The following is a 72089-nucleotide window of genomic DNA, read 5'->3' on the forward strand; positions in this document are numbered from 1 at the left end:
ACTCAACTTTTTGATAACAGTTTTCATGTTAGACCTAGCAAGCCGTACTAACCTGACAGTCAAGTAGTCATTTCTGTTCTACGTCTTTGATGTATAAAAGAAATGACCAGGATTCACATTTTGTCTTGTAATTACTAAATTAACGCTTATGATGCAACTGCTCCGATATAATACACTCTCCATCATTGTTATTTTTGCTGTGGATTGTGTGAAACTAATATAGACTATCCAAGAACCTAAACAATGGAATCCAAAATGTAGTAAAATAAACACTATATAGATATATAAATAACATAAATATCTTATTTTAATTACTGGCATATAGATGAGAGAAAGCGAGAGACAGAGACTGTTGGGTGAACTCCATTCACTCCTACACAGCAAATTCAAAAGTGTTAAATGTTTTGGTGTTAATAGTCTTCTTGCAAAAGTAGAGTTAATTTTACTCTAAGCAGAGTCACATTCTTTTAATGTAACTCTGAGGTGTAAAATGATAGTAGTTAAAATAGAGTGTTAAAAATGAGTGTTTCTCTGTCAAATCTGGAGGTGTTACAATGGAAACATTAACTCTTGACCTCTTAACTCTGAACTCCTAGAGGGGCTATGACACCAACAGAGTAAATTCACAGACTCCGCCCCCAGCACGGCTCCAATCGAAGCTGAAGTGAAGCCGTTTCGGAACATTTTGCTCTACATATTTGAGTTGTTTGCCATGCTTGGTAAGTCATTTTTTCAAAGATTGTTTCAATTATTATTATGAGCTTTTACTTCTGTGGCTCTTTGGAGTTGAGACAAAGCTGTGTGAAAGGCATTAGCCATGTTGCTCGCTGATAGCATAATATTCTGTTTTAGCTAGCTGAAAGGTATTGTTTGCGGGCAAATACCACAGCCTTGAAAAAAAGCTTGCATGTGAATTTTCAGTCAAACCTTTGGTCAAATACACCTAAAACAATGTCTAGAATGTGAAATGTTGGTATAATGGTGCTACTTGAAGCCTGAAAACGATCGCCCATAAAAAAAAACAAACGAGTAAACAGCAGTAGCAGACGTCCTGACTGGATTCTACGTTAGCATTTAGATCCCTCCAGAGTTTTGTGCACACGGTTTAAGTAAAAATGAAAAAGGTTGAGGTTTTACATTTAGTTCAGTATTACCTGTTGCCTGTGTCCTTGTCTTTTGGGAAAATACTTTACACAAGTAATGGCTCAAAAAGGATTCCTTTTTTTTTTTTTACTGTGCTGCAATTGTTTACTGGATTATTTGTGCCATTAATTAGTGTCAACTAATTTTTATTCGATCTCCGCACAGGATATGCTTGTGAAGATGGAATATGGGGGAGAGCAGAAGTGCGTTGAAGTTCCACAAAGGGATGAATGAAGGACATGCATATTGTATTGAAGAAATATGTGATGAGAATGCTGTTATTTGCATTTACCATGTCAGACCTTTTGATAAACAAAATTCTAATGAAAGTGAGAACATGTACACTGTTACATCTTTTAGAAAATGTTTTCAAATTGTGGTGCACAGTTCAGAATAAATGTTTTTCAAAAACCATTGCGTCTTTTTAGTAAATGTTTATTTCCAAAAGAAATTTCTAGAAATTCAGAACGGTAAAATTCCCGCTTTTTAGAATGAATTAGAAGATAACTCTTACGTAGTTAAACTAAAATACTCTTTGAGAGTTAATATATAAACTCTTAACACCAAGTGTTAAATTATCAACTCCAGACAGATTTGGTGTTTAACACTAAATCAGAGTTAACGTACCAACTCTCTAAAAAGAGTTAAATTAACACTCTCTGGTGTGGACCCATATAGACACTTTAATAGTGTTGAAATCAAATCCGACAGTGTTAATTTGGACATGCTGGATTTGCTGTGTATCAGCAGAGAGAGAGTGGCACACTGCGCTCTAAAATCATGAAATTATCTCAATAAACACCACCTCTGCTTTCATCGAGGAAATAAAACACGGATAAATTTTCAGTTCTGACTTAGTTTTCTAGTATTTTTCTACTTTCAACAGAAAATGTTATTTGCTCCGTCAAGTGACGTCATACACTGCGTTACTCACACACACCATAAAGAATATATTCATACTGTAAAAACAAAAGCTAGAAAAACACATCCATTAATTACAGATGATGTATTTCTTAACAATTTTCATGACAGATGAATTTTTTGTTTTCCTTTTTATTCTTGCTGACGCTTCCGTTGTGAATATCTCAAAAACAACAGGAGGCTCGCATGGTTAGAAGTTGCTCAGCAGAGGATGAGGATTGGTCAAAAAACATAACACGTGTTAACTTACAAAAAAGGAAAGCACATAGCATTTTATTTAAATATATATTCTTTTAATAATTCAAAACAAAAGCTAATGCTATGCTAGCTTCTAGCTTTGCTTGACAGTTTATAGAACAAGCCTGTTGACATACACCCCGAAAAACTTAATAGTCAACCAAAAACAGCTGGAAACCTGTGTGGTTATTACAGTAAACTTGGCTGTCTTTTGTCAAAGGAGCTTGCAAAGAAAAGCGTCTGGACTTCTTTAAGTTGCTTGAAGACGTTTCACCTCTCATCCGAGAAGCTTCTTCAGTTCTAAGGTCAAATGGTGGAGAGTCCCAGATATAAACCTAGTGGGAGTATCCCCCCACAGAGGGACAAAAGGACCCCCTGATGATCCTCTAATCGCCTGAGTGAAACGTCTTCAAGCAACTTAAAGAAGTCCAGACGCTTTTCTTTGCAAGCTCCTTTGACTACGATGACCTGGATGACTGAGAACCTTCACAGACATATTGCCGTACATTTTGGGAGGAACACCCTTCAACTGGTGCGGGAGTATGAAAGGGAATCAAGGAAACTAGTGGATTATAGGAACCATCTCCGTTTCAACCTAAGATGTAGACAAAGCAGAGTTGTTCCTAAGAGCCTGCGCCTTGGATCCACGGTCAGGTGATACAGAGCAGACTTGATTCTACAGAGAGCAAAAAATCACTTTTTAAGTGAAAGGATAAGACAGGTCCATTTCACCATAGATGCCCTCCAGATCAAGATCAGCCAGACTCTGCAGGAACTGGAAATCCTTCTACCCTCTCCAATCTTAGAAGAGGTTTACAAGTTTGTGGACAAGGCTCAGCGGGCCCAACACTCTAAAGGAAAAGAAAGACAACGCAGGACATTTCACACCTTGCTTTCAAAAACACACACTCCTCATCCTGAACCTACACAACCCAGAGAAGAAAACACACCTGATGCCAGTCAGGAGAAATGGGTTAAGAACTTTTCAGACAGGATTCTCACTGAACCTGAAAAGAGAGTATTAGCCAAAGGACTCAGTTTTGCCATTTCTCCACAACAGTTGCCCATAGTGGACCTCATCACAGCCACAGAATCTGCCATACGGATTAATAAATTATCACAGACAGAAGCAGAGCAAATCAGGATGAAAGTCTCAGCCACGCTCTCCAGTGCCAAAGTCCCTCCATCCAACCTCACAATACAGGAAAAGAAGGCCGTCACTTCCCTGAGCAAAGACCACAACATCACTGTTTTACCAGCTGATAAGAGAAGATGCACCGTGGTCCTAAACACTACAGATTACCATACAAAGATCACTACTCTCCTCAGTGACAACAATACCTACGAAGCCCTAAAGCGAGACCCCACAAGCAGTTACAAAAAGAAAGTTATAGCTTGCCTTCAAGACTTTGAAAGGGACAAAATTATTGACCGCCTTACATATCACCGCCTTTACCCAGGGGATGCCATGCCCTGCATCTATGGACTTCCTAAGATCCACAAGGAAGCTGTCCCACTCAGACCCATAGTCAGTAGCATAAACTCAGCCACTTACAACATTGCTAAACACCTTGCTACCATCCTTGCGCCTCTCGTGGGGAACACCCCGCAGACCACGGCCTCTCACCGCAGACCACGGCCTCTCTGTGTGAGGATCTAAACGTATTCTACGCTAGATTCGACGCAGCGAACACCATGAGACCGGACAGTGTGCGCACCGCGGATGACGTCAGTGCGCACACTGTGTCTGAGGAGGATGTGCGGAAGTGCTTCAGGAAGGTGAACGCGCGCAAAGCTACTGGTCCGGACGGGATTCCCGGCCGCGTCCTCAAGTCATGCGCGGCTCAGCTGGCTGGAGTGTTCACGCACATCTTCAACCTTTCCCTCTCTCTGTCTGTTGTCCCAGCCTGCTTCAAAATGGCCACCATCGTCCCTGTACCCAAATCCTCCACCATCTCCTCATTGAACGACTGGCGACCTGTAGCCCTGACCCCCATCGTAAGCAAATGCTTCGAGAAGCTGGTCAGGGACTTCATCTGCTCTGCACTACCCGACTCACTGGACCCTCTACAGTTTGCATACCGCCACAACAGGTCCACTGATGATGCCATAGCCCTGACACTACACACTGCCCTGTCACACCTGGAGAAGAGAGACACGTATGTGAGAATGCTGTTTGTAGATTACAGCTCAGCATTCAATACCATCGTTCCCTCGAAGCTGGACAGGAAACTGCAGGATCTAGGACTGAGCAGCTCCCTCTGCAGCTGGATCCTTAGCTTCCTGTCTGACAGACGCCAGGTGGTCAGACTGGGCAGCATCACCTCATCCCCCATCACACTGAACACTGGTGCTCCACAGGGGTGTGTACTGAGCCCTCTCCTGTACTCACTCTACACCTACGACTGCACAGCCACTAACAGCTCCAACATCATTGTGAAGTTTGCGGACGACACTACAGTGGTGGGTCTTATCACCAACGGTGATGAGACGGCTTACAGGGAGGAGGTCAGCGCCCTGACCCACTGGTGTCAAGACAACCATCTCACCCTCAACGTCGCAAAGACAAAGGAGTTGATAGTGGACTTCCGGAGGTGCAGAGAAGTACACACCCCCATCACCATCAACGGCGCTGCTGTGGAGAGAGTGAGCAGCTTCCGGTTCCTTGGTGTACATCTGGCTGAGGATCTTACGTGGTCAGTACACACAAACAAAACAGTGAAGAAGGCGCAGCAGCGCCTCTTCTTTCTCAGGAGACTGAAAAGATTCGGCATGAGCCCCCGCATCCTCAGGACCTTCTATCACTGTGCCACTGAGAGCATCCTCACTGGATACATCACCACCTGGTATGGCAACAGCACCGCCTACAACTGCAAAGCTCTCCAGCGAGTAGTGCGGTGCTCTGAACGGATAATTGGAGGTGAGCTTCCCTCCCTCCAAGACATCTACAGGAAGCGCTGCCTGAGGAAAGCGGGGAGGATCATCAAGGACTCCAGTCACCCCAGCCATAAACTGTTCAGACTGCTTCCATCAGGAAGGAGGTTCTGCAGCATCCGGTCCCGTACCAGCAGACTGAGAGACAGCTTCTTCCATCAGGCCATCAGACTGCTGAACACGTCATAGACACCTCAGCTTCACTACTGGAACTTCAACATTATGCACTCCACACTGTATATAAATGCCACTTGTTTTGCACATATTCAACTCTGTATATTTTATATATTTTATTTTATTTTATTTATTTATTTTTATTTTTATTTTTTTTTACTATTTAATTTGTAAAAATGTGTATACACACTAGGGCTGCCACGATTAGTCGACTAGTCACGATTATGTCGACTATTAAAATCGTCGACGACTAATTTAATAGTCGACGCATCGTTTGAAGCTTTGTAAGATCACAAAGGACGCAGGAATGAGTAGTAGGATTTAAGGGTGTAATAACGGACTGAAACAGAAGATGGCAGCACTGCATGTACAAGGATGCCAGCTGCCGTTAAACCCCGAAGAAGAAGAAGCTGTGTCCCAGAATTCATAGCGCAGCCCAGCGCAGTTGTCAACAATGGCGGCAGCTAGTTAGTTTTAACTTTACTCTTATTATTCTTTCTGGGTCACAAAATAAACGTTTAACATATTTTCAGGCGAGAATGTAGCTGTGTAAACCTCAAATATCGGCTCAGTTTATCAAGACACCGCATATTTTCAAAAGCTCTCCGACGTTTTCGGAGACGTCTGTTACCCACTAGCTCGTTAGCTAGGCGGGGGCAAGGCTAACTAGAGCCGTGAGAACACCGGACTCCCGGCAAATCGTTTTCAAACCCACCACTGTCTTTCGCTACTCAGGTTAAACATGATATATAAGTCACTTAGATAACTTAAAATGTTATTGTTTGGCTTTCTTTAGTATTTTATTTGTTCCTGAGTAAATCGGTTTGTCTGAGATTAAAGTTATAGTTTTTACACAGCTAAATAAACTTCAAGCAGACAGCTGATTATCAGAAGTGTGAGACTCTGGAGAATATACTCCGGTGTCCTGTTATATTTTAGAAAGCAAGGAGTTTATTAAACTTCACCGAAACAATCTGCAAATTTCATTAAAAATAATAAACTACCATCTTGTCTTTATTTTTAGTTAGCACAAACACTTCAAGCTGTAAGCTAATGATAGTTATATAAGACCAGATGCTGCTGGTGCAATAAGCTGTACGCTGTACGTCCAATGGATGATGATCTGATTAGTCGACTAATCGCAAAAATAATCGGTGACTAGTCGACTATCAAAATAATCGTTTGTGGCAGCCCTAATACACACACACACACACGTAGGAAAATATTTAGTATACACATCCAGAAATGCATACACTATTATATATTGTACATATATTTATTAGTTTCAGGTTGGCCATTCTTGTATTTTGCTCGTTTGTGTTGTTGTGTTTGCACATCTCTGTTGCTTGTGGGGCTCGCACACAAGAATTTCACTCGCATGTGCTGTGCCAGTGTGCCTGCACATGTGATGTGACAATAAAAGTGATTTGATTTGATTTGATTTGACCCCACACCACATCAAGAACTCCACCGACTTCACTGACAAGGTCCAGAAACTTACCCTGGATCCAGATGAAACCATGGTGTCCTTTGATGTAGTCTCTCTTTTCACTTGCATACCCACCACGGAGGCCGTGGAGACTGTCAGAAAACGACTACAAGAAGACAGCTCCTTGGAGGACAGGACCAACTTCACACCTGATCAGATTTGCACACTGTTAGACCTCTGCCTCACCACTACATATTTCAAGTACAACGAAGGCTTTTACAGACAAAAACATGGCTGTGCCATGGGCTCCCCCGTGTCACCTATTGTAGCCAACCTTTACATGGAGGAAGTGGAAAGGAAGGCTCTTGGCTCTTTCAAAGGAAGAGTACCCAGCCACTGGTACAGATATGTGGACGACACCTGGGTCAAAATCAAGACACAAGAAGCGGAATCCTTCACTGCGCACATTAACGCTGTGGATAAAAACATCAAGTTCACCAGGGAAGACACAAAGGACAACTGTTTGCCTTTCCTGGACTGCGCCGTGCACATTGAAGAGAATGGCAAACTCAACATCAAAGTTTACCGGAAGCCCACACACACGGACCAGTACCTCCTGTTTGACTCCCATCACCCTCTGGAACACAAACTTGGAGTAATCAGGACCCTACGCCACTGGGCAGAACATGTTCCCTCTAAGCCTGAAGGGAAAAAGAAGGAACACACGCATGTAAAGGAAGCACTCAAAACGTGCGGCTATCCTAAATGGGCATTCTTAAAGTCAGCAAAGAGGCACAGAAAAGAAGACCAGACACCAGCGAGGGAGGATAAGAAGGACAGACGCAACAACATTGTCATCCCCTATGTAGCCGGTGTATCAGAGAAACTCAGGAGAGTTTTCTCCAAGCATGACATCCCGGTGTATTTCAGACCCAGCAACACGCTCAGACAGAAACTGGTTCACCCGAAAGACAAAACGCCAAAACACAAACTTAACAATGTGGTGTATGCTGTACAGTGCAGCGAGGAATGCTCAGACCTCTACATTGGAGAGACCAAACAGCCACTTCACAAGCGCATGGCACAACACAGAAGAGCCACCTCCACAGGACAAGACTCAGCAGTCCGTCTGCATCTTAAGGATAAAGGACACTCTTTCGAGGATGCCAATGTTCACATTTTGGACAGAGAGGACAGATGGTTTGAAAGAGGAGTGAAAGAAGCCATCTATGTCCACTGTGAGCGACCATCTTTGAACAGAGGCGGGGGTTTACGACACCAACTCTCTGCCATCTATAATCCAGTTTTGAGATCCCTTCCCAGACACCTTAACGCCCACTCACATCCTGGGCCATCTGACCTCAGGAATTCGCATGATAAGGTGGGGCCAGGTTTCACAATGAGCTCACCCGAAACTCTGGCTGATTGGGACCCACACCCAGTTTCACACCTTGGCTCAGGAGATTAGAGGATCATCAGGGGTCCTTTTGTCCCTCTGTGGGGGGAAACTCCCACTGGGTTTATATCTGGGACTCTCCACCATTTGACCTTAGAACTGAAGAAGCTTCTCGGATGAGAGGTGAAACGTCTTCAAGCAACTTAAAGAAGTCCAGACGCTTTTCTTTGCAAGTTCCTTTGACTATGATGACCTGGATGACTGAGAACCTTCACAGACATCTTGGCTGTCTTTTCTAAGAATGTTTTACTTTATAAATTGATTTACTGTGACCAACACGAATATTAACAGTTTGAGAGTTTTGCTGAAGCATACTGATCAGCACAATCACAGGATGCAGTCTTTGTGTGGGGATTTCTCCAAAACGTGTTGATCACAGTTTTTGACAGTCTGGTATAGTAAGTAGTTCATTTGTAATTGTGCTGGGCTTGTCTGGACCCAAAACAAGCCCAAAACACTAGATTCACAACTGCTCTTGGTACAAGAGCCTGATCCACTTAATGAGTTTGTCATCCATCCATCCATCCATTCGCTTCCGCTTATCCTTTTCCCTAACCCGGAGAGAACCCACGCAAACACAGGGAGAACATGCAAACTCCACACAGAAAGAGCCCGGCCTGATGTTGGAATTGAACTCAGGACCTTCTTGCTGTGCGGCAACAGTGCTAACCACCGTGCCACCGTGCTGATGAGTTTGTCATGAGAACATTTATTGATTTACTGAACCAGATGTTGGCTTCCTTTGTCTAAACACTGTGGAAAGATCCTCCACACTGTTTGCTTTTCACACTGCTGCAACATGTATTTATGCCCACCATTAAGGTGCAGGAAGCCGCTGCTGAACATCAGGTGTAACCACTTACGTATGGCTATCCATACATTGTGAGATGAGCCATAACCCTATCCCTAACCTTAACCAATAATCAGTAAAAAGAAAAATGTGCTTATGTTTAAATAAACATTATTTGCTTAGCTTTTGTCGTCTGTGCAATAGAGCTGGGCGATATAAGATTTTTTCATATCACGATATGTTTTTTTTTTCATTTCAGGCGATAACGATATCTATCACGATATAAGCCAAATAACTATATTTGTAAGATTTAAATGTGCCGTTGCTCACAAGTAAAATGTGAAATAATCAGCAGCTTGTTTTTATTTAAATATTTATTTCCCATAATAAGTTCAACAGGGTAGATGTACTTAAGGAACATGAGACTTTTTCAGATAAATAAAGGCAAATATTGCAAACTACACAAAAGGCAGCCGCTAAAGCGTTTAAGTTTCAAAATAGAACAAACGAAACAGACTAAATTGTCAATTCCACTTAGAAACAAAATATTAATTCTAAAAATAAATCTTAGTTTGTTTTACAGAAGAACAGACAAAACTGACTAACTTTTGTCAATATCAAATAAACTGAGAACTAAAAGGAAATTCTCAATCTCTCCTTGTTGTATAGCTGAGCTTTTCAAACAGTTTTAACAGTTACTTTAGTCTGACAAAAGCCGAATGACGAATTAGCGCTTCCAGTCAGAGACTGAGGCTACGTCCACACGTACACGGGTATTTTTGAAAACTGAGATTTTCCGTTTTCGTTTTAAAAAATAATCCCATCCACACATAAAGGCAGAAATGAAGGAAAACGCTGCTAGGAACATGCCAAAGCAGCAGGTGGCGCTAGATTCCTAACCGTGCCGAAATGCTGGCCAATCAGAAGTCTAGAAGCCTCGGTGGGAAAAAGTAAACAAAGCTGGGGCATAGAAGCAGAACCGAGTCGTATGTGTGGACGGACAGTAACTGTGTGTATATGTAAGCATTTAAACACTGCAGAGAGTAGAATTAACAGTAACAGTATTGTAGAAATTCATTTCACCGAAACAATAACGTGGCGCACAGTGTGACGTCAAAAAATGTGCACACCTTTGACGCTGCGTTTTCTCAGTTTTCCTAGTCCACACATAAATGCAAAAACGGAGTTTTTAAAAATCTTCGTTTTCAGTGACCAAAAACGCCGTTTACGTGTGGACGAAAGGTGCAAACGCATAGAAAAATCTGCGTTTTCAAAAATACCCGGGTACGTGTGGACGTAGCGCATGCACCAGTTTATTGTATTTCCAGACTTGCTTTCGGCACATTTACAGTGCACGCTACTCTGTTTTTTGTCAGACTTGAAATAGCCGAAATACCTTCACCCTACGGAACTTCTATGGCTCTTCCGTTCGACAATCTCTCCGGCATTGGAACCATCATCTGTTTTCTCTTCGGTCACGCTCGGTTGATTTTTCTAGTCAGCACACTCATTTCCTCCATTACCCGGGCGGTACGGTGGCTGGCTGCTTCCCAAACAAATACACATGTGCGGCTTGGCACTTGTGCTGTACGTATCAAGTCACGTGACGTGACGCTGCGGCTGTGATTGGTTCGGCTCTGCGCTACTTAATTTGGATTGTCTGTTCTTTTTTTCTTTTTTTAAAGAGGACAAGAGCAGCGAGGTCTATCACGATAGTTGAATTTCTCTATCGAGTAAAAGTTATATCGCGATACATATCGTTATCGTTCTATCGCCCAGCTCTACTGTGCAATGAACTGACGACTCCTACATATGTGGTAGAATTTTTCGACAATGTATGATACTCAGATGTGTATGCTGAAATGTCAAAACATTGGGCTGCACTCCAGCTCTTCACAAATACATTCATGTGATTCTGATGTGGACAAACAGAAGGAAACTATTCACATAATCAGCTGAATCGTCCTGCATCCTGCAATCCAATCTAGAGCTGTGTGTTTGGCTAAAATGATTTGAGCTGGCTACTAGCTCCTTGAATGTGTCATACTCTTAGTACAATCAACCTAGTTACACTAGTACATCCTAGTGGTAGTGTGCCAATTCATAGTTTGCAAACCAGTCGCAACCAATAGCAAAAGCCAACCGAGAACACCAGCGTGCTGTGTGAGAAACATGCAGGAAAGTGTGCACCAGTGTACAGAGCCCTCATGGAGATCTAGTATAAGTCAACCAACAAGTCCCACATTCTCTAATGTTGTAAAGGCACTAACAGAGCGAGGCCCATAACATCACAGAAGCTAAAATAGATTTCTTATCCTAATTTTAATTTATTTTTAATGAAAAAAAGAAAAAAAAGAAATACAAAACAATAGTTTGATATAGTTGAATAGTTATTCAATACTAAAAATATCTAAGTGTGTTAAATATTGATACCAACAGTGTCATCTTGGCCTCTTCGAGCTTACGGAGAACTTCATCACTCCTTCCCTCACTAACAGCTGAAGTTCATCGTCATCACTCTGAACAACATTTTTGGAGAATTTTCAAGAGATGTGTAAAGCTCTCGTTTGAACAACATTAAAGTCTTAAACAGGTATCATAGACGTCAACATTGGTCATTCAACTATTAACAATTATCTGAGTGCCACATTAGTAGTCTTTTGTTATTAGCATAGTTGCCATCATGTGGTGTTTCTTCAGATTTCAATCATTCAGTCCAATAAAGGACACCAAACAAGAGTTAACAGCTGAATAAGCTGTTTGGCATTGACAGAGAAGGCAAATCTTTCCTGGAGGCAACTTATTCAGCTCTGCTGCACTATCCACAAAAAGTCATTTTCCTTACAAATGTAGGACCATTTAAGTGGAACTAAACAGGCTTACCAACAGTGTAAGATGTATATGCATTTGTAACACTGTTACAAAAAAGAAATAGACAACCAAACAGATTTCCTTAAATTCTGTGCTGTAAAGCAGATATATTACGAATGGGTTCATAAATCTGCCTAAACAGAAAAAATATCTCTTGCAACCACAGCTTTTAATGAGCTGCAACTCGTAAAACAACATTTTTGTAAAAAAAAAAAAAAAAAGTTTAAGTTTAAGCATAAACTCTTTCTCTTGTGTCTCTCTTTTCTCTTTTTTGTGAGTTTATGACTTGCAGACTAGCAGGTTGCTTCTCCCCTGCAGATGCGTCAACTCCTGCCGCAAAATGATGAGAAATGAATTGATTATCTGCTGAAAACGACTTGTGAAATATTCCAAGTTGTGGCACTGTATGCTTTCAGGGTATGACCGTGTAATCATGATCTTGTTAGACTTGTAATACCGGTTAACACAACTAATCTCCCCGAGCGTAGCAATACCTGAAGCCGCTGCTCAGAGCAGATGCGGTGAGAGGAAAGAAGAACCACGACGGAGGACGGCGTTAACCCGAACGGTGAAACTGGAGGTCCGGTAAAAGTTCGTAAAACATCCTCCGTACGGTCATTTTTGCTCCCCTGATGCCAAGAGAACTTTCCCAAGCTCCGGTCTGGGAACGCTGCTACGAAAACCCTGTAACATTCTGCGAACCTTCACAGGATGTCCCGTCGTTTCTGGGTATATTTGGTTAAAATTGACGATTAACTGCGGATTAAATATAAACCGAATTGACCGGTTGGTTCTAGTGATCACAAAAACGATGCAGTTTTCTCGTTTGTGTTGACTTTTTAGACTGGTAAGACCAATTGCTTCCAGTTAACACATTTCCAGTGGTAGACAGTGGTTTTTGCATAGCAGACACTCAACAGGTGTGCAGCAATAACTCACCTTCTGCTGCCGACGGGACATGTCGGTGGGCTGCTTGGCGTTGAACGGGTAGGCTATGCACCGGAGGACGAACACATAAATCTGCAGTTTTATTTTCCTCTCCTCTTCCTCCTTCTGAATGGACTCACGTTTCCTCTTTTCCTGTTCTTCATCTGTAGCGCTGTTCACTTTCGTACTTTTGCCGGCGAGGCTTCCAGGTGTCGCGGAGCGCAGCTGCTGGCTGCCCGGGGGTCCCGTTTCCCGTTTCTCTGCAGAGGAAGAGGCGTCCGGTTTCCTCTGAGGCTCTAAGTCGGACTCCCCACCAGTGTCTTCGCTAGAAGACGAATCTAACATAGTGCACTGTGTCAAAATTCTGCTTCAGACTGAGAAAAAAGTCAGGAAACAATTTTTGAGCGTCTTTTTGTTTGTTTTAGTCGACGTGGCCTTGACGTCTGCGTAGGTGGCGCGCTCTGAACCACGACTTCAGTGGAATGTCAGGTTACTGCGGAAAGCAAAGGTAGGCGGAGTTTTCATTGTTAAGAGGTGGTCTCCGCGTGCACTTCGTTCCTTCACAGCTTTAAAGAATGCGTTGGCGCGTGCACAATGTGTTGTGCCCAAAACTAATTTCCCGTGTTTGTGTTTTTTATGTATTATATCTTTGCTTATGCTGATAGCCTGCAGTCAACAGGATTTAAGAAGGGGCTGTGTGTAAAATAAAGAAATGATCTGTTTTGCAAGTTTGCAAGTCTTTATGGCTCTGTGTTATTGTACATACATTATAATCAATTCAGTCCTTTTAGGCTGCTTAAAATATCTCTATATAACTGTTATATTTATTGCAGCTTCTGCTTCCCTCTCGACCTGATCTATCTTGAAAAAGTGAAATGTGTATTTTTGATTATTGTTTTGAGTGTCATTTGTCAACATGGTGATATAAATTTATGATCATTGTTGCAATAGGGGTGGTTTCATCTTACTTACTTTTTCAAACTGACCAAAGGACTTCATCAACTGGTATCAGCGCCGATTCCAGGTTAACACAAAATCAAGAACTGGTGGTGGATTTTTAGAAAGACAAACATGCTGGGAATGGGCATTGGCAAAACGGACTCATATAACCACCTGACCAATAAACTGGATTGGACTAACAATTCAAAGGCCATCTAAAACAAAAGTACAGGGCAGGCTGTATCTGCTAATGAGACTCTCAGATCTTTTAGAGCAAAGACATGTATAGATACACATACATACACATCATATATACAGTGGGGCAAAAAAGTATTTAGTCAGCCACCGATTGTGCAAGTTCCCCCACTTAAAATGATGACAGAGGTCAGTAATTTGCACCAGAGGTACACTTCAACTGTGAGAGACAGAATGTGAAAAAAAAATCCATGAATCCACATGGTAGGATTTGTAAAGAATTTATTCGTAAATCAGGGTGGAAAATAAGTATTTGGTCAATAACAAAAATACAACTCAATACTTTGTAACATAACCTTTGTTGGCAATAACAGAGGTCAAACGTTTACTATAGGTCTTTACCAGGTTTGCACACACAGTAGCTGGTATTTTGACCCATTCCTCCATGCAGATCTTCTCGAGAGCAGTGATGTTTTGGGGCTGTCACCGAGCAACACGGACTTTCAACTCCCGCCACAGATTTTCTATGGGGTTAAGGTCTGGAGACTGGCTAGGCCACTCCAGGACTTTCAAATGCTTCTTACGGAGCCACTCCTTTGTTGCCCGGGCGGTGTGTTTTGGATCATTGTCATGTTGGAAGACCCAGCCTCGTTTCATCTTCAAAGTTCTCACTGATGGAAGGAGGTTTTGGCTCAAAATCTCACGATACATGGCCCCATTCATTCTGTCCTTAACACGGATCAGTCATCCTGTCCCCTTGGCTGAAAAACAGCCCCATAGCATGATGTTTCCACCCCCATGCTTCACAGTAGGTATGGTGTTCTTGGGATGCAACTCAGTATTCTTCTTCCTCCAAACACGACGAGTTGAGTTTATACCAAAAAGTTCTACTTTGGTTTCATCTGACCACATGACATTCTCCCAATCCTCTGCTGTATCATCCATGTGCTCTCTGGCAAACTTCAGACGGGCCTGGACATGCACTGGCTTCAGCAGCGGAACACGTCTGGCACTGCGGGATTTGATTCCCTGCCGTTGTAGTGTGTTACTGATGGTGACCTTTGTTACTTTGGTCCCAGCTCTCTGCAGGTCATTCACCAGGTCCCCCCGTGTGGTTCTGGGATCTTTGCTCACCGTTCTCATGATCATTTTGATCCCACGGGATGAGATCTCGCGTGGAGCCCCAGATCGAGGGAGATTATCAGTGGTCTTGTATGTCTTCCATTTTCTGATGATTGCTCCCACAGTTGATTTTTTCACACCAAGCTGCTTGCCTATTGTAGATTCACTCTTCCCAGTCTGGTGCAGGTCTACAATACTTTTCCTGGTGTCCTTCGAAAGCTCTTTGGTCTTGGCCATGGCGGAGTTTGGAGTCTGGCTGTTTGAGGCTGTGGACAGGTGTCTTTTATACAGATGATGAGTTCAAACAGGTGCCATTCATACAGGTAACGAGTGGGGGACAGAAAAGCTTCTTACAGAAGACGTTACAGGTCTGTGAGAGCCAGAGATTTTCCTTGTTTGAGGTGACCAAATACTTATTTTCCACCCTGATTTACGAATAAATTCTTTACAAATCCTACCATGTGAATTCATGGATTTTTTTTTTCACATTCTGTCTCTCACAGTTGAAGTGTACCTCTGGTGCAAATTACTGACCTCTGTCATCATTTTAAGTGAGGGAACTTGCATAATCGGTGGCTGACTAAATACTTTTTTGCCCCACTGTATATATTGGAGGTATACCAAGAGCTAAGAGAAGGGCTCAAGAAGATGTGGAGGGTGAAGGTAACAGTGGTCCCAGTGGTAATTGGAGGACTAGATGAGGTGACTCCCAAGTTAGATGAGTGGCTCCAGCAGATCCCGGGAACAACATTGGAGCTCTCTGTCCAGAAGAGGGTAGTCCTAGGAACAGCTTAGATACTGTGGTACACTGACACCTCTACAGGAAAACATGTCTATTAATCATGGCGTTAGGGGGAGCACCCTCTCTCTCTCTGCCCTCCCCTTCTATCCAGTCTTTAAGTCTGACGTTATTAGCCGTTTCTGGGTCCAAACTTCGCTCCAGGTCCCAAAATCAAACGAACACTGCTGTATCACTGAGAGTTACAAACTGTCTAAAGTCTTTCATCTTTAATAAAACGATCAGCATTGCTGCTTTACCAGGTGTAACAATTAAGTTTAACATCCAGGCATCCATGAAAACAAAATGTATGAAATTTAATGGAGTTAGAAGTTAGTAGGAAGTTAGTTCGCTAGTTTCCACCTAAACATGATATAGCATGTTCTGACTGAGAGATCACAGCTGTTAGTATAATATAAACAGTGCTAACTTTTTTCCACTCGACAAAAGTTAACGCAAGAGTTCCCGATGGTTAGGGACAAATGCAATTGCATGGCAGGATGCTGTGAATGGACCAAACTTCAGTCGGAAGAACAACTGAGATAACCCATCCACAATACGAGGTTAGTCATTAATATACTGCTGCATGGGCTGAGCTGTAGCTATATTGTAAGGTTTTAAAAACTGAGCTTTAAAATGAATAGTGATGAATAGTGATTTATATATATATATATATATATATATATATATATATATATATATATATATATATATATATATATATAAGAAACAAAACACAACAGTTGTATTAAAAACACAACAGCCTTAATAGACGCAGAGTAGTTTGGACCTGAAAGCAGGATTCATACCTCATGACTTAACGACCGGATACGGCTGACTGGAGGATAAGAGATGGTTGTCATGGTGAACTACAGGAGGTCTTATTAAAGGGAGATGTCCAGAAGGCGTGAGATGACCCGAGGGATGGACCCACGCCAAATAAGGGGGATCAAGTTTAAACTGCAGTCTTTCCCCAACCTTTTAACCAATCATATTAATATTTTGTTCGTCACATAGGAAAAATGTTTACTGCCTGGATGTGGTGCTGTTTTGTTCATTTGGTTTGCACAATGGAGGAAGAGCCATGGCGCCATTATTAATTAGAATCTTCAACTGCTTAATAAATTGAGGAAAATAAATACTTTGAGTTTCTTCATCTTCTCTCATAAATTGAACCTGACAGTATGCAGTGAAGAAGTAAAAATATTAGCAAGATAATCGACCTACGTGGGAGTAGCTCTTCTGCACCGTGTTGGCACAAGCATTTGAAGATAACAGTGGATGAATTATATCCTTAAACTTAGTTACGGCACTTTCAAAAAGACATCTGTTGTGATGAAATCTATTCCCCACTGCTGTGTAATCCATTATTGTAAAGGCTAAGCAAGGATAAGCATCAGGTTTTCAGATGAATTAAGAATTTGTCTAGGTCTTTAGGTCACAGTTATGAGCTAAAATTAATTTTATTAGGAAATGTGTCCAATTTTAGTGCAAAGTGTTTTATCTTTGCATTTCCATACTCTTGGCAGTGGAAAATCTTCACCAGCTGATGCTATTAGTCCCAGAGGAGCTATGGAGAAAACAGAGTGTTAAAGCTGGAGTTGTTCCACTGATCATTATGTGGAATGTTAAGTGTTTGAACCATGAAGTGGTTGAGTACGGTGAACTGATTAAGATCCAAAGAGGAACACTGAGAGCGGACTTTGATGTGCTTCATGGAGTATTACAGCTCATTTCAATCCTTTATGCTTCAGCTGAAATTTGTGCCAAAGCTTTATCTGTAACCTACAACTTAACCTGATGTGCAGGGTCAAGTGATGGGTTTATAAGGTAAAGGTATAATTACTGTCACCTTAAAGACCACTGGTACATAGTCCATTAAAAGAGATAAATCTGAAATTATGATCAATCTAAGAATTAATTAATGGTACAGCTTCTTTTAAAAGACTGAAGCAACCAGTGATTGAACCATTCTGATTAATAGATGCTCTACCGGCTGAGACATTTATCTGTTTTATTTGTGATAAATAACGTAATCTTGTAATCTATCTTATCTGCATCACCAGGAGTGTAAACCAGACTTGGCTTCCCTCAATTGATATACCATATTTTCTAACAGGCTGCGGGTATAAAAATGATTACATCAATAATAATCTATATTGCACTTCATGTGTCACTCGAAAAGGAATTTGTGAAAATGAGGCTGGTCTGATATAGAACAGGTTACGTGTTCAAAATTAGTTGCTATAATTATCTAGATAAGACAATCCCCATTGTGATATTAAAAACTCCCACAGAGACCAGCAGTTGTTTCTGATGGCATGTGTGCTGTGGATAAACCTCTGGTCTGTGATGGCAAACTGAGTGGAGACCAGCAGCTGATGAGCTTCGGTGATTTATCATTGTAACACAGTGGTTCTTAACCTTGTTGGAGGTACCGAACCCCGCCAGTTGCATATGCGCATTCACTGAACCCCTCTTTAGTGAAAAATAAAATATGATTTTTTTCAAATTCAAGACATAGATATGTTTTTTACTGGTGCACAAAATGAGCCGTGGTGGAGGCTCTGCCGAACCCCTGAGACCGACTCACCGAACCCCTAGGGTTCGATCGAACCCAGGTTAAGAACCACTGTTGTAACAGGTGAGTTTTGTCTTGGTGAATATGGTTGATGTAGAAAAGGTGGAGTGTGAAAAAGTTATCAATAACCCCTTTAGTACAGGGCGGGCCATTTATATGGATACACCGTAATAACATGGGAATGGTTGGTGATATTAAAGTCCTGTTTGTGGCACATTAGTATATGTGAGGGGGCAAACTCCTCAAGATGGGTGGTGACCATGGTGGCCATTTAGAAGTCGGCCATCTTGGATACAACTTTTGTTTTTTTCAATAGGAAGAGGGCCATGTGACACATCAAACTTATTGGTAATGTCACAAGAAAAACAATGATGTGCTTGGTTTCAATGTAACTTTATTCTTTCACGAGTTATTTACAAGTTTCTCTTTGTTCACAGCCATTGACATGTCGAAGAGGTTAACACGTGAGGAGCGGATCGAAATTGTGTTGATATCTGGTGACCACTTATAAAATGTGTTCAATGTGCTGCCCATTGTGTTGGATTGTCAATGCAACACTCTTCTCCCACTCTTCACACACTGATAGCAACACCGCAGGAGAAATGATAAATGGTAAATGGCCTGTATTTATATAGCGCTTTACTAGTCCCTAAGGACCCCAAAGCGCTTTACATATCCAGTCATCCACCCATTCACACACACATTCACACACTGAGAAATGCCAGCACAGACATCCAGAATCCGTAGTTTCAGGTGCTGCACATCTCGTAGGGTGTCTTGCATTGAAATCTGCTGCAATGACCCGGTTACTGCATTCACCAGATATCAACACAATTTCGATTCGCTCCTCACGTGTTAACCTCTTTGACATGTCAATGGCTGTGAACAAAGAGAAGTTATGTTGAAACCAATCAACCTCAAGGCCACTGGATATTTGAAATTGCTACATGACGATGTCTTTCCCTCGTTTTCCAGCAAGATGGTGCACCACCACATTATGGGTGCTAGGTCCGAGCATTCCTAGATGAGCAGTTTCCTGGAAAGTGGATTGGTCGTCGTGGGCCAGTTGAAAGGTCTCCCGATCTGAGACTTTTATCTTTGGGGTCATCTGAAGGCAATTGTCTATGATGTGAAGATACGAGATGTGCAGCACCTGAAACTACGGATTCTGGATGTCTGTGCTGGCATTTCTCAGTGTGTGAATGTGTGTGTGAATGGGTGGATGACTGGATATGTAAAGCGCTTTGGGGTCCTTAGGGACTAGTAAAGCGCTATATAAATACAGGCCATTTACCATTTATCATTTCTCCTGCGGTGTTGCTATCAGTGTGTGAAGAGTGGGAGAAGAGGGTGGCATTGACAATCCAACACAATGGGCAGCACATTGAACACATTTTATGTTGTATATGTGAGGGGGCAAACTCCTCAAGATGTTTGAGGAGTTTGCCCCCTCACATATACTAATGTGCCACAAACAGGACTTTAATATCACCAACCATTCCCATGTTATTACGGTGTATCCATATAAATGGCCCACCCGGTACATCAGCAAGAAAAACTGTGAGGATGATGAAGAAGGGAAGGCAGCTCTGTCAACATGACAACAGTTTTTTTTCCGGTGATATGGGGCCACTGTAAACATATGATTTATATATATTAAGCTTGACATTAAACAGAATTCAAATTATTTCAAATGAACTCAAAGTATGAAGCAGTAATATTATCCCATTTAATACTGATTGGGAACATTTTTCTGTAGAACAATTATTTTCACTTTATGCACAATTTTCCACTAATGCGTCGTCCCTGTACCAAAGTTGCCATGTCCCAGTGGCCCCCAGGATTACAGGCCTGTCATCCTGTCATCATTACATCATGAAGACCCTGGAAAGACTCATCCTGGACTAGCTCCGACCCATAGTAAGACCACATCAGGATCCCCTTCAATTTGCTTACCAGCCCCATCTAGGAACTAAGGACGCCATCATCTACCTGCTCAATCGTGTCTACACCCATCTGGACCAGTTGGCGAGCACTGTTAGGGTCATGTTTTTTGACTTTTCCAGTGCATTCAACACCATCAGGCCGACCCTCCTGGGTGATAAGCTGGGTGAGTCCTTTGTCACGTGGTGCGAGCAGAATTATCTGCAGCTCAACGTGGCAAAGATCAAGGAATTGATTGTGGATTGTAGGACGACCAGGAAAACCTTGACCCCGTTTCAATATTTAGTATTTATAATCCTCCACAACGTGGACATTGTGGAGGACTATAAATACCTTGGAGTACACATAGACAATAAACTGGACTGGGTTAAAAACACTACTGCACTTTACAGGAAGGGCCAGAGTCCACTCTATTTTCTGAGGTGGCTGAGGTCCTTCAACATCTGTCGGACAATGCTCAGGATTTTCCATGAGTCTGTTGTGGTCAGTGCGATCCTCTATGCTGTTGCATGCTGGGGAAGCAGGTTAAGGGTTGCTGATGCCAACAGACTCAATAAACTGATCCGCAAGGCCAGTAACGTTTTGGGGATGGAGCTGGACTCTCTTAGGGTGGTGTCAGAGAGGCAAATGTTGTCCAAGATAACACAAAGTTGGACAATACGTCCCACCCACTGCATAACATGCTGACTAGCCACAGGAGCTCGTTCAGTGAGAGACTGAGATTACCAAAAAGCACCACTGAACGACACAGGAAATCATTCCTGCCTGTGGCCATCTCCCTGTACAACACAATCTAATACTCCGTAAACACTGCTATAGTTACATCTTTTTGCACACGCTCTTTCTTACTTATTAATGTTGCTGTCTATGGCAGATGTGGTTATATTTATTCATAACTACATCTGCCAACCCTGGATATTCATTATTTGGTGATTTGTATATATTGTATATATTGTGGTATTCCTTATATCTTAACATATTGCATTGCTAATAGTCTAGTCTGTTTTTGTTTTTGTTTCTATTAGTGTTACTGTACTGGAGCAACCGTAACCCACATAATTTCCCTAGGGATTAATAAAGTATTCTGATTCTGATTCTGATGTCTACTGAGGTATTTCCATAATGTTTCATTGCTTCCTTTTTTATAGGAATGTTTTCTTCGAACACTAAATAATTTCTGGAAATACATAATAGATATTCATTGATGATCCTTAGATGACGGCCTTTAGTTTTCCTACAATATGTTGCTGGCCTCTTCTGGGCAAAATGATAAACTGCAGCCATGATATTTACACAAACAGCTTTATTTCAAGCATTTTCTGTATTTATCTATATCTATGCATCTATAGAAAGCTATCATGCATGAACAATTCAAATATACACATAATTATCTAATAATTCACTGGCTTTACCAGAGCTGGCATGCTAGATTCTTGTTGTAGTACCACGTCACTGTGTATCCACTGAAGTGAAATGGTTTTTAGGCCTTTTTCTCGATGAACTGTCAGTTTGGATTGCGTGTACACAGTCCGAGCTGGTGTGTCTCATCTCTTCTGGAGGTAGTGTATGAGGACTTTCTCTGAGCTCAGAATGTGACTGGGTCTTTTGAAGTCCAGCGACTGCAGTTTCTGGATGCCTACGTACACACACATGCAAGCACACACAAAAAGGGAGGTGTTTAAACTGCCATGTCAACCAGACTTTATTATATTTATGCACATCAGTACACTCTTTTTCAAGAATATAGCAACAATGAAACTTTTTACAGTACATTTGATTATAAACCAACTTGAAGTGTAAGTCGTTTAAATCAGCTTTTTTATACCTCTACAGTAACAGTTTCTGAAGTGTGTAAAATGTGTTGCATAATGATAGAAATTCATTGGAATAAATGAACTTATTACTGCTTCTGAGTACAGTAAATTATTACCGTTCACATTAAGACTTCTGTTTCAATGTTCTTAGTTTCTCAGTCCAGAAATAAAAAGCCACGATCATGGGAGTTGCCATAATGAAACTATTTGTTTTCAGGTTACTCTGGATAAGTTTAGAAAGGCCCTGTAGGTTTTTGTCTCATGGTAGCCTGGCCTTCAGATTCCCTGCACCAGCAACCGTGGGTGTGATATTTCATAAAGAGTTTGAACTTTGCACACAGCCTCTGGAGGACAAATGGTGTCACTGCCTCTGTGGATGCCCTTTTCAGGTTGTGCTGCTCTCTTCAAACAGGAAAGAGCTGCGTCTAGACTGAAGAAAAAACAACCCAAACTTAAAAACCTTTATTTTCACGGGTTTACATTTAGGCTACTGTCTGTGTGTATAAATGGACTGATTCTTATATAGTGCTTTTCTACTCTACCTGAGCACTCAGAGCACTTTTATACAACTTGCCTTATTCACACCCATTCATACAAGTGTTTTTTCTGTGCTCTTTCTATCTAACATTCACATACATTCATACTCCAAGATCGGAGAACAACGTGGGGTTTGTATTTTGTCCAAAGATGTTTGGCCTGCAGACTGGACCAAACCAACAACCTGCTGATTAGCAGAAGACCTGCTACAGTGACCCAGTGTGTGCAGGTGTGTCTGTGTGCGTGCATGCACAGGTGTGAGAGTTTGTATGTTTGTGCTTTAACTTCAAGGTTGACTCTTTATGACATTTTGTTTTGTTGTTTTTGCTATAAGACATTGTAGACCTTCCACCATCCATCACATTTCTATCACTAATACATTTCAGGGTTGTGGGGGACTGAAGTCTATCCCAGCTGCCATGGGGGTGTAAGGGAGGTACACCTTGGACAGGTCACCTGTCTGTCACAGGGACCTACACACTGTTCTTTTTCTTTTTTTTTACAGTAAATTATAAGCCCATTGTAATGAAATATGTTTTATAAATAAAATGGACACTGATACTGGTAAATGGACTGGTTCTTACACATCACTTTTAAATTCTACCTGGGCACTGAGAGTGCTTTATACAACTTGCCTCAGTCATACCCGTTCATCTAAGCACTTTTTTTCTATCCTTTTTCTACACAAGTACTTTCTATCTAGCATTCACACTTCCATGGATGCATCGGAGAGCAACTTGGGCTTAGTTTCTTGACAAGGATATTTGGCATCCAGATCAAATGACCTGAGCCACAGCCAATCCATATTGATGCTGATGCTTTGGAAGCCTGTGTTCTGGCTGTCATGGCCGTCATCTCTTTGCCTCTAGCCTCAGCACAGGTATAGGTAGGTGGATCAGTGAACTATGTATATCTTGCCAGTCAATATGCAATTCAAGTTCTCTGAAATTAAGATACCAATCTGGAGCTGTGGGCCTCAGGAGGAGGAACGCATCAGACCATGGTTAAAGAATTGCCAGAGACTAGCAACGTGGAAGTGGCCACAACAATAATCGGGTAATGAATGTCAGAGTCTCTACACATTTTTTAAACCACATCCCGATCACCTCTCTGTAGTGCTGTGTGCATGAGCCTGATGTACACGACTTCCATAACTCGAGATAGAATTTCTCATTTAGATGTTACTACATGTGAGAACCAGAAGCTGTAAGAAGAGGAGAGCAAAATAACCAACACACCTGATTTTAAGTAATATAGAAACTGCATAATTTTCATACATCATAATGATGGATGATGGATTGAAATGCCCTGCAGGTATGCTGGTGAAAGCCATTAGAGAGAATCGTAATCCTTGATTTATACCCATGGGCCTTGTGAGACAAAAGGTCAGCAGCAGAAGATTGTATATAGATTTCAGGACACTGAACACTGTAAGGAAAGATGATTCACCTGGCCTACATGTGTGGAATGATTTCTACCATTAATGGTTGCAAGCACAAAATTTACTTGTGTGTGCAACCTGTTTTACTTATCACACACAATGACAGATGTTTAGAGAGTAATTTGGGATTCTTTTGCTCAAGGACTCTTACCAGAGTGGAGGAGCAGGGAGTCAAACCATTAACATTCTGAGTATTGTTAGGAGCAGTTTGGTTTGGGTTCAAGGAGGGAGGGAGCATATATTAGCCAGGGGAAACCTACACACAGTAATGCCAACTAGAGTTTATTTAACTGGAACTTGAGGCCATTAAATGCTGCAAACTGAGAAGGATAATTTGACAGGAGAATGCTTTACAGTGTACTGACAATAACGTGCTTGCCGAGTTATGGACAGCAAACCGAATACAGCAGAACTATAGAGAGTAGCTCAGCTTGCCTCTTTTGAGTCTGATAGTAGTGTAAGCAATAAATATTGTCTTTCCAGTTTTCCAGCAGGTTCCTGGTCAGTTTCAGTGCCCAGGAAAATATGATTTCACAGGAACTGCGACGATCAACCATTGAGCTAAATACTGTAAAAGAATGTAATGGAGAGTCTAAGAGCAATGGATGGATGCCAATGACGCCGGCATACCACTGTTTAAAAGGTATATATGATCTTGCCGGATAAGACAGTATGGAGTGTTTGTTGCAAAATGTGTTAAACATGATATACTTACTAAAGCTAGCTGACACAGAGCTGCTGGTTAGAATACAGTGGGGCAAAAAAGTATTTAGTGAGCCACCGATTGTGCAAGTTCCCTCACTTAAAATGATGACAGAGGTCAGTAATTTGCACCAGAGGTACACTTCAACTGTGAGAGACAGAATGTGAAAGAAAAATCCATGAATCCACATGGTAGGATTTGTAAAGAATTTATTCGTAAATCAGGGTGGAAAATAAGTATTTGGTCAATAACAAAAATACAACTCAATACTTTGTAACATATCCTTTGTTGGCAATAACAGAGGTCAAACGTTTACTATAGGTCTTTACCAGGTTTGCACACACAGTAGCTGGTATTTTGGCCCATTCCTCCATGCAGATCTTCTCGAGAGCAGTGATGTTTTGGGGCTGTCGCCGAGCAACACGGACTTTCAACTCCCGCCACAGATTTTCTATGGGGTTGAGGTCTGGAGACTGGCTAGGCCACTCCAGGACTTTCAAATGCTTCTTACGGAGCCACTCCTTTGTTGCCCGGGCGGTGTGTTTTGGATCATTGTCATGTTGGAAGACCCAGCCTCGTTTCATCTTCAAAGTTCTCACTGATGGAAGGAGGTTTTGGCTCAGAATCTCACGATACATGGCCCCATTCATTCTGTCCTTAACACGGATCAGTCGTCCTGTCCCCTTGGCAGAAAAACAGCCCCATAGCATGATGTTTCCACCCCCATGCTTCACAGTAGGTATGGTGTTCTTGGGATGCAACTCAGTATTCTTCTTCCTCCAAACACGACGAGTTGAGTTTATACCAAAAAGTTCTACTTTGGTTTCATCTGACCACATGACATTCTCCCAATCCTCTGCTGTATCATCCATGTGCTCTCTGGCAAACTTCAGACGGGCCTGGACATGCACTGGCTTCAGCAGCGGAACACGTCTGGCACTGCGGGATTTGATTCCCTGCCGTTGTAGTGTGTTACTGATGGTGACCTTTGTTACTTTGGTCCCAGCTCTCTGCAGGTCATTCACCAGGTCCCCCCGTGTGGTTCTGGGATCTTTGCTCACCGTTCTCATGATCATTTTGACCCCACGGGATGAGATCTTGCGTGGAGCCCCAGATCGAGGGAGATTATCAGTGGTCTTGTATGTCTTCCATTTTCTGATGATTGCTCCCACAGTTGATTTTTTCACACCAAGCTGCTTGCCTATTGTAGATTCACTCTTCCCAGTCTGGTGCAGGTCTACAATACTTTTCCTGGTGTCCTTCGAAAGCTCTTTGGTCTTGGCCATGGCGGAGTTTGGAGTCTGGCTGTTTGAGGCTGTGGACAGGTGTCTTTTATACAGATGATGAGTTCAAACAGGTGCCATTCATACAGGTAACGAGTGGGGGACAGAAAAGCTTCTTACAGAGGACGTTACAGGTCTGTGAGAGCCAGAGATTTTCCTTGTTTGAGGTGACCAAATACTTATTTTCCACCCTAATTTACGAATAAATTCTTTACAAATCCTACCATGTGGATTCATGGATTTTTTTTTCACATTCTGTCTCTCACAGTTGAAGTGTACCTCTGGTGCAAATTACTGACCTCTGTCATCATTTTAAGTGAGGGAACTTGCACAATCGGTGGCTGACTAAATACTTTTTTGCCCCACTGTATCTCATCATTTCAGTTCAATTCATTTTCATTTGTTCCAATTTTGAAGAGAAATCTCTTCACAACAGCCAACCAAATGATCAACACTCTCCAGGAGGTCGGCGTATCAATATCCAAGTCTACCATAAAGAGAAGACTGCATGAAGGTAAATACAGAGAGTTCACTGCAAGGTGCAAGCCACTCATAAGCCTCAAGAACAGAAAGGCTATATTCGACTTTGCTAAAAAACAAACAAACAAAAAACATCTAATAAAGCCAGTTCTGGAAAAAACATTCTTGGTACACATGAAACCAAGATCAGCCTCTACCAGAATGATGGCAAGAAAAAAGTTTGGAGAAGGCGTGGAACAGCTCATGATCCAAAGAGAACTACATCATCTGTAAAACATGGCAGAGGCAGCCTGATGGTTTGAGCGTGTATGGCTGTCAGTTGCTCTAGGACACTCGTGTTTATTGATGATGTGACACAGGACAGAAGTGGCTGAATGAATTCGGAGGTGTTCAGAGACATACTGTCTGCTCAAATCCAGCTAAATGCAGTCAAATTGATTGGGTTTCATAATGCAGATGGACAATGAACCAAAACCTACAGCCAAAGCAACCCAGGAGTTTATTAAAGCAAAGAAGTGGAATATTCTTGAATGGCCAAGTCAGTCACCTGATCTTAACCCATTTGAGCATTTCACTTGTTCAAGACTAAACTTCAGACAGAAAGGCCCACAAAGAAAGAGCAACTGAAAGCTGCTGCAGTTGAAAAGGAGGAAACCCAGCATCTGGTGATGTCCATGATTTCAGGACTTCAGGCTGTCATTGCCAGTGAAGGACTTTCAACTAAGTATTAGAAATTAACATTTTATTGTCAGTTATTTAATTTGTCCAATTACTTTTGAGCCCCTGAAATAAAGGGATTGTCTTAAAAATCCTTTAGTACCTCACGTTATTATGCAATCTTTTTGTTCAGCCCACTGAATTAAAGCAAAAAGTTTGCACTTCAACTGCATCTTGGTTGTTTCATTTAGAATTAATTGTGGTAATGTACAGAACCAAAATGATAAAAAAGTTGCCTGTATCCAAATATTTATGGAGCTAACAGTAATAACTGCAGTTAACTCAGAAAGACCAGTTGAAGAAAAAGAGTCAAAATAAATATCACTGGTCATGTAAATAGCAGTACATGATGTTATGTCTGTGAGTAGCTTTTTCCACATGTGACAGACACCGGGGCACATATTTTTTGACATACAAATGCACAAACACACAGACATCCATACACGCAGATGCACATGAATACTCAAAAATAGTAGCATATAGCAATAGTCAGTAATATCAGTAGGATTATTCCAGCTTTTGATGAGCACCATTGACAGTAACTACAGTCAGAGGTCCAGGGAATGAACACGTTTATCTAAATTGATCCTATAACCCACTCAATTTTCTTCCACTAGGCTATCAGAAGTCCACGACAGATTTAGCTCTACTAACGAAACATAAAAAGAGAGAAGCACAGAAAAGCAAAAGAGAGAAGCTCACTGACCACAAGCCCTCACAGACTCACTGGATGGATCACCATACCAAAAGAACTCCTCATTCGACGATCAGTTTATAGACCAAAATGGATTCTAGTCCATAATATCTTCCAGTCTTCAGTAGTCCAATGATGGTGTTTCATGGCCCAGAGAAGCCTCTTTGTCTTATTCTGATGTCTTAGTAATGGCTTTCTTGCTGCATCTCATCCTGTCAAACCTACAGCTCGAAGGCTTCCTTTCACAGTTGAAGCTGAGACTTGCTTACTACGACTACTATTAAGCTGTGAGCTGCCTATCACGCAAGCTGTTAACTCTCAGAAACTTGTCCTCTGGTTCAGTTTTCTGCATAAAGATTACTTAAAGCATAACTTACATATATAGTAGAACTATTATAATATGTCCACTTTATCATAACACTGAATATGGGGGAACTGTCCTCACTGTGAATGCTTACAGGCTGCAGCCTATGAACAAATAAAACTACTTCAGCTGTTCACAGTGGGTCACCACAGCGGGTAGAGCTCCATATTTGATATGGCAGACTTACATGAACTGACAAAAATGTCCCTCCAGACACAATCCTCTCCGGATTTGGCTCTCCTCTTTGGAGCTTTTGCTGTTCAGCCAAATGTGTAAACCACTGCACTGTGGTGCTACTACATGAGTGAAATACATGTTGTGTATTTTGGAATGATATTTCATCTTTAGGCTGCTTCTTTGAGGTTACTACTGCAGTGATTTGGCACTATATAGAAAGAACTGAATTTAACTAAATTATCCAAAAATTGATTATGACTGCGGAAGTAAGTTGTAATTCAGCTCTTCACTTTTTTTTTACCTGGTGCTGAGTGGCAAACTTTTGAAGTTGAAGTCTTGAAGCTGTGAAGTTTTGAAGCTCCCATTCTTGAGGGTTTTTTTTTTTTGTTTGTTTTTTGCCTTTTGCTTTTTTTAATGACTTCATCGACAGCTACATTTTTTCCTCTGTTTTTTTGACCACAACAAAGAATGGGAGGGAATCTCAGTATTTTATTTGTTTCTATAATGGCTGACATCCCATGTAAACATCCCATGGAACATGACCACATGGTAAGTAACACTCTACACTCTCTCTGTAGGATCTACAAAACTTCTTCAGTCATATTCAGTAAGGGCTGACTTAGACTTTATCGTCCTGTGAAGGAACGTTTCTATGGCTTGAATATTAAACTGTTAGAATGCACAGAGGGAGCTTGTCTTTGCTGTTGCAATTTGAAACCAACATGTTGTTTGGATTTCTTCATCACTTGAGGCAGAGGTCCTCCAAATGACTGTGGCTGTGGTGAATGGATGTGGATAATTAATGGATTTAGGCCATCCTGCGACCAATTACTGCACACGCAGCTGAGCACTTTCATCTATTTCAACTCCACTGACAATTTCAGAAAATCTTTCATTTTCTATTTAATCTCTTTATTGTATCATATTAAACTATGACTGCCTGAGACCTGATTTTTTTTTTTCATTTTTTACTTATCTATACATGTATCTGTCTATTTATGGCTGCTGTAACACAGGAATTTCCCAGCACGTGAGATAAATTGGGCGTGGGGAGTGGTGGGGGGTAGAGTTGTTGATATTTTTTGGCCCATTGATAAGGCACTTCAAAGTTGGGTTACGTGAATGCAATTTTATTCCATTTTGAATGGAAACAAGTTATTCTCTGTTTATTTTTTGTACTTTTTGGTTTTCTTTTCTGTTATTCTCAAGTTGGTATGAGGAATCCATTTCTTTTTTAGTACCCATTTCACCTACCTCATCTCTTCCTTATATATCCCTTTAGAATAACTTTGCTTAAGGATACTATGTTAATAAGTCTTTCAGAAACAGAATGAGATAAAATCATGCCATACTGTACCTCGGATCACTGCATACCAGCCAAGGAGGCACTGCTTCAAAACACTGTTGTTGTCCTCTGAGACAAACCTCCTGCCATCTGACAACAAAAATTGGAGAAGACACTTTGTGCTAACACTGATCTTCTTACATGTATGATTCTCAGATGTACTGTAAAATAAAAAAGTCAAAGCTAACACAACTAACAGCTGAACTCAAGAGCTTCTACGGGAGATCAAGTGTGTTACTGATATGTTTTAATAAACATATGGTTCTGGGGCGCACAAGCGAAATGAGAATTATAGGAAGTGACATGTATAACCAGATTTACTTATTTTAAACAACCCAATCTCAACAAGCTTGAATCATAAGATGTTCTTTTTATTATTCCAAAATACATTGTGAAGATTTGTGTTACAAAATTATACAAAATGTAATGCATATGCAATAACAGTAAACTGAGTGCAGAAAATTGAGACATATTATTAAAAAGTTGGGATGATTGTTTTTTAAAAAGTTTAAATTAGAACTAAAATGAGTTTGACATCCCCGATATAGAGAGAAAAAGCGTCTGTGTTGTGGTTAAACTCACGTTTGCCCTTCAAGTACATCATGGACTGAGGGCCCCAGTGGATATTCAGCTGAAGGGGAAATACACAACAAATGTTTCCTGGTAAAATATGTGTTACAGAAAATCAGTGGAACAAGTGAGTGGCTATGAGTTTTACCTTCTGCGCATAACAGTAGTCAACAAACAGGCAGATGACTAAAGTACATGTCCAGATAACTGCCACTTTCGTCATCTGGGAATAAAAAGCAAACAAAAAAAATGTTTGTTGTCCAATATTTTGTATCCTGTACATCAACATGCCAACATTGTAAGAATCAGAAAAGTGTGTTAAGCTTCATATCACTTTATCATGCCGAAGAGCTGAAATTGGCACATGTTGAATGTATGTTGCATATTTTATATACATGTATCTGTAAATAAAATGTTTTCAAAAATCCAAGAATAGGTCAACAAAGTTGTTGCCTTTACTTTAATATAATTCATCCATTCATCCATTCATTAGTGACAAATCAGTAACACAGTAGATTAAAATAATTGTGTCTATTAGTCAAAAACAATGCAACTAGTAAAATAATTGAAATCCAAATATAAAATAATGTAGTAGTTAAAGGCATGAAAAAATGTCATACACACACACACACACACACACACACACACACACACACACACGTGTGTGTGTGTGTGTGTGTATATGACATTTTCACTAAAAAAATACTAAAAAAGCTGATGAATCTACTTTAAATAGGATGCCCCCAAAGAAGCAAAAAAACCCCCCAAACTAATAAAAAAACAACACACACACACACACACACACACACACACACACACACACACACACTTATTTCCACTTACTATATCTGCTGTAGCGATAGCATTCAATCCAGTTGCAGCATGTGTGAGTGTGGGTCAGAAAGATATTCCAGTCTGCTTATATCTCCAATGAAAAGCAGGAGTAACACGTTCGATCCAGCCCCACATGAAGCCTGGCAGGACTCCTGTTTACTAAGAGCTAAAAAACAGACTGACGTCAAGACTGTGAGGTGCAGTGAGGAACATCAATCGTGGATCTGTTATATGAGGTCTATAAGTGGTGTGTTTGTGTGTGAATGTGTAACATTGTCCCAGTGAGTAACAGATATTTTATATGTTTACTGTTTTATTGTTGCTATTTTCATGAAATGTTTCCTAATATCAGAAATTATTATTCTTAAAAGTTTCTGTCATTCATTATCATTTATTGTGTCATTCGTTATCTGAGTCCATGGCCCTAATTTTCAGTTCATACATTCTAATAAACTGGAGATTTAAATGTTATACATGCATGACTTCATGACTTTCATGTGTGTGTGACACATGAAAAGAGGTAATTTTGCAATTTCGTTGACCAGGTGCTGTCCGCCGTGCTTGAGCATTTCTGCAGCATTTCTGCAGACACCATGTCCAGACCCGGTGATTGTCCAAGTCAGTGGCTCGGTTGGGTGTACTGAAGGCGAACGTGCTATCGACTGGACACTGGTTCAAGGTGTCTTTGAAGTGTTACAAACAAAAAAAAACATTATAGTAAATGTACATCTGAAAGGAATGGCTTTATATGGCTTTATATGCCACCACAACTACCTAAACTTTATTTACACACAAGCTGATTATTTCTTTGGACAGTGTTGCAGACTCAATGTGTGTAACACTTTCTTTTTCAGATCTAGTTGCTATCGGGAAAAGAAAACAGCTCAGAAGATTGGCTTAAAGTAGACATTGTAAGGCGTTGTGGTGTGGATGTGGAGAAGAGAGGACCCAAACAGAGGTTGGTGAAGGATGTACACATTTTTTTAATGTAAAGGCAGGATGAACAAAACATGAGACTGACTGGCTGAAGGGTGAGCTAACTCAACTGGAAAACTGGCACGTGGGATTGACGATAACAAGACAATGAACTGAGGGAAACTGAGAGCTTAAATACACAGGCTAATGATGATGATGATAAGAGACTGGTGAGTACACAGCTTAACTTAATCTAACTTATCTCTTGTTCTGCTTCCTGTGTTATAACACACGTAGACAGGTGGTTAACACAGTAAGACAGGAAACACATGGAAAATAAACAGTGAATATGAACAAACTGAAACACTGGGTCAACAACCCATGAACCCTGACAGACATAGAGATAAAGATGACTTTATTGTTGCTATACTTCGGCATCGTACTCTCTAGTTAGCTAACTTAAACTAATGCAGTTATATTAGCAGCAACCAGCCAACCTGGTGATGTCACTCTCGCTACTAGCACATAATAGTGCTATACTTCCTCTACAAACTTTAAGCACTTTTTTCTTAAATCCAGCTTCAAAGTGTGAGTGTCTCAGTGCTGAATTTGACAGCTGATCACAACAATTTCTATGCTGATCCCAGGAAATTTAGTGTGGTGATCAGTCAATAATCTGATAAGGTCTAATTTGTTCAGTTTGCTGATTACCCTCGTCATGGACCCTGGGTCAGAGTTGTTGTTCTGGACTTATTTTTGAAAGTGTAAGATAATGATGTCTGGTTCCTGAATATGTTATTTTCTAGACTTTCATGAGTTTTGTGTTTTAGCTTAGGTTGACTGTCTCTCACACAAAATCACCATCGAAACACAGCACACAACCCGCCAATGATTCAATTCCTCATAAACCACTGAATCAGGAAGTTTTGGACATCACTGATCACTTGACTGTTCAGACGAACCAACCCTCGGCAGTGTTTCTGAAGCAGTGTGTTGATTTTTTTGACACATGCACCTGAGCTTCAAATGGGCCATCACTAATTTAAATTGTCTTTTTAAAGAGTTCCTGAATTATTTTATAGTTAAAAATGTAGAACAAAAATATTGTTAAAGCACAAATAGGCTTTGATTTCGTCACCATTATCCACACAGGATTATTCAGACTGGTAAGAAAATAAATCCACACTACGTACCAGATATCAAAGAATATCTTTATTATCTCAAGGCTAATTTATAAATAGAAACATTGCCCTATATTCACAACAACATAAATAACACAAGAATACACAAATTAAAAAAGATAAACATGTCTCTTATGTAACAACTCTGAAAGCTAAATCTGAAGCTTAAAATAAGAAAAGGAAACAGTGACATGAATTTACATTAACAACAAACATTTCAGAAAGTTATTCAAATTTCACTTTGACCAGTAAAAGCTTCCAGAAACCAGAGATTACAACTTGTAAATATACAGATAAAGATCATCCAAGTCTACTTTTCTGAAGTTGCAAGCAATCGGTTTTTCCCATCTCTACAGTGTACAAGTGTTAGTTTGTCTTTTTCTCAAACATGGTTTTAGCAATCTGAGAAAGACAGCGTCCAAACTCACACAGGACCATGTGCTCAGCCTGGGCAGGGCTCTGAGTGTCTCTCTCAGCCATCTCAGCCTGAGCAAAAAGACAGTCACCTACACCCTCTAGTACAGCTGGGGTTATCACCGATACAGGCCACCTGAGCACACAAACAAACATTCACAGACATGAGTACTCTGGTATCTTTTTTTAATAAGATAGATAAATAAATAAATAAATGGGCTTGTTAATTCAAGAAATATTTTTAAAAAAACTCCATAAATACCTCTAATTGTAAGTAGATGAGTACCACTTTCATAGAATTAGTGCGATCAACAACTTAAACAGAGTTGTTTAGGTTGTTGATATGTTTGTTTACATAAAGTTTTCTGCTCCAGCAGTAGTGTGAGAGAACATATTTAAGTGCTTGATATCTAACATTCACACTCAAATGGATAATGAGTACCTTGTGGTTAGTATCTTGCCTAAGCTTATTTGGCATATAGTCTGGAGCAGGCGGGGATCGAACACCAACCTTCTGATTATTAGATCGGAGGACAGAAGGAGATAGATCAAAAGCTCCACTATTGAAAAGAGCCAGAGTTTAACCCTAATTAGTAATGATTAAATGCACAAATAATATATACAGCGGGGAAAATAAGTATTTGACACATCAGCATTTTTATCAGTAAGGGGATTTCCAAGTGGACTATTGACACAACATTTCCACCAGATGTTGCCATCAAGCCAAATATTGAAGTCATACAATCAAATCAGAACATATAAGTATACAAGTTAAACCATAATAAATAAAGTGAAATGACACAGGGAATAAGTATTGAACACACTTTATTCAATACTTTGTAGAAAAGCCTTTGTTGGTGATTACAGCTTCTAGACGCCTCTTGTATGGATAGACCAGTCGTCTGCATTGCTCAGGAGTGATTCTGGCCCATTCTTCCACACAAACGGTCTTTAAATCTTGAAGGTTCCTTGGGCCTCTTTTATGAACTTTAATCTTCAGTTCTCTCCATAGATTTTCTATGGGATTTAGGTCAGGTGATTGACTGGGCCATTCAAGCAACTTGATTTTCTTTCTTTGAAACCACTTCATTGTTTCCTTGGCCTTGTGTTTGGGATCATTGTCTTGCTGAAATGTCCACCCTCTTTTCATTTTTAGCTTCCTGGTAGATGGCAGCAGATTTTTATCCAGAATGTCCCGGTACATCTCTCCATTCATCCTGCCTTCAATAATATGAAGTCTGCCAGTACCCCTTGCTGAAAAGCAGCCCCAAACCATGATGCTTCCACCCCCAAACTTGACTGTTGGTATGGTGTTCTTGGGGTGGTGAGCAGTGCCATTTCTTCTCCAAACATGGTGTGTAGAATGACTGCCAAAAAGTTCAATTTTGCTTTCATCTGACCATACTATAGTCGTCCAATAATCCACAGGCTTCTCCAAATGCTGTTGCGCAAATTTTAACCGAGCCTTGACATGCTTTTTGTTCAGCAATGGAGTCTTGCGTGGTGAGCGTGCATGGATGCCATGGCGGTTCAGTGCATTGCTTATAGTTTTCTTTGAAACAACAGTACCTGCTGATGCAAGGTCTTCCTGAAGTTCTGTCCGAGTGGTTCTTGGCTCTTGGAGAACCCTCCTGATTATTCTTTGGACTCCTCGGACAGGGATCTTGCGTGGAGCACCTGATCGTGGCAGGTTTATGGTGAACTGATGCACTTTCCATTTCCGGATAATGGCCCCCACAGTGCTCACAGGAACATTCAGCATTCTGGAAATGCACCTATAACCATTCCCATCAAAATGCTTTTCAACGATAAGATTACGAAGATCTTGAGAGAGTTCTTTGCTTTTACCCATCATGAAGTCTTTCCTGTGTGCCTTCTGGGTAATGAGGAGCCTTTATAGGCCATCAATTAGGACTAAAGCAGCTGATATCAATTAGTACTGATAGGGGACAGGATTTCTCTATGTGAAAAGAGGTGAGTGGAGAAGAAACAGTGCATCATAGGAATCCCTCAGCAGCCTACACCTATTGGAGCATAACAAAGGGAGGATTCAGGGTCACCTGATCCAGTCACAACTATATGCTTAAGCAAAAAGCAAAGTTTTAAGCCTAATTTAAGCAGGACCAGGCTGAGCGGCAGACCAATGTGCTGGAAAATCTGGTTGCTCTGCCGCTACTCCCCCTTGGCACCAGTGATGATGCTTTGCAGGATGTGGGTAGGGGAACACCCCAAAGCCTCTTCTGGATGGTTTTCAGGCCGCAGTAGAGGCCGTTGGCCTGAGCAGGGCGTGGACGTGCAGCGATGGTGCGTGTAGTGTCAGCTGGTTAACCAGCCGGCCATTCAAAAAGCGCTTTGTGCCTGTTACCTTTAATGGAGGTCCTATTTGTGCATATTGGCATGGACCTCATTGGGCCATTTCACTGGGGTGCACTCAGATACCGCTTTGTATTAGTTCTGGTGAATATGCAACACGATATCCCGAAGCAGTGTTGAACCTAAGAGCAAAGCTACACATGTTGGTGAGGTTATCACATGAGAATTTGCTCCAGGTTCAGGAACGTCGCCAACACTAAGCCCAAATGTAGCAACTTATTAGCATTAAACAATATTCAAAATACGTTATTCCCCCATATAAAATGACAATTTTACTTTACCTCTTTAGTGAACATCCTTGGTTCTCATGTGGCTAAGCGTCCTGTGTTATTGATTACTAGACTAATTGCTAAACTCTGATGAAAAGGCATGGTGATGCAGCATGGTACAACACCTGTGTTTGCAACAACTGACACCAACTGCTGTCTGGTCTCTGAGAAATGCATAAGGTGTCTCTGGTGTTGATGCTTTGATACACTGATACTGGCCATAGTGAAAAGAGTGTTACTTCCAATTTGTTCACACACTAACCGTAAAAGACACCTATGTATCTCTGTGTTGACACAATGACACTATTTCACACCCTGGTTTGAGATTATGTTTGCCTAATCATACCAATTCTGTATGATTTTCTTGTGTGGGCTTATCAAAAAGAAATACTTTCATGACTCACTTGTCCTTCGCATTGACAATCTTGTCTTTGGAGCCAGTTTGTGGGCCTGCGTCATAGTTCCTACAGCCAACACACTTACAGCCGGAAGTACACATGATGTTGGCCTAAACACAAATCAAACAAATATAGGTGAATTTTTTAACAGCTGATTCATGATCACTGGTATTCGTACTTATGCTTCAAAGGTAATGTAATTCTTAGCCAAATATCTGCAAAGACCCAAACTGACATTAATACAACCAGCATAATATCATTAAAATAATATAGTCAGTTGTGGGGGCTGCCAAAACAGGTACATGGAATGTCAATGGTGGTGAAGAAGTCTGATAGCGGTAGTGCAAGGTTCAGAGGTAGTGGCTGGATCAAGCTCACCTCAGCACAGCTTAGGTCAGGGGTCACACCAACCTTTTTGAAAGTGAGAGCTACTTCTTGGGTACTGATTAATATGAAGGGCTACCAGTTTGCCAGTTTGTATTTGAGAAGTTTGCCACACTTCTCAAATACCAAATTTCCTCAATTTAACTTAATTATGTGTTATCGTGGTAAGTGAAAATGTTGTAGAAGTGATCACTTGAAAATGTAAATACTTGCAGAGATTTATAGAAATAAAGCGTTGCATATTGATATTTATCTGTTTCCTACCTGGTTTCCTACTTGCATTCTTTATAATTATGGTGAAAAATAATTAACATAATTAGTGTCTTTACATAGATGAATATCATTAATTATTAATTACAACAATTTTTAACAAATCATGCACTGTGACATACATTATTTTTGTATGTATGTAACATACAAAAATTAACTTTCAAATTTTACAGAACTTATTGGCAGCATTTTAAAGCAAATTGTGACATGTTACACTTAACAAACACATTTGTTTTTCAATAATTAAATTCAACTTTGACATGACACTGTAATGTTGCCACTGAGAACATCTAATATGGCTTTCTTTGTCTGTTAGTGGGAAACCTGGCATTGCATGCTGTTCACCAGTGTGTTTGTTCTTGATGAAGTTCATGTCAGAAAAGGCTGATTCACAAAGATAGGTTGAACCAAACAGGCTGGCAACCTTCATAGCTGCTGTGCAAACACCACTGTACTTTTCTGTGTCAACAAGGCACCAAAAGTTTGGTGAACCCAGATAAGCTTTGAGGTGGACGTCATTTTGCAATGTTACAATTTCAATTTCCACCTGTCCAGCATCCAAGCTGAACATTGAACTTAGTTGCTCAGCAATGCATGTTGTGTCCACATTCATGAAAGGATTGGAAACGAATGAGACACATGGCTCAAGCTGATCAAGGTCACAAAACCTGTTCTCAAACTCTTGACCAAATCAGTTTATGACTTGAGTGTACTTTTCTGCAACTTTGTCAAAAGTCTCAGATGCAGAAGCATTGTCTTTCAGCACCATCTGCACAGAGGGAAAGTGCAGCACCTTTTTTCTCTGTAAATGCACAGAGAAGATGCTCATCTGGTCTTTTATTTTTTTTTTTTTTTTTTGCCTGTCCCGTTTGGCTCTTTTGCCATCAGAATTGTTGTCTAAAGGCAAAGAAAGATGCCCAACGGATTTACTTTACCAAATTGACCATCCCAGCCTTGCCGTAATGGTCCATTTGATTCACCTTTTATAGTTTATTTTATTTTCACTTACTGAATACGGGACAGACTTGACTGGGGGAAAGAAGGGGAGAAAGAAAGAGGGAAAGAGAAACAGCTGAGAAGAGGGACGGGGGAGAGGGGCAAAAGACAAAAACCAACAGAACGGGCAGAGAAAAAAAAATGCATATATCAATCACCTGGGTCACCTGCTGAGAAAGAAAAAAGAAAGCAAGCAGAAGAGAACAAGAGTAATAGAATAAACAACATCACAATGATATATGGGAATATGACAGTAAATACTAAATATTAAACATTATTGTGCAGCACATAAGATCAACAGAACACAGTGTGCTTTGAGGTAGGAGCCAAAAAGGGTGTAGTTTGTGGGTGTGATCACCCGTGTGTACACCTGTGAGCATGGACGCGCTTGTTTTTTGTTTTTTAAAAGGTTCCTTCATGTAATAATCTGCTAGAGGGTGTGGGGGGGCCACAGCCCCGTCCTTCAGGGCATGAAGCAGGTATGGAGGAGATCAAAACTCCAGACATCCAGAGGCCCCCAGAACACAAGAGACCAAGGAAGACCAACAGAGGGGCAGCCGCGCCACTGTCCCAGAAAGAGCTGAGGAGAGTCCCAGATGAGGGCTCACCCAGCAGCCGCGGAGCAGAAGCCAGGGGGAGTTGCAGTGACGCGCCCGTGAGCTCCGCCGGCAGCCAGCCGTGCCTGAGTGACCGAGCCCCAGGCCGAGAGGCCGGGGGCACCCCACCTCCGAAGTGGCCCGAGCGAGCCCCAGGCTCCAGGCCCCGATAAGCGGCCGCCAAGGAGTGAGCCGGTGTGTACCTGGACGCCCACCCCCGGACACAAAGAACCACCAACGCACCGATGTCCGAGGGGGGCCGCCACTGGCAGGGGAAGTGGTGGTAGGGGGAGATAGGCCTCCAAACCTTGGAGGGCCTGAGATGTCCCCAGAGAGGTGGCGCCTGACACCCAACCTGACATATAGACACAGACATACAGGCACACACAGATACAAACATCCATTCCCACCCTCATGCTCTCATATGCACTTACTCCACACTCAACCAACGTGGAGACAGACATAAAGAGACGTTGTACACACGATCACACTCCCCAAGCGTACTCTACAAACCGGGTCTAGGTGCCCTCGCCCCTGGAGGGGGGAACTGCACCCAGACCCAGGTGGTGTTACCCTTTTCCCTACGGTGGGGGGAGGCAGACCGCCCCGACTCTGCAGCAGGAGGAAGGCCCCACACTCCAGACCGCAGTCGGACGGCCAACTCCTCCTCCTAGCCCCCCCGCTCCAGCAGGTCGCAGAGAATGGGGGTGAGAGAAGACTCCAAACCTCCCTCCACCCGCTCATTGTAGTGTTGATGCATGTGTGTTCTAAGGTGCATTTAAAACCCAGGAGGGCTTGGAGCTACCTGCCAGAGAGCAGCAGGTAAGCACATGGTCCCTCCTGATAGCCCTCAATGTCTACGTGTATTTAAAATTGAGAGGTGGGCAACGATGCCAGGGGTGAGGCGTACACCCTGATGGTACTTTGGACTCCGTGTATCGTGCCCACCCCCAAGATCCTATATGTATGTGTAATGAGAGTGTGAGTAATGTGAATGTCTAAGTTGTGGGATAAAATTGAGGCAGAGGCAGCCAGAAGGGGACAGAGGGGGGGGTAGCCTCCTCTGCACCCTGGTGACATACCCCTACTCCAAGGTCCTGCATGTGTGGGTGGTTGTGGTGGAGCGGGAAGAGGGAGGCAGCTGGAGATGGGGAGGGAAGGAGGGGAGGGGCAAGTGACCCTTCCCTAGGGCCAGCTCCCCCGCTGACCCCAGTAGGCACCCCCATACTCCGCGACCCGCCAGGGAAAGGGGGCCCAGGCCCATCCATACCGGGGCCCAGCGCAGCAGCGCCTCCCGGCCCCACAGAGCCCGGGACAGTCCTCCCAACCCCACCACAGAGAAAATTGCACCCACCCCACCATCCACTCATCTTCCAGACTACATAAGACAATAAACACCCAGGCTGAGATCTTCCTCCACCTCTCCTGTATCTCCCCCTCCTGCAGAGGGAGCTCCTGAAGAGAGGAAAGCTCCTGCAAGATGTGACAATCTCCCCCACCAGTTGAAGAGCCCCCCAGGTGGCTCGATGCACCGGCGGCACCCCGCTCCAGGGCTGGGCCCCCATGCACCCACCCGCCCACAACCCCGGCAACACACCAACCAGGACCCAAGCCCCCGAGGCCCGGCCAGGGCCCCAGCCCAGAGACGGAGCACCCCCAGAACCTCACGCCCATCCCGGACCCACCCAGGGGCAGCCAGGCTACCAGGTCAGTAACCCACGTCCGTCAGCACAGACCCTCCCCTAGCCCCGCTGCACGCAGCCGCGAGGAAACAGTCACCTGAGAGCCAACAGAGCCCCTAACCGGACATGACCGCTACCCCGGGTTGAGCCCCCCAAGGAAAATGCCTTGGTCTTTAAATCAATTTAAAGCACTTATCATAAATAAAAATAGATGCAGCTTACTGGTAAGTTGTTATGGCGAGCTATTTTTAGAACAGGCCCGCGGGCGACTCATGTGGTCCTTGCGGGCAACCTACAAATTACACCTTTCTTGGCTGCTACCTCGAAGCACATCTGTCCTGCGTGCTGCACAACAACATTGAATATTTAGTATTTACTGCTGTTTACACTTAGCTAGATTAATGCGATGGTGTTGTGTTTAGTATGTTGCTTTGTTTCTTTTTTTTTTGTCGTCTTTTTTTGCTTGTTTTCTATTCTTCTCTCAACAGGTGATCCAGGAGATTATTTTTTTTCTCCCCCCCTTTCTCACTGTCCCTCTCCCCTTCTGTTTTTCCTTTCCTTCCTCTTTCTTTTTCCCTTTCCTATCTCTCACTCATGTCTGTCCCGTCTGTAACATCTGTAAATAAAATATAATAAATAATAAAAACAAAGATCGACCAAATGGACCAATACGGCAATGCCACGATGATCCATTTGGCAAAGTAAATCCATTGGGTATCCTTGTTGGTCTTCAGACAACAATTCTGATGGCTAAAGAACCAAATGGGACAGGCGGAAAAAAAAAAAAAAAAAAAAAAAAAAAAAGGAATATATGGTTAAACAATATTGTTAGGGTGCCTGGGTCGTCGACCCAGTGTTTTGTGTTTTTGGTTCTTTGATTTTGTTTGTTTCATTATAGTCTAGCTTTGCCTTATGAGTTATACGATTATTCTTAGTTTAGGTTCTCTGTGTGGGTTTTGTTAGAGTTGTAGTGTTCTGGTTTTCTGTCTGTGATCCATAGTTGCTGTCTCCCCTGTCTGCTTTATCCCCGTGTCAAGTCTGCGTCTCTGTGTTATGTTTCCTGTTTTACTTTGAAAGTCCGTGCCTCATGTTAATGCGTCTGGTTTCGCTTCCTTTGTCTCGTTAGGCCTGATTTGCCCCAGCTGTGTTTCCCTCCTGTCTCTCATTCCCTGATTGCTCCCTCTGTGTATATAAGCCCTGTGTTCTCATCTGTTCGTGTTGTGATTGACCCTCATCTTGCTGTGTGGCCCGCCCGTGTTACTGTTATTTTCAGTTTAGTATTTGTATTCTCAGTTTTGCTAGTTCTGTGTTTGCCATCTAGCAATAAATCTGAGTTTGAGTTTACTTTCTGCCTCTGAGTGTCTGCGCATTGGGTTCTCCTTACCACCACTCCTGCCTGCACACAGCCTTCATATGACAAATATACACTATGGGGTCCTTAAGTTTTTGGATAATTACTCATTTTTTGTAATTTTGGCTCTTTACACTATCGCAGTGAGTTTTAAATCACATCAAGATTTTAATTCAAATAGTTTCACAAAAGTACTGTGTGAATTGCTTAATAATTAGAGCCATGTTTTTACATAGTCTCCATTTTCAGGCGTAATTGGATAATTGCCTGACAGGCAATTTCAAGGCCAGGTGAGGCTCTGTTTCCTTCTCATTTCCAGGTTAGGTAGATAAACGATCTGCAGTTGGTTCAGAGAGATAAGCTAGCTTTTTATTGGAATATAAGGAAGTGTCTGAAATTGAGAGCAAAAACTTTAGGAGGCCAATGTGGTATATTCTAAGACTGAATGCTGAAGCATATCACATCATTTGTCAAACATGGCGGAGGTGATGTCATGTATGTCCACATGTGGCTGCAAGTGGAACTGGGTCATTAGTGTTTATTGACTGAACTGTTAAAGACGAATGCAATAGATTAAATACGTCTGCAATACAATCACATTGCGATTGTTTGATTCAAAATCCACTGTGTTGGTGGGGCAAAATGACCACAAAAAAAAAGTCCAGTAATTTCTCCTGTGCCCACACTGAGGATATATGGCAACCGGAGACCACAGAAAATGAATGACATTTCATGACTTCTGGTAAGAATGATCAAAATAACTGAAGGCGAGGAGATGGTGGGCAGGACCTGAGAGAGATTTTTCTCTATTTCCAGGCAAGTTAGTGAAGGGACTACCAGTGAGAGTGAAAAATACCACTGACTGACATGACACATGACATGGTAGTAAGTACAGTGCACATGCAGATTTATGGATAACTGTGCTGGTAGGTATGTCAAACTAAGCCATCCACTAGAAGAATCATGTGCCTTGTGTATGTGACTTTGACTCAAGCAGATATACCCTCTCACCAACATGAAAGATTGAAAAAGGTACCTCCACATTTAAACACGCAACTTGTTTTATGATTATGGGACCATTACAATGGTACTCTTTATGTATGTGTGTACCTCATAGCATTCACAGTAGCGCTTAAGGCAGCCAGAGCGTTTACAGTTGCAGCCTTTGTTGTGCCAACCTCTGACTGCTCCTGACTTCACACCAGCAATTTTTGGCCTGAAGGCATCTGGGTTATGACCTAAACACCACTACATAATGACAATATGGGTATCTTATGGTTAGAATAAGAAAGAAGCACAAGCTAAGCAAAATATACACACATACATACATACATACATACACACACACACACACACACACACACCATCTACATACTGCAATTTCCAGGTGGAAACAACACAGTTTATAAAATTGTATTTTTGGAGGTGCACACCATATGCACATTGGTTGTACTGATACTACTTTTTGTGGATGAGGCTCCCGGTCTTGGAAATATGCTTTAAGCACTCTGACGACTTTTCAAAAATGGTTAGATTGCTTGATAAGAATATCAATACGTAAGAAGAAATGTTCCATCCAAGAAAGTGTTAAACTAAGTCTCAACTTGGGTTCAGATCTGCCAATTTTAATACCAGTCAATCCATCTGGCATCTCATTGACATATACAGTATACGTACAGATTTTTCATTATTTTCTTAGATGTTAAAACTAACTCACACAAACATTAATGGGGTTTTTGACTTGACCATGTTTTCAAAAAGCACTGCCAACCTTAATCGCCTTGAGACGCTTCATTTCATGCTCTGCATTGTTGTGGCAGTTAGAACAGTCACAGTTGCTGCACATCACTCCATTGGAAAAACACTCACAGTAGCTTAAAGAGAAACACAGAAATACACATCAAACAACAATTACCTTTAAAATGTAATTTGTAAGTGTCTGTTAGTAACATTACACAGTCAACTGGAGGGAAAACTTCATGCAAATCCAAACATTTTAAGGTGAAGACTTGGTTTAAGGTTAGGAGAGAATGCTCAGTTATGATGTAATGACACAAATTTCAAAGCATAGTTTCACCTTAAGTTACAGTCATGTTGGAGACCCTTGGGCCTAATCTGTGTGGCCATGTCCAGGCGTTTTACATGTGGTGCCAGCCAAAAGAAAGAATTTAAATTCTGGGTTTTCCCTCCCGTGTCCCTGCTCTTTGTTCTAGTCATTTTTTTCAGGAGCAAACATATTTTATCCTCAGGTTTTTCAACTTTTTTGTACGTTCCCGCAAATCTATCCCGATAGAAATTTGCGAGTTTTTATATTGTATTATGTGCAGGTAAAAATACCTTTGCCGGCCCACAGAGAGTAGATGTGGGTGAACTACTCCCGTGTGTGTACAGTTTCCTCTGGACAAGCCCCACTATAGCCTTTCTCATAGAAAACCCAGTTTTGCGCTTTGATACACCCACTTGAAACCTGTGTTGGATAAGTAAATTAAGCCAAACTAAATTAAGAGATGCTCTGCCCACCCTACCCACAGAGCCCCATGGTTTACCCACAAATACCCACTGTGGGCTTGCACAGGCATGTAGAGTATACAGCAAATTTTTCACCAAAAGTGATCAATTTCAGTGAATGCTGATTAGGCTTTATTTGCGTTGCCCCATGTGAATTAGTGTCAGTTCGCCTCACTGCATAGACTTTGTATGTAATCACATGATGCAAATGTCCTTTACATTTGTTGTAAAAGCACAATGAGCCTGTAATAAATTACCATCAAGCACATCTTATCGGTGACTCCCACCCAACCCCCTGAGAGTGACTTGATTTATTTTTCATATCTTTGGCAGGCCATATTTAATGAATCCATGCATAATACTTAATATTACAAATTCAATACTTAAAATAATCTCATACTATGAAAATTGTCATCAGCCCTCTTAACTCTTAAAGCCACATGAACAACATTTTAGTGTTAAATTTTAGTTCTTTGTTAATCTTCTAGTGTTTAGTGACATTGTTTTGAAGTAGAAAAGCAATAGTATGATGTCTACTCACAGTTTGAGGCATTGTGATCTGGTACAATGGCAGGGCTTCCTGGACTTTGAGTCACAAAACATGCCAACATTTCTATAAGGGTAAAAATTAAGAATTTATTCCCATTAAATAATATACATATACTATTGGTAAAAATAAAAAACAACAAAAAACAAAACATAACAAGGAATTCAAGGATTTTTTTTTTTAAATGTATGACAGTGTGCACACACACAAGCTTTATGTAAATGAAGCACAGACAAATCTAAGCTGAAGCCAGGGAGGCATATATAATTCTAGTGTGTCATTAGTCGGCTAATTAACACTAATAAGTACACCATCAGTGAAAAGTTTGGACACACCTTCTCATTTAATGCCAAAAAGTTTATTCTGTCCATCAGCTGACCCAACCTGGTTCACTGGGGAAACCTGCAGTCAGCTGAGACTGAAAAAGTCACTCGGATGAGTGACAAAAAGTTTCTCCCACTGAAAACGCTACGTGCAGATGAACAGAATCAACCTTTTTGGGATTTCCTTACCTGAATGATTAAGCATACATCACCTTCTCATTTAATGTTTTTTCTTTTTTTGTGACCATTTACATTGTAGATTCACACTGAAGGCATCAAAACTAAGAATGAACCCATATGGAGTTTGTGAGTAAACAAAATAGTTTGAAATAACTCAAAACATACTTTACATGTTTTGGCCCCCCTTTGCTTTGATTACTGCTTTGCACACTCTTGGCATTCTCTCGATGAGCTTCGTGAGGTCATCACTTGAAATGGTTTTCCAACAGTCTTGAAGGAGTTCCCTGAGACGCTGAGCACTTGTCGGCCCTTTTGCCTTCACTCTGCGGTCCATCTCATCCCAAACCATCTTGATTGGTTTTAGGTCAGGTGACTGTGGAGGCCAGGCCATCTGGCGCAGCACTCCATCACTCTCCTTCTTGGTCAAATAGCCCTTACTCAGCTAGGTTTGTTTGGGGTCCCTGTCGTGTTCAAAAATAAAAGATAGTCCAACATCATGTCGCTGCAGGATGGTGTGCTGGCCACGCTGGTTCAGTGTGCCTTCAATTTTGAATAAATCCCCACCAGTGTCACCAAAGTACACCCACACCATCACACCTCTTCCTCCATGTTTCACAGTGGGAACCATGCATCGCACAAAGACATGGCAGGTGGAACCAAAGATCTCAAATTTAGACTCATCAGACCAAAGCACAGATTTCCACTGGTCTAATGTCCATTCCTTGTGTTTCTGGGCCCAAACAAATCTCTTCTGCTTGTTACTTTTCCTTAGTAGTGGTTTCTTAGCAGCTATTTGACCATAAAGGGCTGATTTGTGCAGTCTCCTCTGAAGAGTGGATGTAGAGATGAGTCTGCTCCTGGAACTCTGTGTGGCATTTATCTGGGCTCTAATCTGAGATGCAGTTAACATGCGATTTCTGAGGTTGGTAACAGATGAATTTATCCTCAGCAGCACAGGTGACTCTTGGCCTTGTGAGTCATGTGAGCCATTTTCGTGTACAGTTTGATGGTTTTTGTGACTGCAATTGGGGACACACAGTTTGCATAATTTTCTGGAATGACTGACCCTCAGTTCTTAAAGTAATGATGGACTGTCGTTTCTATTTACTTTGCAGATAGTTTCATGCCATAATATGAATTCAGCTGACAGTTAGGGCTGTCAGCTGTGTACCAATCTGACTTCTGCACAACACAACTGATAGTCCCAACCCCATTAAGAAGGCAAGACATTCCACAAATGAACGCTGACAAGGCACACCTGTGTCGTGAAAACCATTTCAGGTGACTACATCATGAAGCTCATTGGGAGAAGGCCAAGGGTTTGCAGTGCTCTCAACTAAGCAAAGGGTGGCTACTTTCAGGAATCTAACATCTAAAACATATTTAGAGTTATTTATCAATGTTTTCTTCGCTGCATAATTCCATGAGGCATGTTGTATAAATGCTGTCTGTTAGATTTTTCCTCTCTCCTAGTCTTCACACTCACTTACAGAGTATTTTAACAGAGCAAATTTAAATTTGCTCTGCTGTTTATATTTTTCTTTTCCAGCTGTAAATAAACAGAATGACAATGAAATGTGAACCTGGCCTATTAACTAAAGGGTAAACTGCTAATATGCTCAAGCCATTAACCCGAGTGCTCAATGAGAAAGGTAGAAGCCACAGTGTCTCATTCAGGTCTGTGCTGTTGTGTATTCTAGGGAATGAGCCTCACGGCTTCCTCTTGGCTAATTATCAGACATTCAAATCTTTTCTCTGAAATGGGTGGTACTAGCAGCCTTTCAAGTTAGATTTACAGTTTACAGATTCTACAACATATGTGCATTATTGGACCTTTAAGACAACAGCAGTTACTGTTGATTTTTTTCCCCTACTTGGTCAGTATATTAAGCACAATGCTCACACTTTGGTTTCAGTTTCACAGTCCTAACCTTGTGGGAAGCTGCTTTTTGAATGTCTGATCTTGAGCCTCGTATAGTGGACCAGCTGTCTGGTGGTACAGGGGAAATAAAAAAAAATTTAAAAAAAAGACTTAATACATGACTGATGAAATATTAGAAATTCAGTTAATCAACTGATCATTCAAAATGGGAAAAAATAATTTCTAAGTAATTCCTACCTGACTGGAAGTCCCCAGTACAGTCACTTCTGATAAACACAAAAGGAAAATCACCATCTACAGAAATCCCAATTTAATCAACAACTGTAAAGTGCCATAGCTGATTTTTAAAAATTAAAATCAGCTATGGCACTTATCGGTTACAACTGTGTTGCAAGAGACTATAGGAACATAAACTGAGCTTGCAACATCTGTAATAACTATTATGACATCTTTATGTTTAAAAATCACAATTTTCTACTTTTTCTTTTTCTATGTCCAGGTTTGTTGGTGAAAATGACTTAGTCCTATCTTCTTGCTGCAAGGAAAGGAAATTCAGCAAAAAAAATAAAAAAATTTAAAAAATCCTGGTTTAAACTCTGGCAAGGGCCTTTCTGTGAGGAGCTTGCATATTTTCCCTGTAAATATATGGGTTTCCTGTGGGTACTGATGATTATAAATTGAGAAAAATTGTTTAAAGCATATAGAATGAAGCTATAATCTAAAGTGCTTTTAGTGGCCAGTAAGACCCTGAATGAGATCAGCACTTAAGAAAATGAATGGATGGATTGTTGAAAATGCTAATTTTTCTCGTGGCAATGTACAGGTGATCGTTAAATATACTATAAAAGTGATTATACTTCCACAGAACAGACCAGAGGTCATGGAAAAAATACAGCCACGGAATGAAAAAAGTGATATACATACAAAGACAATTGCCAGACATAATAAAATACTTATAAAATAAACATCCACGTATCTAGTCTTGTCTTTGGCTGCTCAATCTGAACACACAAGTGGTGCTCTGTTATTGGACTTCTGTGCAGACCATCAAAAAGGATGGAGTGCCCACTCTGGGTCAGATATGAGTTGGGAACCCAAATGGAGGAGTTTAAGCATCTCAGGGTCGTGTTCATGAAGGAACCCCAAAGGCTTTTTGATTAAATTTCTGGAGATGCATTAGTAGATGAAGACTGTAGTAAATTCTTAAAAATAAAATACAATAAAAATAAAATTGTGCGATGAGGAAGCAATCTCAAAATATCAGCTAGGCTGGAAGCTATCTAGGCTGGAACTTGTTTGAAAGCCAATATAAGATTAATATTAAAAATGCTAATAGCAGGTCACTATTTTCAGGAGGTGGTTAAAAAAGAAGTCCTGTTAAAATGAGTCAGATAAAACCATAAATCAAGGTTTAAGACTTGCTCTTTTATGTGTCAGACTTTATCTTATGGCTGGCACAAACTAAACTTGAAGCAATATTATAACCTCTAGTACGTAAATTTACCATAACCTTTCCCTTGAGTTAGAGTGTCATTTCTTTGAGCTGATGCAGATTCCATGGTAAGAAGCACAGGTCCTTGCTGGTGTGGATTAACTAGCGCCAAGTGCTCACCTCCGTTGACCATACACACCATCTATAGGGTGATAAAATAATAAGAGCAAACAAAATTTCTTATTACTTCTATTTTAATTTAAAACTTCAGTTTACCATTATACATTAGACAAAACTTCAGAATGAATTCAGGCACAAAAAATTATTAGAAGCAACATGGCCAGAGAAAGCCATTAATATTGAGCTACTCCAAGTGACACAAAGTAGTTGAAGTTGAATTTTTCTCAGCAATAAGAGTGACTCCACACAGTATCCTCAGAGGGAAAGATACTGCTGCTTTACATGAAAGTGTAGAAAACGTAGTAAATGTAATTACAGGGCTACCTAGACATTCAGAGCCTGTAATGCTGCCAGCAACCACTCCTCAGCAAAAAGTGAAATGTGGGACAATGTGATGTGCAACAGCGAAATTGTTTCTTGTGTGGACATCCTTTAACAATAGTGCTGGAGTAAATATAGTTTGCACAGGTGGTTGTCACAGGGGTAACCAAAAGCTTTGTTTTTCTTCTGATTTCCTGAGACAAATACATTTGATATAAATGCAATTAAGCCTGGCGGGGACATCTCTCCTCAATTGTATACTTACCTCATTTCCTTGTGTCAATAACTCTCACCAGTTCATCTTTAGCCAGCCTCAGTCTCACCCTGGATTCTCCACCACCATTCCCTCGCTTTGCTGTCACACCAATTAAATATTCATTGCTTAACCTACCTGTCCTCCTGCCGCCCGTCTCAAAGCTTCCTCAAACTCAGGTTGGAGAAACAAACTATAATTCACCAGTCTGCTGCTCACTTGGCCCCCCAAACCTGAAACTACCGCACCTGCGAGTAAGCTATCACTTCAAGTCTTTCTCCAGCCTTCTGATGCTCGGTTCACTTTTTCTGATCACTAATCTCTCTCTTCCTGTGTTACAGAACCACTCGCCCCCGTGAATCCCTGTTCCGAGCCCTAGTGTTGTTTCACGTAATTCTCGCCAGTAAACTGTCTCCTGCGTCTCCCAAGTCCCTGTGTCTTTTCAGGCGATTGTCGCTAGTTAACTGTCACCTACCTCTGTGCAAATAAAATCTATGAAATTGTTCACTGTCTCCGTGTGGTATCTGCACTTGGGTCCATATCTCGTACCAGCCTCTGGGCCTTGTGGCACAGCTAAATCAAGTAAATATTATTCTGATGTTTTTCAGTTCCTCACATCACAATAAGATTATTTATGAAATCATAACTTTAGTCTATATATCTTTAACTAAGCGATGCAAAATATTACTTTCATAATATGAGAAGTTTCCAAGTTAAAGGCCGTCAAATACATGGGAAATGGGTCATAATTATTTTTCTATCTATCCATCCATGCATCTTCTGCTTATCTGAGGCAGGGGCAGCAGCCTAAGCAGAGAAGCCCAGATCACCCTCTCCCCAGCCACCTCCTCCAGCTTGTCCGGGACAACACCAAAGTGTTCCCAGGCCAGCCAAGAGGTATAGTCTTTCCAGCGTGTCCTGGGTCTGCTCTAGGACAACCTCCCGGTGGGACATGCCCAGAACACCTCACCCTGAAGCCACCCAAGAGGTGCCAAGGAGATGTCCTTGTCAGATGCCCGAACCACATCATCTGGCTCCATTCGATGTGGAGGAGCAGCGGCTCTACTCTAAGACCCTCCTTTCCGACACCCTGACATAGACTTTCCCAGGGGGGCTGAGGAGTGTGATCCCCCTATAATTGGAACACACCCTAGGGTTCCCCTTTTTAAAGATGGGAACCACCATCCCGGTCTGCCAATCCAGAGGTACCGCCCCTGATCTCCACGCAATATTGTAGAAGCATAACAACCAAGACAATCTTACAACATCCAGAGCCATCAGGAACTCAGGGCAAACCTCATCCACCCCTAGGGGCCCTGCCACCAAGGAGTTGTTTAACCCAAAACACCACTTGGGTTCAGATCTGGGAGGCTGTTCCTCCCAATCACGCTCCTCCAGATCTCACTGTTTTTGCCCACATGACCGTTGAAGTCTCCCAGTGGGACAACTAAGTCCCCAGGTTGAGCACCCTCAAGCACACTGCCCAGGGACTCCAAGAAGGCTGGGTACTCTGAACCGTCGTTTGGTGCATAAGTGCATACGACAGTCAGGACCCATTCCTTGAACTGAAGGCGCAGGGAACAAACCTTCTTGTCCAGCGGGAGAAACCCCAATATACAGGCAGCAAGCCGAGGGAATACTAGGATACCCACTCCAGCCCGCTGCCTCTCACCAAGGGCAACTTAGAACTGGGACAGAGTCCAGCCCATCTCCAGGAGCCCTGCGTTGAGGCGAGCCCGACTATATCTATCATGGTACCTCTCAACCTCACACACTAATTCAGGCTCCTTCCTCACCAGAGAGGTGATATTCCATATGCTAGTCTTGGTAGCCAGGGATTGGTCTGCCAGGGCCTCTGCTCCTGGCCACCGCCCGACACACATATCGTCCCCGACCCCTAAGGCACCTCCTGTGGGTGGTGGGCCTACAGGAGGATGGGCCTATGTCCCGTTTTTGGGCTGTGCCCAGCCAGGCTCCATGAACTAAGGCTTAGCCACCAAACTGGTTCCAGGACAGGGCACCAGTAACCCTATCCCAGACAGGGTGAACTGTTCCTTGATCATATACTAATAGGGGTCTTTTGAATCGCTCTTTGCCTGGTCCCTCATCCAGGACCAATTTGCCTCCTACCAGGGGGACAACATAGCTCCTGGGAAACCTGGGACACACAAACCTCTCCACCACGATATGGTGGCGATTCACAGAGGGCCTAATTATTATTTTTCAACATTTCTCAGTATAGAGGTAAACAAATTCATTATTTTCAGGTCAGAGATAGATATTTAAGCTTTGTGGAAAAACTGCTATCAGAACAATTTTACTGGATATCATAATCTAAATTTCTTTTCTTTCTTTTTTTGTTGAGCATGATCTGTTTTTGTCACGGTTCACGAGGCGAGCTGTATGGAATTATTAAAGGACCCAAGATGCGGCACAACTGAGGTGAGGAAGCTTTTTTGAAGGAACGTGCTCAAACAACAAAGGCGAGGGTGGCGAAAAACAGAACTGAATAAAACCTAAACTGAGAAAACTAAGCATAGAAAGCAAACCAGAAACAGAGATGCAGGGAGCGACGACCAGAGACGACGGAGGGAGATAAGCAGACGACCCAGCCATGCACACGAGAAAACACAGGGCTTAAATACACACAGGGCAATCAGGGAATGGGAAACAGGAGGGAGACACGGCTGGGAGTGATTGGACATAACGAGACAAGGGGAAGCGAAACTAGAACACTGACGGGAGACGCAGACCTACAACATAAAACAGGAACTCACACATGCAAAGACACAGACTAAAGCTACGTCCACACGTACCCGGGTATTTTTGAAAATGCAGATTTTTCTATGCGTTTGCACCTTTCGTCCACACGTAAACGCGTTTTTGGTCACTGAAAACGAAGATTTTTAAAAACTCCGGCCAGGGTGGATATTTTTGAAAACTCCGTTTTTGCATTTACGTGTGGACTAGAAAAACAGAGAAAATGCAGGTCAAAGGTGTGCACATTTTTTGACGTCACCCTGTGCGCCACGTTATTGTTTCGGTGAAATGAATTTCTATAATACTGTTACTGTTAATTGTACTCTCTGCAGTGTTTAAATGCTTACATATACACACAGTTACTGTCCCTCCACACATACGACTCGGTTCTGCTTCTATGCCCCAGCTTTGTTTACTTTTTCCCACCGAGGCTTCTAGACTTCTGATTGGTCAACATTTCTGCACGGTTAGGAATATATCGCCACCTGTTGCTTTGGCATGTTCATAGCAGCGTTTTCCTTCATTTCTGCCTTTATGTGTGGACGGGATTATTTTTTAAAACAAAAACGGAAAATCTCCGTTTTCAAAAATACCCATGTATGTGTGGACGTAGCCTCAGAAACACGGACTTTACCCAGAGGAAAACCACAGACAGAAATGACTAAACATTAACTGAGGAAGAACAGAACCAAACACCAAAATATATCACAACAATAGAAAACAGAAAACGCTGGGTCAAAGACATGACATGACAGTTTTTCAAGTGAAAATGAGCCACATACATCTATGCATTCATATTCTTTACACTTTAAACAGTTTATCTACCATGTCTATGGACTGTGAGAGGAAGCTCGAGTGCTCAGAGGAAGCACCACATGACATGGACAACATGCAAACTTCAAACAGAAAGAGATGTAAAGCCTGTTTGAAACAAGAGCCTTCTTACTGTGAGGTGAGGCTCCACCTAGCACTATTGTGCACACTGTTTTACTATTAAAGCTATGATACATTATGTGATACTGATGCTTAAAACTGGGTATAGAGGGGGAAAAAAATCATGCTCAGTATATTTGTTGCAGTTTTAACAGCACTTAAATGTGTTTCTGAGTCCTGAAAATTACATGAGGCAAATTCCTGTATTCAAAAACATTGTGCCTTAAAGTCTGCACTGTTTTTTTTATTATTATATTTAATACAGGCCTTGCAGTCTACTAGAAGTTCCACAGATAATTCAACAATACAAATACATAATTATCAGTGTGTTAATTACATGCAAATTGCTTGAATATTGTTTACAAAATAATCATATTAGCATAATAAATTCTGTGTGGCTATAGAGAGCTGACATCTGGTGATGTTCTTTTAGTTTACATACAAGAAGGCAGGGATAAAGTGTTTTCCCTGTAGGAACACTGTACATGGATGCAAAATTAAACTTGACCTGCTGAAATCTAGTCTTTCTTAGTGAATAGAGAGAAATTTGTTAAACTTACAGGGTGTGTGATGTGAGACATGGCTTCAGTCAATCCCTCCTGAAACTGTTGATGATCCATGGGGAAAGGCTTGTGTAACTCACCCTGAAAATACACAAATATACAAACGTCTTGCATTGTTTATAATTTGCTTTCAAGGAGCCAGAGTTTATTTTTTAAATGCACAACAGAACACTGTCAGTCAAGACTGGAATCCCCAGAGCCTGGGCCTCAAAAAAAACAAAACATTGAAGCAGCACGGCATCATCTTGACAGAGAATTGAACAAAAGACAGCCAACATCCAAAGAAGAATGCCCTTCGAGAAGCCTGGAGGAGAAAGCTTTCCTAACAGAGTTCAGGCTACATTATAGAAAAAAGATTCTCATACCAAATATTACATTTCAAGCTCATTAAAGCTCAAAAACTCTGGGTTGAAATGTTGAATGCGCTGAAATACATCGAATTATTTACCTGAAAGCCAAAGTGAAGAACTGTTGAAAGCTGAACTTCACACAGAAGAAGTTTCAAAGTTGAAAAGTAGCTGAACATCTTTAAAATGTACATTAGAAAAAGCTGACTAATGACAAATGAAAATGGAAAAAAATTGAAAATACAAATCTGATTAAATATTGAAAGCTCATCTTTAAATAACTTGAAAAGTTAAATTATGTATTTTACATTTCTAAACTCAAGAATCTCCAATGAAGAACCAGAATATTTGCAGAAAATCTGCTGTGTGTGTGTGTGCGCTTGCATGCGTTTGTGCACGTGTGTACCTGTGTGTGTTTGTGATTTGGATCTTAATACTGTGAATGCTTAATCAGCATTTACACAGAACATTGGAATGTCACCTTTGTGGTGGAGAAGAACCCTGAGCTTGTGCAACTTAAGAGGTACAGGCTACATACAGTGGAATATATACCCAAATATTGGTTAATAAAGTACTTCATATATTTCTTAACTCACAGTAAATCCTAGAAAATGGTTAATTGAACTAACCGGCATCATGCTGTAGAGACTGTGTTCATTGGTACACCAAGAAGCAGAAACTGAGTTGTGATGGCTGCCATCTGGTGGAGCAGGCACAGGGCTGAGGAAACAAGACACATTACTTTCCTTTCACAAAGGTCCAGACATAAAAAGCAAGGTTTAAATCTTCATACTTATCAGAGTCATTTTGAATAACACACCAGCAAAAAAATTGATTGTAGTTCAAAAGTAGTTAGTTACTTAATGTGTCTATAATGTGTAAAGCTTACCCACTGACAAGGTGGTACTGGCTCAACTGTGGCTCCAGGAAGCAGTCTGAATAAGTCAGCTGACACTGAGTCGACTGATATGGATCAATGAAAGAATCAATATGATACCTTAAGTTGAGAGGGTCCAACATTTCTGATTGGACAGTATGGTGATGAGGATTGGGAACTATCCCTGGCAAACTGATGTTTGAAGTAGGCCCAGACCAAATGGGGATCTCTATTGAGATTGGACAGACATTATTGAGTCTCTCAGAGCAGCAACCTTTTGAAGAAGAATCAGCAGTATCATCATGTTCCTCGTTGTACTGTGGCTGTAGCTCTGTCGCAGGGCTATTCATCCTGGCAGAATAGAAAGACCTGCTTTAATAAAACATCCATCAAATACATCAATAGTGAATTTTGGATTTTTAAAGCTGAAGATTCAGTTCAACTGCCAAGTTGGCTTTAATAATATATCTGAAGACAGTTAAACACTACATGTATATAGGCTCATTTACACCTTGAAGCCTTGCTTTTCAAAGGCCGACATACAAGTCACTGTCTGTGAAGCTGGATTTAAGAAATAAGCGCTTAAAGTTTTTAGAATATTTTAGAATATTTTTACTATAATTATGTATTTTATGTCAGTGCAGAACAACACCAGGTTGGGTGGTTAATTGGGGTTAAAAGACTTACATTAGTTTATGTTAGCTAACTAAGAACCAACTACAAGATGCATTTCCTGAAGAAAATGCAGTGTGAATGCTGATAGCAGAATGGTTTGAGCTGAATTTTTAATCATTGTTGAATATTTGGTGAAATAACTTTCAAATGAGCTGAAATACACTGAATCGTTCACCTAAAAGTCAAAGTGCAGAACTGTTGAAAGCTGAAGTTTACACAGAAGAAGCTCATATTCCTTAAATCACTTGAAGAGTGATAATATGTATTTTAAAATGTCTAAACCCAAGAATCTTAAAAGAAAAAACAGAATATCTGCTGTGTGTGTAGATCAGTGACTTCTTGTCAAACAGGAAGTCAATAAAATAAGGCTTAAGTGATGGACAGCAGCCTCTTGCCAGAGGACTGTGTGACAAACTGTTTATGTGAGGGGTCGTCAGCATATTCTTAGCAGAGATGATGACGTGCTGTATTTGCAATTCTGCTTTTGTTGCTTCCTCAAGCTTGACTCAAGCTTGTCAGTTTGGTGAACCAAACAGATTCTCCTCACACAGTCCTGATTTATAAAGTGCTTTAGAAACCTGAACATTACAGCTAACAGGTTTGTGCTATATAAATAAATAAATAAATGAATAAATAAATAAATGAATAAATAAATAAACTATAACTAACAGGTGGATTTTCCCATGTCAGTGGAGCTAGCCAGACAATAAAGATCCACTTACTGCTTAAGAGATACACAGAGAAGGTGGACAGCATGGCTGCAACCATTTGTCGACACTACAGGAAGCTATGGGGGCAATATTGCCTATATCATCTGCCAACACTGCACTCAATACTAACGAAGAACATAGCGCGAACAGCAAAACAGCACGATGGAAGAAAACGAAAGCAAGGATTTTATAAAAAAATGTGAAAGCATTTCACAAAAAACGTTAAATGTAAACTTCGAAAACTTGTTGTTTTGGACTGGAAAATAAAATCCTTTTTTTGTCAGAAGCCATTTTTAGTTTCGTATTTGCACATTATTTTTTGTTTAAATACTACTAGAATTTTTAATTTGTATTACCTAATTTTTTTAAAACTTTTATTCTAATGGTCTTATTGAGAAATGCTAAAAATAAATTTATTGTCAAATTCATGTGTTTCCTGGGTCATTATTTTAAGGTTTTGTGAGACAGGACAACAGGGTGAGATTCACAGGTGGGCAGACTTGAACAGGTGAGGTACTGGTGCCTAAAAGAGGAGGCTGCCCACAGGAAGTAGGGATAAAATGTACTGAAATAACTGATATTTATATAGCACTTTTCACAGAATAAGAACCACAACGTGCATCACAATAATGTCAAACAGATGTACATAAAACAACACAATCGATCATACAGCACAACTCTAGTTAAAAGCCAATCTAAATAAATTTGTCTTTAGGTGCTGTTTAAAAGAATAAACACAATCAAGGCAACGTAAACATGGAGGCAAAGCACTCCACAACCTGGGGGCCACTGCTCTAAAAGATCTATCTCCTCTGGTCTCAAAACGTGTTTGTAGGACCAACAGCCTTTGATTAGATGATCTCAGGTTGCGAGAGGGAGCATGGGGTTCTAAAAGATTGGAAATGTAAGCAGGAGCATCATGATTCAGAGCTTTAAAAGTCAGTACTATGATTTTCAAATTGTAAAATGCACTGGAAGCCAGTGAAATGAGAATAAAACTGGTGTAATGTGCTCTCTTTTTCGTGTCTTTGTTAAGAGCCTTGCAGCAGCATTCTGGACTGACTGGAGACGGTCAAGATTATTTTTGCTCAAACAAAGAAATAAAATAAAATCGTCTCTTTTTGCTTTTCATCCGTAAATACTCTGCATACTCTTTCATGTGATTCAGTTTATTTTGAAAAGACTCAACAGCATCTTGAGCTTTATTGTGAAAGTTTTATATTGAAAATAAACAAGCGGACAGGGGATGGTTTTACTGTCGTTGTTGTTGCTAATGACAACGTATAAAAACAGGTGCTTGTCTGTCTGTAGTGTGGTTATATTAAATATAAGAGAAAGAGAGAACTTTACGAAATTAAGATAGCCACTACAGTGACCATCAAAACGATGAAAAAATATTGCCGTAAACAGCTTATTTTGCGACACCACGAAACAAACTATAGCATAAAATGAAACATAGATGTTTTTATAAACAGAACAACATTTAACTTTGTTCACGATTCTCCAGCAACAGTATTTCAGAATGACTGAAATTATTGTTCATTTTTACTGTACAACATTCATTACACAGTCACATATGATAATATATTGTCAAATTCAGCACAGTTCGTAGAGTAACCACCTGTTTACTGTCATAGTTCCTGTGTTTGTCTCGCTGCATTTGCTACATTTATCAAGACAGTCAAATTCTGTTTACTCAGCACTTAGAGTAACCACCTGTTTACTGTCACACCCCAACTCCGATGAGAGCTTCCACTATTTTGTAGCCTACTTTTTAAATTTATAATGTGTTCTGCGGTAAAATATCTGCGGTGTAAAGAGAATCCGTTTTATACATGAGAGGCCGTTGAGCTCATTCTACTTCAGCTGGTATCTCGAAATGTTAACTGGTTCATTAAAAGTCAGACGTTACGTTATTCCGATTAGCCTAGGTTAATGTATCCGTTAACCTAACGGTACTTATAATTAATCATTTTGACATCTTTACCTGAATATAAATCAGTTACACAATGCTAACTAATTTTTAAGTTTTAACCACACAATGTAGCTTATTGGTGACTTACACAAATAACTGTGAATACTTACCTTACTACAGCGGTTTCTTGGGTCTCCTAACCTAGCCTTTCAAGACAGCCAGAACACCGGACGTTACTACGGTTACAAACGCGGTTCTACATGTATACATTACGATCAGTTACACGTGTGTTCACCGTTTGGATTCAAGTGTGAAAAAGATTGTGGCCGTTACTGACAGACTGCTGCGCTCATAGCCTACTTCAAGGAGAAGAACTGCGGGCTTTATGAGCGATGCTGGTGTGCAACACATCTATTTACTGCCTCTTTTCTTTTATCACTCACAATTTTATTTTGCCCTCAAAGTGATTCCCGAAATTTATTCCAGTAACCGTTTCACAATAAAGGCTTTTTGAGGAACAGTGAAGGGCTTCTATTACCGCGAACGGCTACAGGGCTTTTAGTTTGAAACAGATACAGGAAGTGTTCGGCTTTTCATCGGTCGCTTAATGCACAGGTGGTCTTTAAAGTAATAATAATTAAAAATAAAAATAAAAGAATCGAAACAGAAATGGGCAGTTAGGTAAAGATGATGGAATATTTAATCGATAAGTGATTTTCCAGCTTCAACGCAGTGTTGTCACTGATGGAGATTTTACAGCGGAAATTTAAATCCCTGACGGAGTCTCACCCATTTCAGTGAAGAAAATAAGAAAAATGAAGGAGACTGTCATCAATCTCCAGGCCCGTTGTATGAGAGATAACCTTGTCTTTTCAGGTATGTTGGAGAGGACTCAGAAGAAACTATTAAAAACTTCATCCAGACCCACCTAAAGCTTCCAGAGGACACCATGAAGAACATCAGCTTCGATATAGTCCATTGTCTCTGAACCAGGAGGCCTGGGGCCCGGAGGCCACGTCCAATTGTCGCCAAATTTGACCATTTCAAGCAGAAGGAGCAGGTGAAGAGTCACGGTTAGGGAGCTGAAAGGAATAGACTTCAGCATAAACGACCAGTTCTTTAAGAGATCGTCTATTTACTTTTGTATTTCCACATCACAGTGTCAGGTCTGTGTCTTTGTGGAGGTCTCATGTTTCCTTTTTTATTTTGATAGTTCCTTGTCCTATGTTCAGTGTATTCAGTTTTGCTTCCTCCCCGTCTTGTTATGTTTGATTAGTCCCAGCTGTGTTTCCCTCCCGTTTCCCATGCCCTCGTTACCCCCATGTGTATTTGAGCCCTGGGTTTTCCTCTGTCTGTTGTCATGTTGTGCATCCTCACTGCTGTGGTTTCCCTTGTGCTCCTGTCTAATTCCTAGTTCTCAGTCCCAGGTTTGTTTTCTTGTTGTCTAGTGTGAGTTTATTGTTTCCCAGTGTTTTAATTCTTAGTTTCCATGTTCAGAGTTTTGGTTTGTTTTGGGGTTGTTTTTTTTTAGTTTATTTAATGGAGGATTTTTCAGCAATAAACCATATTTATTATAGTATAATGTAACCAACATACCTCTGTTTATAAATTGTATTTATTATAATAGCAACCAGCATTCCTACCCCTAGACATACCTCCTACTCAGTGTGCACTACCACTGATTACATTGCACCGTATATTGCACTGATCACTTGCTCATTACATTGCACCTGCTCCTTTATATGGTACATATAACTTGTACTTATCGGTGTAGATACTTGCATTATTACATACATTCCCTGTGTAGGCATCTCTTAAATTTCAAGGTTTTTTTTCTAAAGGAATTTTAATGTAAAAATCTACATGCTGCTAACAGAGAGATGCCAAACTGTGTTTCCTTGTTCTTGTAACAGTGACAGTAAAGATTCAAATTCAAATTCAAATTCAAATTTTATTTGTCACGTACACAGTCATACACAGTACGATATGTAGTGAAATACTTGGACAACTGCTCGTGACCTAAAGAAAACAAAAAAGGAAAAGGCTATGAATAAGATAGGAAATAAATATGAAAAATTAAAAAGGGTAAATTTAACTAGGAAGGAATAAAATATAAATTAAGGTTAAAAATGAAATAACTGTACAACACAAATTAGAATGAAGGGTAAATTTAACTGGGAAGAATAAGATAAAATATATAAATTAAAGTTGAAAATAAAATAACTGTACAACAAAATACACAATATAGAACTATATAAGAATGTATGAAGAAATCTAAATATAAATAAATATATACACAATAACAGCAGCTGTACAAGTATTAACCGGAAATGAAGAATATAGTGACCAGTGTTGTGCAAAAACAAAGTCCAGAAAGTCCAGTGTGTGTGTAAGAACCATATGTGTGGGTCAGTACTGTGTGGTGGTGTGATTGAGAGACCGTATCGCCTGCGGGAAGAAGCTCCTCCTCAGTCTCTCTGTGTTGGTCTTCAGGCAGCGGAATCGCTTTCCTGACCTCAACAGAGAGAACAGTCTGTTGTTGGGATGGCTGAGGTCCTTCACGATCTTCCTGGCCTTGGTCCAGCACCGCCTGCTGTAGATTGAGTGCAGGTCAGGGAGCTCGGAGCGGATGGTGCGCTCAGCTGACCGCACAACCCTCTGTAGAGCTCGTCTGTCCTGCATGGTGCTGTTCCCGAACCAGGTTAAGATGTTTCCCGCCAGGATGCTCTCTATGGTGCACGAGTAAAAGTTCCTGAGCACCTTGGAGGGCAGTTGGAAGTCTCTCAAGCGTCTGAGGTGGTAGAGACGCTGTCGGGCCTTTTTCACCACGGTGTTGATGTGACAGGACCATGACAGGTCCTGCGTGATGTGAAGATCTATTCTATTCTATTCTATTCTATTCTATTCTATTCTATTCTATTCTATTTAATAAAGCTGCCGTTTTCAATTAACTTCCTGTGCTGTGAGTCCTGTGTTTGGCTCCTACATCCTGCCTGCCACATAGCAAACCTTGACAGATAAATCGCTGACAATTACTGTCAATGACATACACACACGACAAGTGTGTACACGCTAGCTTATATAAGTTGATATGCACACACATAATCAGACAACACCAAGCACCACTCTTGTCTACATATTACACTTTTATGGAACCTTTTTTTTTTTTTTTTACAAACGTATGACGTACGAAGTTTGTCACATGGATGTGCATGAAGCTGGCTACAGACAGAAGAGTTTAAAGATATTTAACAAGTTTTAAAAACTACAGGCAGATGTTGTTTTATTACAAGAGACTCATAGGCCTGTCACAGCTACAGACGAACTTAAAACACCTGAGTGAATGTGAGAGCGAATGGTTGTCTGTGTTTCTATGTGTTAGCCCTGCGACAGACTGACGTCCTGTCCTGGGTGTACCCTGCCTCTCACCCTATGACAACTGGGATAAGCCCCTTCTCCCCCCGCGACCCTGAATAAGAGAATAAGGATAAGAGAATGGATGAATAAATGATTTATACTTAACAAAAAGTTATATATTGTAAATATATATGGCCCAATGTTGATGACCCCTCATTCTTTCACGTGTTTTTTTAGTGCACTCTCTGAACACCAAGATTGCTCACTTGTTCTTGGGGGTGATTTCAGCTTTTGACTAAATGAAGACATTGACAGGTTAAGTACAGCACGAACTCAGCACAACTGGCAATCGACACATATAGATAAACCACCTTTTGCTGCAATTACAGCTGCCAGTCTTTTAGGGTATGTCTCTACCAGCTTTGCACATCTAGAGACTGAAATACTTGCCCATTCTTCTTTGCAAAACAGCTCCACAACTGCCCTGTGACAGCCTCAGAGGTTGTCTAAGAGAATATTAGGAGCAACAACACCATGAAGTCCAAAGAACACACCAGACAGGTCAGGGATAAAGTTATTGAGAAATGTAAAGCAGGCTTAGGCTACAAAAAGATTTCCCAAGCCTTGAACATCCCACGGAGCACTGTTCAAGCAATCGTTCAGAAATGGAAGGAGTATGGCACAACTGTAAACCTACCAAGACAAGGCTGTCCACCTAAACTCACAGGCCGAACAAGGAGAGCGCTGATCAGGAATGCAGCCAAGAGGCCCATGGTGACTCTGGACGAGCTGCAGAGATCTACAGCTCAGGTGGGGGAATCTGTCCATAGGATAACTATTAGTCGTGCACTGCACAAAGTTGGCCTTTATGGAAGAGTGGCAAGAAGAAAGCCATTGTTAACAGAAAACCATAAGAAGTCCCGTTTGCAGTTTGCCACAAGCCATGTGGGGGACACAGCAAACATGTGGAAGAAGGTGCTCTGGTCAGAGGAGACCAAAATGGAACATTTTGGCCAAAATACAAAACGCTATGTGTGCCAGAAAACTAACACTGCACATCACTCTGAACACACCATCCCCACTGTCAAATATGGTGGCGGCAGCATCATGCTCTGGGGGTGCTTCTCTTCAGCAGGGACAGGGAAGCTGGTCAGAGTTGATGGGAAGATGGATGGAGCCAAATACAGGGCAATCTTGGAAGAAAACCTGTCTGCAAAAGACTTGAGACTGGGGCAGAGGTTCACCTTCCAGCAGGACAACGACCCTAAACATAAAGCCAGGGCAACAATGGAACGGTTTAAAACAAAACATATCCATGTGTTAGAATGGCCCAGTCAAAGTCCAGATCTAAATCCAATCGAGAATCTGTGGCAAGATCTGAAAACTGCTGTTCACAAACGCTGTCCATCTAATCTGACTGAGCTGGAGCTGTTTTGCAAAGAAGAATGGGCAAGGATTTCAGTCTGTAGATGTGCAAAGCTGGTAGAGACATACCAGCTCTACCAGCTGGTAGAGACTGGCAGCTGTAATTGTAGCAAAAGGTGGTTCTACAAAGTATTGACTCAGGGGGCTGAATAATTACACACACCCCACTTTTCAGTTATTTATTTGTAAAAAATGTTTGGAATCATGTATGATTTTTGTTCCACTTCTCACGTGTACACCACTTTGTGTTGGTCTTTCACGTGGAATTCCAATAAAATTGATTCATGTTTGTGGCTGTAATGTGACAAAATGTGGAAAAGTTTAAGGGGGCCGAATACTTTTGCAAGCCACTGTATTTCATGTCTGTGTGTTCCACATCCTTTTGTCAAACTCATGTTGTCATGTTTACGTCTCATTATGTTCCCTGTTTTATTTTGACAGTCTGGTGTTCCATGTTCAGTGTGATTAGTTTTGCTTCTCTTGTGGCGTCATGTTCCTTCGTGTCAGCTGTGTTCTCCATGTGTTTCCACTTCCCTCATCACCCTTCTGTGTATTTCAGTCCTCTGTCTCCCTTTGTTCATTGTTGGGTTGTCTGTTTATCTCGCCTCATGTTTAAGGATTTTCATGGCTCCTCAAGTCTCGGTTTTCCGTACTCCTGTTTAGGTTCATGTTTATGTTTATGTCATAGTTTTCATGTCTTGTTCTAGCTGTTCCCACTTTAGGTTATCATTTAGTCTTTGCCTGTGTTTGCCTTTGTTTTGTTTTGTTTTTCTCTATCAGCCTAAATAAACTGATTGCTTTTTGTTATACCTCAGTTTTTCCTCCCGTGCATTCTGTCTCTGGGTCCATACCACAACACACCGGCTTCTCAGCCGTGACTGTTTGCAATTTTTATTGAACTACTAGCAGCAACAGCAATTAGACAGCCATAGTGATTAAGGGCATAAAATGCAAGAATGTAGAACATAAAATCAGTGTTTATGCTGATGATGTGTTGCTTTTTCTCCAGCATTCACAAACCACTCTCTCTGAGATAATTACATTAATAAACTCTTTCTCAAGCATTTCAGATTATTTGATAAACCAGTTAAAATCTACAGTTCTTGCGATTAATTGCTCCTTTCATAATCCTTCTTCACCCCACAGCAATCTGGAAATATTAAATATTTAGCTTTAATGTTTCTACTAGGTTTGCAGATTTAACTAAATTAAACTACATCCCACTTTTAAAGAAAGTAGAAGATGATCTAGATGGAAGTCTCTATCCATATCACTCATGGGAATGGTTGCTTCAAAAAAAAATAATTATGGTCTTGCCAAGATTCAATTATTTATTCTCAATGATCCAGAGGCCACATCAGAATTTCCTTCAGTTCACTTACCAGCCCCACTTCAGAGCTGAGGATGCCATTATCTACCTGCTCATTTGTGTCTATGCCCATCTGGGCCAGCCGGCGAGCATGGTGACGGTCATTTCGACTTTTCCAGTGTATTCAGTATCACTAGGCTGACCTTCCTGGGTGATAAGCTGATAGCAACACAGGTGGATGCCTCTTCTGTGTCCTGGATTGTTGATTACCCAACAGGAAGATCCCAATATGTGCGTCTTCAACATTGTGTGTCTGATAAGGTGATCAACAACACAGGGGTACCACAAGAGAGCGTCCTCTCCCCCTCCCTTTTCAACACAGACTTCAGCCACTGCACAGAGACATGCCATCTTCAGATGTGTTCTGATGACTCTGCGGTGGTTGGATGCGTCAGTGAGGGTGATGAGACAGCGAACCAGTCTAACAAAGACCAAAGAATTGATATTGGCCTTTAAGAGGACCAGGAAACCTGTGACCCTGTATTTCAACTGAGGGGGTTGATGTGGACATTGTGGAGGGCTATAAATACCTTGAGTACACATTGATAACAAACTGCACTGGATTAAAAACACCACTGCACTCTACAGTCATCTCTATTCTCTGAATCAGCTGAAGTCTTTTAACATCTGTTGGACAATGCTCAGGATTTTCTATGAGTCTTGCATGTTGGGACAGCAGTTTGAGGGCTGCAATCAACAGACTCAATAAACTGATCTACAAGGCCAATGTTGTGGGGGTGGAGCTGGACTCCCACCTACTCCATGACGTGCTGGCCAGTCACAGGAGCATGTTCAGTATTCTATTTAATGTCTGTAATAGTCTGGATATTTATAATCGAGCTATTTGTATTCATGTATTGTGATTCCTATTATGGTGAGGGGCTGTTTTTCTGATCAGTCTCCTGTCAGTCCAGAGAAGTTACTGACGGACTTCACGGCCACTCAGCTTAAGAACCCTGCAGACACTGTCAACCAAATAACTTTTCACCACATCCACTATCTTGATGCTGCTAAAAAAGGATGATAACAAACCAATACCTATAATTGCTCATTTTGAATATTACAAGAACAAGAACTAGTGAAAAACAAAACAAGGAACTAAAAGGAACACACTAAGGTATAAATGATAAATTCCCACCCGAAATTCTGTCCCTCATAGGAAAGAAGTCATCTACGTTGAAAAACTCTGTACTGATAAGTTTCCTGGGACAAAGAAATAACTCCTTGGCTGTAATAATGAAAAAATGAAACATGTAATTAAAAATGCTATAGGTACCATGCTACATTTTATACAATGAGAACAGCACACTCACCTCAGCACCTCATTTCTTACTGTCAAGCTGCTATAAATAAATAAATAACACTAGCTTAATGTTAGTGTTACCACAATGGGAGCAAGTCAATGTGAAGAATCAACTTTGATAATGCTCTCATGACTTATGAGTTAAGTTCAAATTCAAAAGCTCACCTGTCCTTCATTTGGTAATTAATTAAAATAATTAAGCTTGTGTAGCTCTGAACAAGCTGAACATAAGTGTGAAAAATTGGCATAAACCACACGGAGAGGAGAAGGACGTTTTTCCCTTGGACTCTGGAGACAAGGGAATCTGCCAGTGTCGTGAAAAAACAAGCAGTGCCCACCCGTGCAGGAACTGGTCGACCTGGGCATCAAACTGTGACCTCATGCACCTTACAGTAGTCAACACAGAATTGTATAGACCTGAAATCTTCACTACAAGAACTATGGGGCTTGTTGTGTTCAATTTCTTCAAAGGAAGTAGAGGAGAAATATCCTCTGTTTAAAAAGATTTAATTTGCTTCAGCAGTTAGAATTACAAGTTTACAGTGCTGGACCTCTCTGTGAACACAGTCATCTGTCTTCACTGAAAAGACGACCCTGAATTTGCCCGTACAGTTTTATACCCCAACAAAATCATTATTATGATAATTATCTTCTTCTGGAACCAACGTGGCGCTCCTGATGTCTCCCTTCGAGTCCCCTGCTCCGCTCACGTCTGACCTCGTATCTGCTCCTTTTCCTGGAATGACAGAGACAAATACACCTCCCTGTCCAGCCTTGATTATTTAATATTAACCTACTTCTGATTCCATTTATCTAGTTCGGGACATTCTGTTCAGACTCCCTTTGCCCAGAAAATGTCCTTCTAACCATTATCTGGTGTGACGTGTAAGCATGCAGCAAAAAAGACCCTCTGCACTTCTACGTCAATTCTCAATATTTCAGTCCAGTCAATACCACTGAACGACATTTTTGACCGTCTAAACACAGAGTGCCAACTCGTTTATGAGCACATTGCATTGTGTATATAAAATCATAAAAAACTGCATCATTTAATCATTTTAAATCCTAACAGGCTACACCACGCACTGTGCAACTCTTTTATTACCCACATCTTTAGCAGTTCCACCAGTTCATTCGAAACAACAGGTAACTGACAGGACTGTGAATGCAACAACCATAGCAAGGTGCATTTCAAAATGGTGCTCTTTGAGCGAGGTATTACCAGGCAGGAGGGAGAACTCATCTGCAAAACGATGTTGTAATACAGCAGCATCTACTCTCTGGGCTTGTGTGAAATGGTCATCACAACAGAGGAAGATGGGAATGGTGGAATTTAGGAACTCCAGCCCCAACTCATCTCTTTCCTTCACCAGGCTCACGAGAAAAACTGTTTCAGCCTTTCTCCATGCTTTAAGGAGAGTAGGACCATTTCATAGTCAACATCTCCCACTTGCCGTGTGACCATGAAAGGTCCTTGCCACTTGGCAAGTAGAAGAATGGATAATACAAGCACTTTGTCTCTTGGTGAAAATTATCTGAGCCTTATCCCTCTGCTGTACAGGCACTGCTGAAGTTCTTGGGCCTGTAGTAAATTTTATCGTGATAACCTCCACAACGTGTGTAGCTTTGCTCTCGGGTCCAGAATGTACTGAATTTCTTTTTTAGCTGGGCTTGGACCTTCCTCCCAGTTTTCTTTAATCAGGTCCAACACACCTCTGCAGCTTCCTGCTGAACAGTAACTCAAAGCTAGTCAGCTATTATCTCTTCATGGGATGCCCACTTGAATCAGTGCCAGCTCCACACTCATGGCAGAAATGGTGCACAGTAGCACTGCTTCAGACCGAGTCAAGACCAAGACAAAGTCAAGACGAGACCAAGATTGAGACCGAGACAAAAAAGTCTTTAAACTGCAGCCAGATGCTGCTTCGGGTGTCAGGCATATTTATGTGTTTTTGCACTCGCACAGCCCTCCTCAGCCCTGTCTACTGTCTCACTCACTTACTGAGAGGACAGACACACGCTCCACTTGACTGTCGCGTCTCTCACGCTCTCTGTTTTTCACATAATGATATTATCCTATATCCTCGCATGTGATTGGCCACAATATGGAGGAATTGGCGCATAGTTGAGCCACTGTGTGAGAGCTGAGCAGCGAAAGGAAATTAAGTGAGGAGCCGGCTCTCGCTCAATGGGAGTCGACTCTTCTGACTCACTACAAAGCACTCTCAAAGCACGGCTCTTAGAGCACATGACACATTATCGAACGTTACGTTGTGTGTCACGGATACTGTTGACTCCAAATCTCCCGACCACTATGTCGATCTGAGATAGCAAGACCGAGACAGCGAGACCAAGACAAGACCAAGACCACGTAAAAGTGGTCTTGGTCATGGTCATTAACAATATTGGTCTCGAGACATCCAACTCTAAAAGTGATATCCCGCTGCACTCTGGTGAAATGGCCCAATGAGGCCCATGGCAATGTGCTTAAATGGGACCTCGATTAAGGCTACGTTCACACTGCAGGTCTTAATGCTCAATTCCGATTTTTTGATCAAATCCGATTTTTTTGTCTGCTCGTTCACACTACAAATAAAATGCGACAGCAAACGCGCTCTAGTGTGAACGCTCAAAGCGGCCCGCATGCGCAAAAGAAGCTGTCACACACAACGAGCTCTGTTTAGACCCAGAGCAACAGTATTGTTTGACTGATGGCCCTTAATATGCAGACTTCGGACTTCGTTTCCCAATTTTTGCTTTAAGTTATTTTGTTATTTACATAATAATGTAAATAACCTAATAATGATCCTTATTGCTGTTTAAGAGAGGAGCGGTGCTTCAAATGATAGCTGCAGATTTCTGTCAGAATCTGCAGATTACAGTACAAATAAAATGTTCACATTGTCTTCCCAACAGTTTCACTAACATCTACACTGGATGGCCAGGAAGCGTTCGCGATGTCTTCTCGGGCGCTTCTCTGGCGCTGATAATTGGCTTCAGTCTTGTGTCAGTGACGTAAAAGGCGGATTTAATGCGACTTGACCGTTCAAACAGCAGTCGCTTTCTAAAACATCGGATATGTATCGGATTCAGTACCACATACGAAAGTGACCCAGATCGGATTTGAAAATATCGGATTTGTGCTGTTCACACTGTCATAGCATGATCGGATATGGGTCGCATAGGGTCAAAAAAATCGGATTTGATGCGCTTTCGCCTGCAGTGTGAACGTAGCCTAAAAGTAGTGGGAACAAAGGCACTTTTGAAATACCTGGCTGGTTCACCAGCTGACGCTCCAGGCAGGACCACACCACTGATGCAGATCCTCTGGTCAATTATTGGTTGGGCGTAACTGGGCCATTATTCACTCCTGAGTTTTGTCATATCCTGTATGCCGTGCCACAGGGTTATTTGGCACCAACAACTGTTGTGTTCTTTTATTGTGTGAGTGTCAAGACTTACTTGCTACAGGTTGTCTCTAACCATTACAAAATGAGTGTCGGTCAGAGCTACGTCATTGCACACTATTTGACCTTCAATTTTCAAGTCAAAGGCTGAGCATAGAGAGTCGTCATGAGACTAAGAAATCTCCTGTGGCGTCAGTAATTCTCAGGAAGGCCCCAGTGTCACCACTTAACACTGTGCAGACACTACATAGGTAAAACTCTGAATTTAGATTTTTTAACATACATCAAAGAGGTGTAGGCATGTTTGTTACAAACTAATTGTAGCTAAAATGTAAGTGATAAACAGTGTAATTGACTGTTAGAAGGAAATAAATTCAAATTATTCAGTGAGTCTAGTGCCATTTATTTTATTTCACTCCATTCTCTGAAAACACATAATAGTATATTCTGGTGATAATATAGAGTTGTTTTATACAAAAGTACCAATTCTGTAGATCCACCTATAGTCAGCACACAACTACTGGCTTTAAGAGGATATAAAATTTTGTTTACACAAGAGGAGAAAGATCTGATATTGAGGGTCAGTCAGTCAGATGGTACCAGAACAAATCTACCAACCTACCAGTGTGCTAGGAGCTACAATATTGTAACATTTAGGAGCTACAATACATTTATGGCAGTTGGAGTCCAGAGAAGAGTTGAAACACAACAATTATAACAGAGAAGCAAAAGCCTTAGGGATTGGCCAGTTCATCTGATGTGACAGAAGGAGGCAGGCTGTCCAAGGCTCCCATCTCTGTAATGTTGCACAAACAGAACAGACAGAACATCAATACTGAGACATAATAGGCAGAAAGTTGTTTTTCATTTTATCATACCTCTGTTTGTTTGCACTCAGCAGACACTCTATTAGATTCACCTTGCTAACTGCCTTAATTCTTTGTGGCATTGAATCATCAAGGTATTATCCTGAGATTTTGGACATGACAAGAAAATTTTGACATGATTTTATCACATGAAGGATCTGGTGACTGTTCAGTGAACTCATTGTCATGTTCAAGAAATCAGTTTGAGGTGAGTTTGTGAGATGGCACGCTATCCTGTTAGAGGATCAGTACACTGTTGGTAACATAGGGATGGACATGGTCATTAACAATATGATCAGTTGGTACCATTCTGCCAAGACATACAGCTTGAACCTTCAGCACAAGCCTGGATGGATTCACATTTTCATGTTGTAGATGCAGAATTCAACAGGCCAACTTGTGCATCACTGAGTTCCTGCAATGTAACTGGCTGATTAGAAATACTGCACTAGCAGTCAGTTGAACAGTCTCTGACATGGTAATAATACTATCAGTATACATGGCTATACAGGATCCCTGCCAGGTTTGATCTGATGATAAACTTGTATGTTTTATTGTATGATTAGATTAAACAATTTTCAATATTATCACACCTCTAGATGTCATAAAGTCAAATATGCAACATTACATTTTCAAATTTAGTTTTGTGCATGGGGTAATTTGTGTGCTAATTCAATAGAAAATGAAGATTCTATCACTGAAAGAATATTTCCATGTTTAACAAATGGACCGATATACAGACCTGAAAAAGTTCGCTAATCAAACTTTGGTGTGCTTTTAAGAGTTTGTCGTTGCAGTGACTTCTGTATGCAGACCTGTATTATTTTGTTCATGAACTCCCCTCGCTTTCAAATAAGTGAGAAGCATTACCTTTAAGTTTGAGGTATGACAAGAAGTCAATGACAGTGTGGATAATTTCTTCATCTGCTATTCTCAGGGCGCCTGTGGAGGTACATCAAGAATGACAGGTTGAAATGGCAGGAGCTCTGATATACACAGATCATACAGAGAAATGAAATTCTCTCAGATACTAAGGTTTACGATACAAGTAGGAGTATTAGATTTAAACAAAGCATCAGTTGTGAACTCATGAACAAAGGTTAATGGGAATGAAACATGAAGGCTACTGAATTCCATACAAAGTAGATGTGTCTAAGCTTTCTTTAAAAAAAACAAAACGTAAAAATGTAAAACATTTCACCTTCCAATGATCCTAGTTTGACTAGCCCTCACACTCTGTGATTATTGCTTTCAGCCTTAGTCCATCGCAGTGGAAATGTTTCGCTGCTGAAAACCAGTGAAGATTTCTACAACAGTAATTTAAAGGCTTGATGAATGGAAAATCTTTATGACACTTTATGACGCGGTGAAAGGAGAGAGATCGCTTTAATTTTGGTATGCTTTAAAAGATGTCTTCTTTTTTTTTAGATTAAACGGTACAAGCACTGCTTGTCTTGTTTTTGCTGTTATTTGTTTTTGTTAGATTTCTTTATTCAGTGTTTTAGATAAATGATCATAAAACACATAAAACATTTCCAGAGTTTCCAAAATATAAACTAGCATTTTTTTTGTAAAAGACACAAAATATTAAATAATACATCAATAAATAATCTGGGGTATTATTTTGTTTAGGAACTTGAGGCTTTATTGCACTGTTTCCCTTTAAAATATATGTGGCTCCTCTTCTTTTGGGCTATTTAAAGGACTTAAATGACTACAAGTTCCTA

General features: G+C 41.1%; 3 protein-coding genes across 11 annotated transcripts in view; all 3 read right to left on the reverse strand.

Moving 5' to 3' along the window:
- Positions 1 to 13500, reverse strand: part of cadps2 (Ca++-dependent secretion activator 2) — a 186005-nt gene extending 172505 nt beyond the window's left edge. For all 4 annotated transcript variants that reach the window (XM_026174893.1, XM_026174892.1, XM_026174894.1 and 1 more), the window contains exon 1: positions 12895 to 13500. In XM_026174893.1, coding sequence (XP_026030678.1) covers positions 12895 to 13227 — 333 coding nt within the window. In that variant the 5' untranslated portion in view covers positions 13228 to 13500. The remainder of the gene's footprint in view (positions 1 to 12894) is intronic.
- A 20031-nt stretch (positions 13501 to 33531) lies between these two features.
- Positions 33532 to 59845, reverse strand: tesmin (testis expressed metallothionein like protein). 5 transcript variants are annotated; one of them, XM_026174900.1, is made up of 13 exons: positions 58931 to 59100; positions 58806 to 58841; positions 55348 to 55686; positions 55088 to 55178; positions 54109 to 54192; positions 49174 to 49303; positions 47907 to 47935; positions 47719 to 47777; positions 45279 to 45350; positions 44001 to 44103; positions 43340 to 43477; positions 36957 to 37060; positions 33535 to 34046 (listed from the first exon to the last, which is right to left on the reverse strand). In XM_026174900.1, exons 3-13 carry the CDS (start codon positions 55683 to 55685, stop codon positions 33863 to 33865), a joined length of 1332 nt encoding a protein of 443 aa, XP_026030685.1. In that variant the 5' UTR covers position 55686; positions 58806 to 58841; positions 58931 to 59100; the 3' UTR covers positions 33535 to 33862. The 5 variants fall into 5 exon arrangements, with proteins under 5 accessions (XP_026030682.1, XP_026030686.1, XP_026030681.1 ...); XM_026174897.1 differs by lacking the exons at positions 58806 to 58841; positions 58931 to 59100 and adding an exon at positions 59564 to 59845 and having other exon boundaries at positions 33532 to 34046; positions 49180 to 49303; XM_026174896.1 differs by lacking the exons at positions 58806 to 58841; positions 58931 to 59100 and adding an exon at positions 59564 to 59845 and having other exon boundaries at positions 33534 to 34046.
- A 10042-nt stretch (positions 59846 to 69887) lies between these two features.
- gal (galanin/GMAP prepropeptide) overlaps positions 69888 to 72089 on the reverse strand; it is a 5894-nt gene continuing 3692 nt past the window's right edge. For both annotated transcript variants that reach the window (XM_026177032.1, XM_026177031.1), the window contains 2 exons: positions 71233 to 71304; positions 69888 to 70292 (listed from right to left, as the gene is read on the reverse strand). In XM_026177032.1, the coding sequence (XP_026032817.1) occupies positions 70231 to 70292; positions 71233 to 71304 (134 nt within the window). In that variant the 3' untranslated portion in view covers positions 69888 to 70230. The remainder of the gene's footprint in view (positions 70293 to 71232; positions 71305 to 72089) is intronic.

This window comes from Astatotilapia calliptera, chromosome 7 (assembly GCF_900246225.1).
Source record: "Astatotilapia calliptera chromosome 7, fAstCal1.2, whole genome shotgun sequence".
Lineage (NCBI taxonomy): Eukaryota > Metazoa > Chordata > Actinopteri > Cichliformes > Cichlidae > Astatotilapia > Astatotilapia calliptera.

What these genes read in the sequence shown, in the direction of transcription:
- tesmin (XM_026174896.1), bottom strand. Translation starts at nt 59,595, where the DNA reads ATGTTCTTCATGGTGTCCTCTGGAAGCTTTAG. An exon ending in GTGTCCTCTGGAAGCTTTAG is followed by an intron (nt 55,687 to 59,563) that starts GTGGGTCTGGAT and finishes CTATTCTGCCAG; the next exon opens with GATGAATAGCCCTGCGACAG. An exon ending in AGATCACAATGCCTCAAACT is followed by an intron (nt 44,104 to 45,278) that starts GTGAGTAGACAT and finishes TTTCTCTTTAAG; the next exon opens with CTACTGTGAGTGTTTTTCCA.